This window comes from Lolium perenne, chromosome 2 (genome assembly GCF_019359855.2).
Source record: "Lolium perenne isolate Kyuss_39 chromosome 2, Kyuss_2.0, whole genome shotgun sequence".
NCBI lineage: Eukaryota > Viridiplantae > Streptophyta > Magnoliopsida > Poales > Poaceae > Lolium > Lolium perenne.
The window spans coordinates 6,345,295-6,417,383 of NC_067245.2; the positions used below are offsets into that span (position 1 = coordinate 6,345,295).

The window sequence follows — 72,089 nt, forward strand, 5'->3', positions numbered from 1 at the left end:
TACACCAACCAAGGCAAGCTAGTATTCTTGCATGCTTTTACCAATGCAAGCTACCACCTTTTGCAAGCTATTTTATTGCAAGCTAACAATTTTGCAAGCTAACACCCTTGCAAGCTAATCTTCTTGCAAGATAATACCCTTGCAAAGTGCAAAGCTCTACAAGAGCAAGGCACCACCACCTTTTACTTTATGCTTAATGATCCTATTTCCCAGTTTTACTCTTACCAGCTTTCGTTTTTGATTATTTATAACTTGCTTTTATAGTTAACTTTGGTCTAGAGATAGAATACTACAAGAGTATCAAACTTAGCCTAGAAGGCTATAAGCTAGTTAGCACCCCTCATGATTAGTTGCTAGTGCTCAATATCAAAAGTGACTACTCTAGATGGGAACTTGTGATTTGAAAGGACTTTGAAAACCTTGGAATGATAAGTCATTCTATTGAAAGATTTTGAAGGTGAATATGACTGGTGAATGGCTTGGTGAATTTTACCAAAACTGATGGTTGGGTTTGGATGCGATACCTTTCCAATTTTGCAAGTACCCCCACAATACCTGATATGGGTAGGGCTTAACTAGAAGTTTATGTATCTTAGTATGGGTTCCCTCTAAACAAGCGTCATCGGGGTTATGCTGGAGGCTGCCTCTACAAAAGTGAAGTGATATGAAATGACGTGAAATGAGGTGAATGTCCGGCCCAAGCCCTGTGCAGTTCCCAGTGCCGACAGCTTTGTCTTCACTGGGAGGCCAAGCTCATGGGGAGAGATGCCTATACTAGGATATGTAAGTGAAAGGTTATGGTTGGTAGTCCGCACACGGAGTGTGGTAAATCAGGGCCAGTTAACCCTGACGGATTATTGCAAATGTTGTGGCACAAGTGTACGACCTCTGCAGAGTGTAGATCTATTCGAATAGCCGCGTCCACGGTTATGGACGGTTGGAAAGGCCATACTGTTCCGTCATCAGACCTTTTTTCAAAAATGTGACATGTGAAGGGTGACTTGTGATTTTGAATTGAAAGGTGACTTTGACTTTGAATCACAACTGAGTTGTGGGAATGACACTAATGTTCCCACTTGAGTTAGTCGAGCTAATGAAGGTTTTTGATTATTAAAGTGTTTATGAAATAAAACTGGCTTTATGCAAATGAAACTAGAGCTTAGAACCCCTTACTATAGTTGATAGTACTTACATTAGTATTAGTTTGCGAGTACTTTAAAGTACTCATGGCTGTGTCCCTGGCTATTCAAATGGCCAGACTATGAAGAGGAGTACCAGAACCCGGAAGAAGGACAGCAGGACGTCTACGACAACTAGGATCACTCCTGACGTCAACAGTTGCCTGTGAAATAGATGGACTACTACTACGCTACTTCGCTTCCGCTATGTGTTTTGTAATTGATCAATAGATCAACTAGTATTGTAATAAGACTGGATCATGTGATTCCTTGTTGTAAGACAATTATGCGTTGTAATGAATGATGTGTTGTGATATTAATCTATTATGTCTCGCAAAAACAATATTCCTGGGATTGCGATGAATGGCATAATAGGCATCTGGACTTAAAAATCCGGGTGTTGACAAGTTGGTATCAGAGCCATTGTTGACCTTAGGAGACCCTAGTTAGAATGGACGTTCTGTAAAACTTAGTTTCAACACCAAAGAAGTGAATATTTGTGAAAAACTTATTCTCACCCTTAACCTTGAAATCTTTTTCAAAATGAGAAATTCATGCTCTACTTTTCCCTTGTAGCACTATCTAAAATTTTGCACACTTGACTACTTCTTTAAACTTACTTATCCTACTTGCTCACAGATGAAGTACCAATGGGAGTCCTATAAGCTTGGATCCGGAGACGACAAAAATTTCGAAAAGGAGTTGAAGCAACTAGTGGACTACCTAGGACACCCGTATCCCGAGTTCTTCGGAATACCCCTCAAGGCTCAGTCAGGAGAACCACCTCAGTGGGACGTTTCTACTGATCTCCGAAGGAAGCTTGATGCCCCTGTATGGGAAACCATATGGTTTTCTGTAACGGGAAACACTTGGAAGGAAGGACTAGACAAAGCTATGCAAGAAGCAATTTCCCGTCTGTGTGGACAAAATGAGGACAAAATCAAGAACACTCGCTTCATCTACTACCCAAGACATGACTCCTTGGGAAGACCGATGACCATGCCCCCACCACAACCCAAGATGAACCCCTATGAAGCACCTCAGGACTTCAGGCAGTACAAAACCCGCAGAGATTTGGACAACACCCTCGCCTCTCGCCAAGCATCTCACCCGTGAAGAAGAAGAATCCACTCGGAAGAGTAGTATCATTTAAGCACTTAAGTAGGTGTGAGTTGTATCAGGATCCCCCTTGTATCGTAGAACGATGAATGGTTCTTCAAACCAACGGTGTGTTAGCTTTGTAATATATGATGCTTGGTATGAATGAAAAAGTGTTGTTGGTTTTTACCCCCGCAACACTACTCGAAATTTCAATTTATGAACTTTTAAAAATTAAACAAAACAAACCATAGAAATTTCCCTCTTATCTTATCATCTACTTCAATGTTCAGATGGCCCCTCCCAATCGCACCAACGACGCGATGATACAACTGCTGCAGACAATGATGGCAGACCGAGAAGTCAAAAGAGCTGAACGCCAAGCCAACCTTGCGGCACTACATCAGATAGCTCAGAACAATCAAGGCCATCATGATCACCCAGGATCAAAGCTAAAGAACTTCCAGAACACCAACCCTCCGGTATTCAACAAGACTGAAGAGCCCCTCGATGCTGATGACTGGCTCCAGCCCATGGAGAACAACCTCGAAGTTGCGCAAGTTGAAGCCGCAGAGAAAGTGCTGTTTGCCACCCATTATCTGGCAGGACCAGCCAGAGCTTGGTGGGCCAGCACCCGAGCCATGAATGCAGGACAGATGATGACCTGGGAAGACTTCAAGCTAAAGTTTAGCAAATACCATGTGCCCCAAGGATTGATCAAGAAGATGAGAGACGAGTTCCGTGAACTCAAGCAAGGAAGAATGTCCGTGGTGGAATACCGCGACAGGTTTCTCACTCTGTCAAGGTACGCCCCGGATGAGACCGACACCAATGAGAAGAGAAAGGAAAGATTTCTGAACGGACTACACGACGAGATGCAGACTGTGTTAGTGAACATTCCGTTCGCTGACTTAGAAGCCCTCGTGGACTCAGCCATTCAGATGGAAGGAAAGCTACATCAGGCCAACGAGAACCGCAAGAGAAGAATGATGAACCAGAATGGACCCCACCATACTCAAAGGTACCGCAATAACTCCTCTGGAGGATTCACCCCAAGATACAACAAGCCCCCTGCCCAGAATTATCGCCCCAACTACACCAACCACAACGGAGGACCCCCGAAGCCCGGAGGGAACAACAACAACAACAACAACAACAACAACAACCGCCCCAACAACAACCACCCCAATGGTAACAACAACAACCCCAATAATGCCCCGAGGACTGGAAGCAATGCTACCCCCGTCAACCCCAAAGACAAGTCCACCGTCAACTGCTATGAATGTGGAGTTGTGGGTCACTTCTCCAAGGAGTGCCCCAAGAAGCTTGCCAGGATTGCCGCCAATACCGCAGCACCTGCTCAGCAACAGCGCCGCTTTGCTGGAAGAAAGAATCAGAACAACAACAACGGCCGTCTCTACCACTTGACTGCCACTGGAGCTCAGGAAGCACCCCAGACCATGCCAAGTATGCCCTCCTGTTAATCAAAATACTCACTCTCTCTTAGGAACCTAACTTTTCTTAAAATCTCGGGACGAGATTTGTTTAAGGGGGAAGGGTTTGTAACAACCCAAAAATTTCAAAACAAACAAAATGAATTTCCCTAGTTCCAAATTTTGGAACCAACAAAAACTTTTATTAAAATAAGATTGATACATATAGACCTTGTTTAAATCTTGTGTTTTGCTATGATGAGTGTGATTATGCTTTTGTGCTAAACCCTAAAACCCTAAAGTGATCTAGTGAAGATCCCCAACCCAATAAAATAAAAGAGAAAGAAAAACCTCAAACCCTAATCCTCTCCAACAATCATTTGGATCTATTTTGCGAAACCCAAAATACAATAAAAGACCTATGGGAACATATAGCCCTAATAGGTAAATCTTGAATCCTACCTTTATTCTTTATGCTCAATGGTGGTGAACCATTGTGAACCCCACTAAACCCTAAACCTCACCCCTCTTTTCACCACTACTAGTTAAAATGAAATAAAAAGTTTTTAATAAGAAAAAGGTATATATGCCTATGGCTATTTTTATAAAACCTTACCCTAAGCCTTATACTTTGCTTAGAGGTTTGGAAAAATCTTCATATACCTTACCTAGCACTTACCAAACCAAATCCAAGTGTTTTCCCAAGAAAATAAAAAGAAACTAAAAATGCCATAGAGGCATATGAGAGTAAAATAGCAAATTTGTGAATTTAAGAATCTTGACCCTAGGACTTGTTGTAAATGGATGGATCACTTCCATATACCATTTCAACACTTAACAACATCTTTTGGGCCAAGAACACTCAAATCAAAAATCAAATGCCACATATGCATAGAGGCATATGTGACACATAGCCATTTTCCCCAAATCTTGACCTATGCACTTCTACCTTGACCAAATGGTGTGAGACCATCTCCAAACCTATTATAACCCTAAATTGACCCTAACCCATATCCAAGTGAAGCAAGGGGAACAATTTACAAAAATAATAAAACTTAACACATCACCTCTTATGTGTTATAGCCAATGTTGCAAATCTTCAAGCAAGGCCACCATGGCTTGATCTATTGCTTGTAAAACTCTTATATATGATAAACAAACACAATTGCATCAAAGAAACAAGAATCCAATCAAAGGAAATCTCAATTTCAATTCACATATGATAATGGTCATATGTCACTTTTATAATTTCTTCACCACTTTGCACCCCTGGTTTTGACTCTTCCTAAACCAAACTTGACCAACTCTCTCCATGCCATCCAAGACAATGTCAAGGTCAACAACTTCCATGTTGACCACCATACCTCTTGTTGACTAGGTTGACCAGAATAGAGGAGACAAGTGATGACTTTGAAATAAAGAGAAGATTCTTCCACTTTTTGAATTCTTGCAAACCTTCACCAAATTGAACCCCACCACCACCATTCTATCTCCAAGATTATATGATTGAGACCCACCAAAGGAATTTCAAAATTTTGAAACTTTTTCTCTTTCGGCCATTTTTACAAACACCTTGTGGGCAGCCCCTATGTTTGTGCCCATGCTGCCTTTTTGCTTGGACCAAGTCCATCTCTGCCCCTCTCTGCTGCATTGGCACTTCACCTCACCCCTCAGGACCAGTGTCAAGCATTGCCACCACTTGCCTTGGACTAATCTTGACCAAAACCCAAACCATGCCGGCCACTTGACACTCCACATGCCATCACTCCCTCCTCTCACATCCCTCTCCCCTCACCATGTCAGCTGCCTCCCTCTCACTCCCCTGCATCTGATCGTGCAAGCCATTGACCGAGGAAACGTCGGCACACGCCAGCAGCTGCGCGCTCTGCACCACGCCCAGAGACGCCCACGCGCGCCAGGACGCGCACGATGGCAACCCTGGACGCGACGGAACGCCGCTGTGCCCCATCGCCTCACGCCTCCCCTCACTCTGCCCATGCACCCGTCGCCTCGCCACGGTACCCTCTACCTCCCAGACAACCCCATTGGCTCGCCAGGGCCCTGTCACCGTCGCCAAGGACGACGACCATCCGCCACGGACGCCAGGGTGCGAAGACGATGACGAGCGCCATCGGCCCTCGTTTTCACCACAATCACGCTCTACAGCTCCGCCATGACGTCGCCTGCACGAGAGCATCATCGCCAGTACCCCTGCGAACCCCTACCGTCGTCACCATGATCGACCGAACCATGCCGCGCTGCCCTCCCTCGCCCGCTATAAAAGCAGACCTTCCCGTGCTCAACTCTTCACATCAATCTTGCTCTCCTCCCTCTTCTCAAGCTCCTCGTCTACTCGCCTTGCTCGATTAACCACCGCCGCCGTCCAATTTGACCACCGGAGCCCGTGGAGGTACTGAGAAGGGCGCCGTCGTTGCAGCGCACCCCCGGCGACGAAACTGCTACAGGCTGCCTCCCCTTCCTCGACAACGTCTTCTCCGCGCCTCGCCGACCCTCGCCGCGCCGCCGGTAAGCCGCCGACCCCCTGCCAGCGCCGCCCGTGCCCTCCATTCTCGTCGGAGACGACGACGCACGCCGTGCGTCCGATCGGCATCTAATCCTACGGTCCACAACACAGCTTACCGCTTCGGCGTTTTAAACGCCCTGACAGTGGACCCCACTGTCAGGCGGCCCGCTCGCATCGCCAGCGTAGCTGGGCCGGCCCATTTAGTTTCCCGCCCCCGTTTGAATTCAAACTAGTTTATTTCTTTTTCATTTATTTTGCAATCTGATGCTGGCTTCAAAATTTAATAGATAAAAATCTACTGAGCCAAATTCAACAAATTTTATATATTTAGAAAGCTCATGAAAGGCCCCATCCAACCACACTGGATTCAAATCAAAATATGTTGTAGAATTACAGTGAGAAAATAAACAAGACAGGGACTTTTCTGCTTTAGAATAATTATTAAAAATCAACCCTTTTGAATTTTGAAGTGATTCCACCTCTCAAAATTCACTTTTCAAATACTCTATTTGATTATGTAAAAATATGATATGGGTACTGTATATGATCATGGGTTAGAATCCAATAATGGCTATATAGCCATTACTAGCCCATTTAAAATTTTCCAAATTTAAGATTTTAAATAAATGAGGTGTAGCACCTCATTTAAATCATCTTCTCAAGTTGTAAGAAGTAGTGTAATAACCCTGGTTGCTTGGCCTCACATTTGTTCACTTAATTTTAAATTTTGCCATAGTAGCATTAAAATTGTTCCAACAAATTATTAAATCTTATGGGAGTTTTTCTCTCATTTAAATCTTGTCATGAAACATTCAAAATGAGGTTGAGACTCTGGTCATCTAGGTCTCATCTGAATTGTTGAGGATATTAAATCTTTACCATGTTAGGATTAAAAGGTATGAGGTATTCACCTCATTTAAATCATTTTCTCCAATGATAAGTATGAAGAGGTTGACTTTGGTGAACCTAGGTCATATATTTGTTCATGAGAGAAATTAAATCTTAATAAGATAATGAGAGGAAATTATTTCTCTAAGTAATTAAAAGTAACACCTCATTTAGTATGAGAGGAAATTATTTTCCTAAATAAGAAAACAACACATTTACCCACTTAATAGTAATGAGTGATGCTAGTTTACTTGTGTAAATTATATGAAGTGTTTCACTTCATTTAAATCTTGTCCCAAGTATTTTCATATGAAGTTTGAACCCCTGGTCAAATACTCTCACATGAAATACTTGGAGATTTTAAATCATAATAGGCCTTATTAAATGGTATGAGGTATCCCTACCTCATTTAAATCATTTTCTCAAATGATGATGATGAATGGTTGACTTAGGTCAACATAAATTCATGTGTGATGGTTTGAGAAATTAAATCTTAAGAAGATTCAATGAGAGGAAATTATTCCTCAAGAACTATATGGAAACTATCATTTACATATAAAATGAGAGGAAATTATTCTTCCCCAAAGCAATACCACCAGTGCACCAAATTGTATTAATTGTGTGCATAGAATAGTTTGTGTGAATATATGTGATGTTTGGAATAGCCAATGAATTGTTTGGTGATTGTATCCTCGTATTCGTATTTTAGACGCTAGTACCGAGGAGTATCAAGAGGAGGAGGAAGTCTACTTTCAAGGAGAAGAAGACCACTTTGATCAATACACCAACCAAGGCAAGCTAGTATTCTTGCATGCTTTTACCAATGCAAGCTACCACCTTTTGCAAGCTATTTTATTGCAAGCTAACAATTTTGCAAGCTAACACCCTTGCAAGCTAATCTTCTTGCAAGATAATACCCTTGCAAAGTGCAAAGCTCTACAAGAGCAAGGCACCACCACCTTTTACTTTATGCTTAATGATCCTATTTCCCAGTTTTACTCTTACCAGCTTTCGTTTTTGATTATTTATAACTTGCTTTTATAGTTAACTTTGGTCTAGAGATAGAATACTACAAGAGTATCAAACTTAGCCTAGAAGGCTATAAGCTAGTTAGCACCCCTCATGATTAGTTGCTAGTGCTCAATATCAAAAGTGACTACTCTAGATGGGAACTTGTGATTTGAAAGGACTTTGAAAACCTTGGAATGATAAGTCATTCTATTGAAAGATTTTGAAGGTGAATATGACTGGTGAATGGCTTGGTGAATTTTACCAAAACTGATGGTTGGGTTTGGATACGATACCTTTCCAATTTTGCAAGTACCCCCACAATACCTGATATGGGTAGGGCTTAACTAGAAGTTTATGTATCTTAGTATGGGTTCCCTCTAAACAAGCGTCATCGGGGTTATGCTGGAGGCTGCCTCTACAAAAGTGAAGTGATATGAAATGACGTGAAATGAGGTGAATGTCCGGCCCAAGCTCCGTGCAGCTCCCAGTGCCGACGCTTTGTCTTCACTGGGAGGCCAAGCTCATGGGGAGAGATGCCTATACTAGGATATGTAAGTGAAAGGTTATGGTTGGTAGTCCGCACACGGAGTGTGGTAAATCAGGGCCAGTTAACCCTGACGGATTATTGCAAATGTTGTGGCACAAGTGTACGACCTCTGCAGAGTGTAGATCTATTCGAATAGCCGCGTCCACGGTTATGGACGGTTGGAAAGGCCATACTGTTCCGTCATCAGACCTTTTTTCAAAAATGTGACATGTGAAGGGTGACTTGTGATTTTGAATTGAAAGGTGACTTTGACTTTGAATCACAACTGAGTTGTGGGAATGACACTAATGTTCCCACTTGAGTTAGTCGAGCTAATGAAGGTTTTTGATTATTAAAGTGTTTATGAAATAAAACTGGCTTTATGCAAATGAAACTAGAGCTTAGAACCCCTTACTATAGTTGATAGTACTTACATTAGTATTAGTTTGCGAGTACTTTAAAGTACTCATGGCTGTGTCCCTGGCTATTCAAATGGCCAGACTATGAAGAGGAGTACCAGAACCCGGAAGAAAGACAGCAGGACGTCTACGACAACTAGGATCACTCCTGACGTCAACAGTTGCCTGTGAAATAGATGGACTACTACTACGCTACTTCGCTTCCGCTATGTGTTTTGTAATTGATCAATAGATCAACTAGTATTGTAATAAGACTGGATCATGTGATTCCTTGTTGTAAGACAATTATGCGTTGTAATGAATGATGTGTTGTGATATTAATCTATTATGTCTCGCAAAAACAATATTCCTGGGATTGCGATGAATGGCATAATAGGCATCTGGACTTAAAAATCCGGGTGTTGACACGGAGGTAGGGGGTCGGAGCGGTCGTCGGAGCTCCGGCGATCGTCGGAGTGGTGCGCCGCAACGTTGTGGTAGATGAGGAAGCTCCGTGAAGCAGTGGCGTCGTCAGGGGCGGCCTCCTTCTCCGGCGAGCTTCGACTACTGGGAGCGGCGGTGAGGTAGCAATTGGGCGGCTCTGGTGGGCAATGCGGCGAGGCGAGGTGGCTAGGCTACTCAGAGAGGAGAGGGGAGTCGAGAGGCGTGCTCAATTTGAGAGGAGGAGTCCTCCTTTTATAGCAGCGAGGAGAGGCCGAAGGTGCGGGGAAGGTCGATGATGGTGACGGCGTTCTGAGGCGCGAAGGGGCAGGGTGATGGGGGCGCGAGGTAGGCGACTGCTAGGAGGTCCTGTGAGCGTCAACGGCGCGGTAGGGTAGGGCGTACGTTGGTCGCGCGCGCGCGTGTACTGACGCGGCCTTGGCGGGCGGAATCGTCCTCTCCGGCGATGGCGGGTACAGGCAGGTGACGTGAGCGTGTCCGGCGTGCTCCACGTGGCGTGGCGAGTACCCTGGCGAGCGGAGGCAGTCGGGGTACGGCGGGGTACGGCGGTGCGACGCGTGGCCGGTGACGTCCGCTACGTACTTGTGCGATGCCAGCGGCATGGCTGGGTGATCTGGGCGCGCGATTTCCGGCAACTGTCGGCATCCTTGCGATCAATGGCTTGTACCATCGTACTCAGGAGATCCAGGGAGACTTGGAGGACACGGTGGTCTTGGTTGGGGAAGAAGGGAGAGAGGGGTGGTGCGGCATGGTGGTGACATGGCCGGCATGGCCATGTCTTTTCTAGCTAGCTTGTCCTCCTTAGGGTTTCTGTGGTGGAGTGATGAAGAGAGGGGACAAGGAGACATGTAGGTTAGTTTGGGGCAGGTTAGGTTGAGGTAGAGCACTATTTCAAATAGTGTTGCATTTAATCCATATTTGTAATTTACAAATTTTGCCCAAATTTGGTGGAGTTCATATGGTTACAAAATTTGAAAATGGTGAGTCTAGTTGAGTGGTAGATGACCAGAGAGAATGAGAGGTGGTGGTGGAATTTAGAAAATCAAAGAATTGCAAATTTGGCTAAGTGTGAGATTGTTCCTCATATTAAAAAGTCTCAACTTTGCATGAGCATAGTTTTTGATCCAAAGTGAATTTGGCATGATTGTCTTTACAAAATTTGTTCATCTTGATGTCCTCTTGGATGACATGCAAAGACTTGAGCAAGTTTGGTTTGAAAATTTTGAATTGCAAGGGCTCAAAGTAGTGACCAGATTATCAAAGACAGACTTGACCATTATTCTATGTGTTCACAAATTGAGTTTAAATTTGATTTGACTTGTGTTTCTTTGATTCCAAAAGTTGTAATAAGTGTTTAGTAACATAATACAACTAATGGTGAAGACCAAAATGGTCTAGGATCAAGATTTATACAAATGGCATAAACCATATGTAAGGGTTTTGTGATTTTCTAACTTTTATTCTTTTATTTTTCTTTGCTTCACTTTGACAAGAGTGAGGTTTATTTGGTGTTAGATTGAGTTGGTCAAAAGGTTCAAACCATTTTGGGGTAATGGGGATGCCTAGGGTAAGATTTGATATTTTGGCTAAGTGCCACATATGCCTCTATGCATATGTTTGATTTTATTTTGTTTCTCACTTGAATTGGTTGGTAAGTACTTGGTTGAGTGTGTTGAGGTATTTCAAAACATTTACCAAGGTCAACACTCAAAGTTGGAGCGTTCTGCAAAAAGTAGCCATAGGCTTGCATATGCCTTTTTCTTATTTAAGATCACCTCTTTTTATTTTGTTTTTCAAAGATTTGTGACAAGATGAATGAGGTTTAGGGTTTAGTGGGGTTCCCATGGTTCACCACTATTTAGCAAAAATATTAAAGGTAGGGTTCAAGATTTACCTATAGGGCTATATGCCCACATATGTCTTTTCTTTTATTTTGGTTTCTCAAAATAGATCCAAATGATTTTTGAGAAGGTTAGGGTTTAAAGTTTTTCTTATTTGATTTCTTTCTCTTTTATTTTATTTGGTTGGTGATCTTCACTTGATCACTTTAGGGTTTTAGGGTTTAGCACATAAGCATAATAACACTCATCATGGCAAAACACAAATACTAGGTATGAGCACTATGCATAGCACCCAATGTAAGAAAAGTTTTTGTTGGTTCTCATTTTTGGAACAAGGAAATTCATTTTCTCTTTGTTTTAAAATTTGGGATGTTACAGGACGAAAGGCCTGTTCTCCACTAGTGAGGTGTCCAGGTATATCCCCTCCCCCATTCCAAGCTCCTCCCTAGAGTACTTAGCTTGAATTTTTCGGGTGGGTTAATTAAGGGGAAAACATTACATGGGCTTAGAAACTGCTAGGGCTAATGTCTGATGACGTTTTACCCATATCGTTAGGATATTTACGTGGAATTCCCCCGGCTGTTTCTAGGAAGAGACCTGGGCACCGGCACGCCGGAGTCAAGCTAGATAAACTCAAGCAGTCAAAGCCCAGAATGCGTTGTACGTAGGACGGTTTACTCATGCAGCACCTGTTGCGCACGCGCGTCAGACACTGAAATAATTATGTACAGTACGAAAAAGTCTGTCATTAGGTATGCGAATTCTTAGCTCTGAAGAAAAGGCCCGCGTACAAGATGCTGTGGCATCTAATTTCGGACATGGGAATTGGTCGAACGTCAGCCAGTGCATATATCTTTTTGGATTCCCGTCGTTTGATCTGTCCACTTGGCTTCAGGTTTCGTCGTCAGACATTAGCCCTAGCAGTTTCCAATGGTCGGCCGGTGACGTTAAGAAGTTTTGAAGGCTCGTCTGCGGTCTACCACACGAACGATTTGGCCTCCTAGGCTCTAGAGCATGTCTAGCATGTCCCTCAAAACGCTGGTACCCCGTATTATTCCGGCGGGATAGGGGGTGAGGTTGAAATGGCCGTCTAGCAGGCCCCGTAATCGGGCCGGCCTATATCGGCAGAATACGGGGCCCGTCAAACCCACCCCGCCGCCCCTACAAATAGAGGGTGAAGGTGCGAGTGTGGGTCCAACCCCTCACTCGCAACCCTAGCCCCGTCATGCGCCGCCACCACTCCGGCGAGAAATTCCCACACGCACGCCGCATTTCCACTGCCGCCAGCCATGAGCGCACAGCGTAGGAGCAGCCTCTCGCCCGCCGCCGGATCGAAGCGTTCCCGCGAGCCGGCCACGGTGGAGGAGGCGTGGCGCCGCCACTGCAAATTCTCCTTCGCCGGGAGTCGGCGTGAGGCATGCAAGTACGTTGGGTCCGAGTGGATGTCGCCGACGCTCCGGGACTTCGCAGAGGGCGGCCGCTACCACAAGGTCGACCCGCCATTGAAGCCGATGAGCAGCGGCAAATTCGAGAAGTGGCGGAGCGCGTGGGAGCAGGAGCGCGTGTGGAAGACCGCGTAGGAGGGGAGCTCCAGCGGAGGAGCACCGCGAGCCGGCGACGAGGAAGAGGAGGCGGAGGACCCCCTCTTCTTGGAGGCGGTGGCCGCGTCCAAGAAGGACGCCGCCGACAAGGTGCAGGCGGACGCGGAGGAGGTGGCGCAGGCCATCGCCGCCGTCGAAGGGCTGAAGGCTCGGGAGGCCGCCGCCACTGCAAAAATCATCATCCTCGACGACTAGGTGTAGGATAACGTTGCATAGAAAACAAAAATTTTCCTACCGCGAACACGCAATCCAAGCCAAGATGCAATCTAGAAGACGGTAGCAACGAGGGGATATCGAGTCTCACCCTTGAAGAGATTCCAAAGCCTACAAGATGAGGCTCTTGTTGCTGCGGTAGACGTTCACTTGCCGCTTGCAAAAGAGCGTAGAAGATCTTGAACACGATCGCTTCCGGCGCCACGAACGGGCAGCACCTCCGTACTCGGTCACACGTTCGGTTGTTGATGAAGACGACGTCCACCTCCCGTTTCAGCGGGCAGCGGAAGTAGTAGCTCCTCTTGAATCCGACAGCACGACGGCGTGGTGTCGGTGGTGGTGGAGAAGTCCGGCGGAGCTTCGCTAAGCGTGCGGGACGTGGTGGAGGAGAGAGGCCGCTAGGGTTTGGGAGAGGGGGGCGCCGGCCACTAAGGGGTGCGGCCACCTTGGTGGTTCTTGGGTGGCCGGCCCCCTCCCCTTGGCCCCTCATTATATAGGTGGAACCCCAAGAGTTGGTCTCCAAGTCTTCGAATAAGACCCGAACCAAAAACCTTCCATATGGAGGGGAAACCTAGCCAAGCTAGGACTCCCACTAGAGGTGGGAGTTCCACCTCCCATATGGGGGGGTGGCCGGTCCCCTAAGGGGGAGTCCACTTGGGACTCCACCCCCACTAGGGTTGGCCGGCCATGGAGGTGGAGTCCCATGTGGACTCCACCTTCCTTGGTGGTTTCTTCCGGACTTTTCTAGAACCTTCTAGAACCTTTCATAGAACCTTCCGCGACATTTTAATTCACATAAAATGACATCCTATATATGAATCTTATTCTCCGGACCATTCCGGAACTCCTCGTGATGTCCGGGATCTTATCCGGGACTCCGAACAAATATTCGAACTCCATTCCATATTCAAGTTCTACCATTTCAACATCCAACTTTAAGTGTGTCACCCTACGGTTCATGAACTATGTGGACATGGTTGAGTACTCACTCCGACCAATAACCAATAGCGGGATCTGGAGATCCATAATGGCTCCCACATATTCAACGATGACTTTAGTGATCGAATGAACCATTCACATACAATACCAATTCCCTTTGTCACGCGATATTTTACTTGTCCGAGGTTTGATCTTCGGTATCACTTTATACCTTGTTCAACCTCGTCTCCTGACAAGTACTCTTTACTCGTACCGTGGTATGTGGTCTCTTATGAACTTATTCATATGCTTGCAAGACATTAGACGACATTCCACCGAGAGGGCCCAGAGTATATCTATCCGTCATCGGGATGGACAAATCCCACTGTTGATCCATATGCCTCAACTCATACTTTCCGGATACTTAATCCCACCTTTATAGCCACCCATTTACGCAGTGGTGTTTGGTGTAATCAAAGTACCTTTCCGGTATAAGTGATTTACATGATCTCATGGTCATAAGGACTAGGTAACTATGTATCGAAAGCTTATAGCAAATAACTAAATGACGAGATCTTATGCTATGCTTAATTGGGTGTGTCCATTGCATCATTCATATAATGATATAACCTTGTTATTAATAACATCCAATGTTCATGATTATGAAACTAATCATCCATTAATCAACAAGCTAGTTAAGAGGCATACTAGGGACTCTTTGTTGTTTACATATCACACATGTATCAATGTTTCGGTTAATACAATTATAGCATGGTATATAAACATTCATCATAAACATAAAGATATATAATAACCACTTTTATTATTGCCTCTTGGGCATATCTCCAACAGTCTCCCACTTGCACTAGAGTCAATAATCTAGATTACATTGTAAGGTACCTAACACCCATGGCACTTTGGTGTTGGTCATGCTTTGCCCTAGGGAGAGCTTTAGTCAACGGATCTGCTACATTCAGATCAGTGTGTACTTTGCAAATCTTTACTTCTCCATCTTCGATGTACTCGCGAATCGAATGAAAACGCAGCTTGATATGCTTCAGCCTCTTGTGTGACCTTGGTTCTTGTGCATTGGCGATGGCACCCATGTTGTCACAGTAGATGACTAATGGGTCCAATGCACTAGGAACCACACCGAGCTCTACAATGAACCTCTTCATCCATACCGCTTCTGATGAAGCCTCTGAAGCCGCTATGTACTCCGATTCTGTTGAAGACTTCGCCACCGTGCACTGCTTTGAGCTTGCCCAGCTTACTGCAGCACCATTCAATATAAACACGTACCCAGACTGTGACTTAGAGTCATCAGGATCAGTGTTCCAACTTGCATCGGTGTAACTGGTTACAACGAGCTCTTGGTCACCTCCATAACAAAGAAACATATCCTTGGTTCTTTTCAAGTACTTCAGGATATTCTTGACCGCTGTCCAGTGTTCCATTCCTGGATCACTTTGATATCTGCTAGTCAAACTGACAGCATGTGCTATATCCGGTCTAGTACATAGCATGGCATACATGATAGAGCCTACTGCCGAGGCATAGGGGATCTGACTCATCCTTTCTCTTTCTTCTGCCGTAGCCGGTCCTTGAGTCTTACTCAAGACCTTGCCTGGTAACATAGGTAAAAATCCTTTCTTACTTTCGTCCATTCTAAACTTCTTTAGAATCTTGTCCAGGTATGTACTTTGTGATAGCCCTATTAGACGTCTTGATCTATCTCTATAAATCTTGATGCCTAATATATACGATGCTTCACCAAGGTCTTTCATTGAAAAACTATTATTCAAATAACCTTTTACACTGCTTAATAGTTCTATATCATTCCCAATCAATAATATGTCATCTACATATAATATCAGGAATGCTACAGAGCTCCCACTCACTTTCTTGTAAATACAGGCCTCTCCATGACACTGTATAAACCCGAAGTCTTTGATCACTTTATCAAAGCGTCGGTTCCAACTTCTCGATGCTTGCTTCAGTCCATAAATTGAACGCTGAAGTTTGCATACTTTGTCAGCATTTTTAGGATCGACAAAACCTTTGGGTTGTACCATATACAACTCTTCCTCAATGTCTCCATTAAGGAACGCCGTTTTGACATCCATCTGCCAAATCTCATAATCGAAAAATGCAGCTATTGCTAACAAAATCCTCACAGATTTTAGCTTCGCTACAGGTGAGAAAGTCTCATCGTAGTCAACACCTTGAATTTGTCGGAAACCCTTTGCGACAAGTCGAGCTTTATAGACAGTAATATTACCATCAGCATCTGTTTTTCTCTTGAAGATCCATTTATTCTCGACAGCCTTTCGGCTATCAGGTAAGTCTACCAAAGTCCATACTTTGTTATCATACATGGATCCCATTTCGGATTTCATGGCTTCTTGCCATTTGTTGGAATCTGGGCTCATCATTGCTTCTTCATACGTTGCAGGGTCCTCATCATTGTTGTCCACAATCATGACATTTAGACAAGGATCATACCAATCAGGAGTGGCACGTTCCCTTGTCGATCTGCGAGGTTCAGTAGCTATCTCGTTTGAAGTTTCATGATCATTATCATTAGCTTCCTCTGTTGTCGGTGTAGGCGGCATAGGAACAACTTCCGGTACTGCGCTACTCTGATCAACTAGTGAAGATTCATCAATCTCATCGAGTTCTACTTTTCTTCCAGTCACTTCTTTAGTGAGAAATTCTTTCTCAAGAAAGGTTCCGTTCTTAGCAACAAAGATTTTGCCTTCGGATCTGTGATAGAAAGTGTACCCTATAGTTTCCTTAGGGTATCCTATGAAGACGCATTTTTCCGCTTTGGGTTCTAGCTTGTCCGGTTGTAACTTCTTTACATAGGCTTCACAACCCCAAATTTTAAGGAACGACAGCTTAGGTTTCTTGTTAAACCATAATTCATACGGTGTCGTTTCAACGGATTTTGATGGTGCTCTATTTAAAGTGAATGCGGCTGTCTCTAATGCATAACTCCAAAAAGATAACGGCAAATCAGTAAGAGACATCATAGAACGAACCATATCTAAGAGAGTTCGATTACGACGTTCAGACATACCGTTACGTTGTGGTGTTCCCGGCGGTGTCAATTGTGAAAGTATTCCACATTTCTTTAAATGCATGCCAAACTCATAACTCAGATATTCACCTCCGCGATCAGATCGTAGAAATTTGATCTTCTTGTTACGTTGATTTTCTACTTCACTTTGGAATTCCTTAAACTTCTCGAAAGTTTCGGATTTATGTTTCATGAAATAGATATACCCATATCTACTCAGATCATCTGTGAAGGTTAGAACATAACGATAACCACCGCGCGATGCTACGCTCATTGGTCTGCACACATCGGTATGTATGATTTCCAATAAGTCAGTAGCTCGCTCCATCATACCAGAAAATGGAGTCTTAGTCATTTTTCCCATTAGACATGCTTCGCATCTATCAAGTGACTCAAAGTCAAGTGATTCAAGTAATCCATCAGTATGGAGTTTCTTCATGCGTTTCACTCCAATATGACCAAGACGACAGTGCCACATATAAGTAGAATTATCATTCAATTTAATTCGCTTAGCATCAATGTTATGTATATGTGTATCACTACTATCGAGATCTAACAGAAATAAGCCATTCTTTTCAGGTGCTCGACCATAAAAGATATTATTCATAAAAATAGAACAACCTTTATTCTCAGACTTGAATGAATAACCGTCTTGCATTAAACAAGATCCAGATATAATGTTCATGCTCAACGCGGGTACAAAATAACAATTATTTAGGCTTAAAACTAATCCCGAAGGTAGATGTAGAGGAAGTGTGCCGACAGCGATCACATCGACTTTGGATCCATTTCCAACGCGCATCGTCACTTCATCTTTCAGTAGTCTTCGTTTATTCTTTAGTTCCTGTTTCGAGTTACAAATATGAGCAACCGAACCAGTATCAAATACCCAGGTACTAGTACGAGAACCAGTAAGATAAACATCTATAACATGTATATCAGATATACCTTCTTTCTTCTTCTTGACAAGGCCGCTCTTCAGATCCGCCAAATACTTGGAGCAATTACGCTTCCAGTGTCCCTTCTCCTTGCAGTAATAGCACTCAGCATCAGGTTTAGGGCCAGTCTTAGGTTTCACAGGAGGCGTAGCAGCTTTCTTGCTACCCTTCTTGAATTTGCCTTTAGACTTGCCCTGTTTCTTGAAACTGGTGGTCTTGTTGACCATCAACACTTGGTGCTCTTTCTTGATCTCAATCTCAGCAGCTTTAAGCATGGAGAAGAGTTCAGGTAACTCTTTGTTCATGTTCTGCATATTGTAGTTCATCACAAAGTTCTTGTAACTAGGTGGCAGTGATTGAAGGATACGATTAATCCCCAGTCTGTTAGGAATAACTATTTCCAAGTCACTGAGTTTCTTCGCATGCCCGGTCATAACGAGCATGTGCTCACTAACGGAGCTACCTTCTTCCATCATGCAACTGAAGAAGTGTTTCGATGCTTCATAGCATTCCACGGCCGCATGAGTTTCAAAAATAGTCTTCAACTCTTTTATCAACTCATGTGGATCGTGGTGCTCAAAACGTTTTTGAAGATCGACTTCCAGACTGCATAGGATGGCACACTGAACTTGAGAGTACCGAGTTTTCCGAGTCGCGTAAACATTCTTTACTTCATCGGTTTCTGTTTCTGCAGGAGGGTCACCTAGCGGTGCATCAAGCACATATTGCAGATTTCCGCCAGCGAGGAAAATCCTCACATGACGGAACCAGTCGGTGAAGTTGCTACCGTTGCTCTTAAGCTTTTCTTTCTCTAGGAACTGGTTAAAATTGATTGGGGACGCCATATCTACAACATATATTTGCAATAGTTTAGACTAAGTTTATGACAAATTGAGTTCAAATTTTAATTCAACTTAATTAAAAACTAGGTGAACTCCCACTCAAAACAATATCCCTCGCATTGTCTTAGTGATCACACGAACCAAATCCACCGCACCTAAGTCCGATCATCACGAGACAAGGTGTGATTTCAATGGCGAACATTCAAAGTGTTCATCATATCAACCATATGATTCATGCTCTACCTTTCGGTATCTCGTGTTCCGAGACCATGTCTGTACATGCTAGGCTCGTCAAGGCCACCTTAGTATCCGCATGTGCAAAACTGTCTTGCACCCGTTGTATGCACTTGTTGATTCTATCACACCCGATCATCACGAGATGCTTCGAAACGACAAGTCTTGGCAACGGTGCTACTAAGGATGAACACTTTATTATCTTGAGATTTTAGTGAGGGATCATCTTATAATGCTACCGTCGCGATCTAAGCAAAATAAGATGCATAAAAGGATTAACATCACATGCAGTTCATATGTGATATGATATGGCCCTTTTGTCTTTGCGCCTTTGATCTTCATCTCCAAAGCACGGACATGATCTCCATCATCTTCGGGCATGATCTCCATCATCGTCGGCGTAGCGTCAAGGTCAATGGCGCCGTCTTCATGATTGTCCTCCATGAAGCAACTATTACAACTACTTTGAAATACTACTCAACATGAATTTTAAAGACAACCATAAGGCTCTGCCCGGTTGCCACAATACAATAATGATCATCTCATACATATTCATCATCACATTATGGCCATATCACATCACCAAACCCTGCAAAAACAAGTTAGACGTCTCTAATTTGGTTTGCATATTTTACGTGGTTTAGGGTTTTCGATATAGATCTAATCTACCTACGAACATGAACCACAACGGTGATACTAGTGTTGTCGATAGAAGAGTAAATTGAATCTTCACTATAGTAGGAGAGACAGACACCCGCAAAGCCACTTATGCAATACAAGTTGCATGTCGAGCGTGGAGCAAATCTCATGAACGCGGTCATGTAAAGTTAGCCCGAGCCGCTTCATCCCACTATGCCACAAAGATGCAAAGTACTCAAACTAAAGATAACATAAGCATCAACGCCCACAAACCATTGTGTTCTACTCGTGCAACCATCTATGCATAGACACGGCTCTGATACCACTGTAGGATAACGTTGCATAGAAAACAAAAATTTTCCTACCGCGAACACGCAATCCAAGCCAAGATGCAATCTAGAAGACGGTAGCAACGAGGGGATATCGAGTCTCACCCTTGAAGAGATTCCAAAGCCTACAAGATGAGGCTCTTGTTGCTGCGGTAGACGTTCACTTGCCGCTTGCAAAAGCGCGTAGAAGATCTTGATCACGATCGCTTCCGGCGCCACGAACGGGCAGCACCTCCGTACTCGGTCACACGTTCGGTTGTTGATGAAGACGACGTCCACCTCCCCTTCCAGCGGGCAGCGGAAGTAGTAGCTCCTCTTGAATCCGACAGCACGACGGCGTGGTGTCGGTGGTGGTGGAGAAGTCCGGCGGAGCTTCGCTAAGCGTGCGGGACGTGGTGGAGGAGAGAGGCCGCTAGGGTTTGGGAGAGGGGGGCGCCGGCCACTAAGGGGTGCGGCCACCTTGGTGGTTCTTGGGTGGCCGGCCCCCTCCCCTTGGCCCCTCATTATATAGGTGGAACCCCAAGAGTTGGTCTCCAAGTCTTCGAATAAGACCCGAACCAAAAACCTTCCATATGGAGGGGAAACCTAGCCAAGCTAGGACTCCCACTAGAGGTGGGAGTTCCACCTCCCATATGGGGGGGTGGCCGGCCCCCTAAGGGGGAGTCCACTTGGGACTCCACCCCCACTAGGGTTGGCCGGCCATGGAGGTGGAGTCCCATGTGGACTCCACCTTCCTTGGTGGTTTCTTCCGGACTTTTCTAGAACCTTCTAGAACCTTCCATAGAACCTTCCGCGACATTTTAATTCACATAAAATGACATCCTATATATGAATCTTATTCTCCGGACCATTCCGGAACTCCTCGTGATGTCCGGGATCTTATCCGGGACTCCGAACAAATATTCGAACTCCATTCCATATTCAAGTTCTACCATTTCAACATCCAACTTTAAGTGTGTCACCCTACGGTTCGTGAACTATGTGGACATGGTTGAGTACTCACTCCGACCAATAACCAATAGCGGGATCTGGAGATCCATAATGGCTCCCACATATTCAACGATGACTTTAGTGATCGAATGAACCATTCACATACAATACCAATTCCCTTTGTCACGCGATATTTTACTTGTCCGAGGTTTGATCTTCGGTATCACTTTATACCTTGTTCAACCTCGTCTCCTGACAAGTACTCTTTACTCGTACCGTGGTATGTGGTCTCTTATGAACTTATTCATATGCTTGCAAGACATTAGACGACATTCCACCGAGAGGGCCCAGAGTATATCTATCCGTCATCGGGATGGACAAATCCCACTGTTGATCCATATGCCTCAACTCATACTTTCCGGATACTTAATCCCACCTTTATAGCCACCCATTTACGCAGTGGTGTTTGGTGTAATCAAAGTACCTTTCCGGTATAAGTAATTTACATGATCTCATGGTCATAAGGACTAGGTAACTATGTATCGAAAGCTTATAGCAAATAACTAAATGACGAGATCTTATGCTATGCTTAATTGGGTGTGTCCATTGCATCATTCATATAATGATATAACCTTGTTATTAATAACATCCAATGTTCATGATTATGAAACTAATCATCCATTAATCAACAAGCTAGTTAAGAGGCATACTAGGGACTCTTTGTTGTTTACATATCACACATGTATCAATGTTTCGGTTAATACAATTATAGCATGGTATATAAACATTCATCATAAACATAAAGATATATAATAACCACTTTTATTATTGCCTCTTGGGCATATCTCCAACACTAGGCGCATCCCTAGTATTGTAGAAGTCGCGATCCAGTAGGATCGCGCAATTTTGTATATCTTCTATCTATGATCTATGTGAAGAACTATCTATGAGAATTCTCCCGGGTTTTGCATTTTTAAAAATACAAGGTGAAATAAGGGATCTGCTAAATGGAATGATTCGTGTGTACCAAATTTTTTGATACAGGGCTCTGTATTCTGTATTCGCTCGATACGGGCGAGCGAATACAGGGTCTGTTAGACATACTCTCGGGATGGGATGTGCTGTCCACCAGGAGGTCCAGCCCGCGTTAACTTCATAATAGATTTTGGACTGGCTAAAAGGAGATAAATAGGTGGGTTGTCCCGCTGTCCACTACATCCCGTTTTCACGAGCAAGTTGCACACACTTCTTAATCCATGAAAATTTGACCAAAACTTGTGCAACTATATCTTGGTTGTATTGTATGAAATTTATCATGTGAAGAAGTATGTAACATGTATTTTGATGAGTCCAGAAGCCAATATATGTACATTTTTATACATGAATCTATTTACATTTATTTACATCGTAAATATGCAAGAACAATCTTTATAGAACGGGAATATATACATCAGGACTAAACTATCCTAACAGGGCGCTTGGAGGCTCAAACAGGAACATGTAGAAACACATCAGCGCGCTCCTTGACAGTCTGACGGGCCTCGGTTTGCTCCGATGTTGCCTCGTCATATGCTCGAGCCGTCCTGTCATAACAGAAATGGGTTAGCGTCTAGTATTTGATAGAAGCAAAATAAAATTTGTAAACCGAGCATAATACTATTATGAACTGAAGGATCTATGTCAACAAACAATAATATATTCCCCCGGCTCTAAAGTAATCATCACTGTTCAGAGTAAGGTCTCAAAGCTGCTCGAATTTGACCATTTCTCTTAGCATTGAGTGTGGCGCTAGCTAATCATTGTAAACTGAGTATTGTTCTTTACCCACGGAATAGTACCACAAAGAGAAATGCCGCGCACAGGCCATGACCAGATAAGCTTGGAACATAAACGACTGAAGACAAGAACAAAGATGAGTGGGGAAAAAACGATTGTGGACTTGTGGTAATCAACCTGCCACAAATCGGGTCCGTTGAGAGGGGGGATACATACTAACAATGGGTAGTGCAAGAATTTGCTGGTTATCTAGCCTAGCTAGATGCCCGGGAAACCCGCGACCTTCAACTAATGATGACCCTTCGGGCGTATCTTCTCCTTCTAGCTCGTCTCTGTTATGACGAATCCGTTAACTAGCCGGTTTTCCCGGCGAATCCGTTCACTAGGTTTAGTTTTACGGCACATAAACTGAACCGACTTCCAAAGACTCCAACCAAGAACCAAGTACAGTAAAAAGGACAAACAGGTTTACTCGTGCTCACCAGCTGAGTTATTCCGAGGTCTCGGTCTCGCTACCACGTTCGAAAGTGATACTTCCATCGTGATGAACATGTATATCATCTTCACGTGCCGGCAGTGGCGGTGGCGACGACGGACGGGTTGGCTCAGCCATGTGAGGGACGATCAACAGCCTCACCTAAAAGAACAAACTAGAGGTAAGATATGAAGGGGGACATGTAATGATCTTGAGAGAAGGGAGTAAATTAAGAGAGAACCTTTGCACGAATCTGTTTTCTTTGCGGTTGCGGAAGAAGGTCGCGGCCGGCAGCGGTGGAAGAGCTATCCGCTAAGCGCCCTAAATAGCAGCCCAATTCACTTGTGAAGGAAAGAAACGCGTGTACGTAAAACTCTCCTTGTTTTCGATAAAGGGAATATATTAATATCAAAAAATATCAATTAATTACACCCAGCCTCTGCAACAACGCACCACCCTAATGGCACTACGGATGCACACAGCCAAAAAAAGAAAAGAAAACTAAGAAACAAAAGTCCCGCTACAGTATCTCGGGCCTAACAATAGCAATACATCCACCGCCAAGACAACACCTGAAATACAGACTCTCCAAAAACGACGCCTTCAAGAAGGGAACAGTGCTCTAACACCGTCGTCGCCCGATCAAAGATCTTAGGTTTTCACCCTGAAGATAGTCCCCGCTCTCAAAACAATGCCTCCAACAAGGTCATTGCCAGGCACAACCAGTTAAGGCCAGACCTTGGGTTTTCACCCTGAAAGGTAGGACTCTGAACTTCACCTGTGTTGTCGGCCCCACTTTCATACCGCTGCTGTGAAGCCCGGAACACCAAGCCAGTTCCATCTCACTACCAAGATCCGACCACCGTTGCTCTTCCACCAATCTTGACTTTCATGACCTTCTCCGCCAGCACCATGGAAAGAAAACAAGCTCCATGATATTAACAGCCAGCAGAGCTTCGAAGCGCTTCCTCTGAAACCAAACGGTCAAATAAAAAACATGGGTGCGCTCGACCGAAAACACCCAATCCAGCAATCTTCAGGCATTGATCGCACAATGAATTTCGCCGGCAGGACCTTCCGGAACACGACAATCCAGCAAGCTCGGTGGGAAGAAGCTTCCGAACGATCTTCACTTGGCGCGAGAGAAACCCTAGGACTGCCACCTTTATTAGGCAGAACGGCAGGCCCCCTCGCTGCCGCCCGCCGGCAACCTGCTCCGTCGCGGACGCCGCACTCTACCAGCGGCCATGAGGCAGTGAAGAGAACGGCGACGACCAAGCAGGGTCGACCCCGACCAGACCGGCCCAACCATGCAGCGAAGAAGACCGGATAGGCAGCAAGGGAATCACCTAGATCAAGATCTGGAGTTTTCCCCAACGCCACCCAATCTGGCCCCAGATCTTCACCGCCGGTCAAGGCGCCGCCGGAGGAGAGTCTCCGCCACCACCCCGACCAGGGGCGCCGCCCTGGTCGCTGCACGCAGATGAGCCACCACCACCGCCCTAGCAGCCATGGCGCAGATCTCCGGCGTCCACCACCCCAGTCCACCTTCGGGGGCTGGGCCCGCCGCCACCGCGGCAAGGGCCGGCGGCAGCGGCGGCTAGCGTAGCAGGCGGAGGGGGCTGTAGGCGGCGGCGGCGCGGTACCCGGTGTCGCCCTAGGGAGCGACACGGGAGCGGGAACGGTTGTTTCTACTTATAAAAAACTCTCCTTGTAAGAGTTGTCCCTTGCCAAATCTGCACTCCACCTCGGGGATTTGAGTTATCCCCGCTAGCTTGTTTTCAGCCAGCTTCCAATTATCCAAACACCTTGGAACGGCAACTATTTGGAGACCGCGCGCCACGTACCCATCTTCTCTTATCCTATCTATACTTGTGTATCTAGCGTGCTCAAATTCCAAACGCCTGGTAGCCGCATTCCATGTGGATTGTACTGCCACTTATCCATCGACGCAATCGTTATCTAGCTTTGTGGGTATAACCGTCACTACATTTAAGAAAAAAACTTAGGCACGATGAAACAAATCTAGGTGAGAATAGGACAGAAACAGCAGAGGACAAGCACATTATGAGAGATGTTTGCACGATCCTGTTGTTGTTCGGTGCTTCATCTGAGGCAAATCTGCACACTATGTCTCTATCCCTCAACAATGGAAAAGCGCTCGAAAAATACAAATCGTGGGAGCTACTCAACCTAGCTATTCTGACTTTCGCCGACCAAAGACTTTTTGGTAATTGTTCCGTCAAGAGCCGACACGATTGATTCCTCGCGTGACTAACCGTCCAGGGACGCCCTGGGCATGACTACGTGAGTTATCTACTGGCTTGACCTTGGTGTGCCAGGTGCCCACATTTCCAAACTCCTCGCTGGATTGACAAGTGGAGAAAGTCCGTCCCGTAGGGTGACGGTTTCCGTAATTTACGCTGGGTAGTTTCCTGGCGATTGTCTGGCGATCCCGATCTGGATCACCGATGATCGTTTAAACTCCGGCGATCGACATCAAACCTGTCCTGTCTGTTGTGATCGGTGGCCGCCTCATCTGGCACTGATTGTTTCCCTGAGCAGAACCATCCACAAAAGCCTTTCGCGAGCTTCCTAGGGTTCGTGATCGTAAGACACCAAACTAGGGTTCTTCTCTCGTCGTACGAGGTAGGGTTCAAGGAGGAGGAGGACGATGGAGAGGGTGGAAGGGCTGATGAGAGGGCTTCGGTTGTCGGAGGCGGAGAGGAAGGGAGTCAAGCTGGGAGGGGAAGATCGGAGGAAGGGGTTGAAGGAGGAGCCCAAAGCAATTGGTAAGTTGATGTCAGAGAAGCAGGCGCATTCGGAGGCTGTGGAGAATGCCCTGGGACCGATCTGGTGCCCGATAAAAGGGATAGACTGTAAAGATCTGGGCGATAATGTCTTCCTGTTCACTTTCAAACAAGAGGGAGGGTGGAAGAAAGCAGTGGAGAATGGTCCATGGATGTTTGAGAAGGAGCTCATAGTCATGGAGGAGTATGATCCCGGCAAGAATGTGGAAGAGTATTCCTTCTCCCACGTTCCCATATGGGTGAGGGTGTACAAGCTCCCTTTGGGAAAGATGAATTTGGAGACGGGAGTACTGATTGGGGACAAGGTGGGGGAGTTTGTGGAGATGGATGGGCTGGAGCAAGGTATGGCAGTTGGGAGATGCCTATGGGTGAAAGTGAAGAAGTGTCTGGCCGAGCCGCTGATGAGGGGTATTATGGTGGAAGTAGATGAGAAGGGGAGAACAATCTGGTGTCCGATGGAGTATGAGCATTTGCCAGATTTCTGCTTCACGTGTGGTGACGCAGGCGTGGAGAATGAGATTTCCGGGGTTTAAGGTTGTGAATGGTGACCACTACCACTCGGATCACCGGCCAATAATAGTAGAGACGAATGGGGTGGAAAGGAGGAGAAGGGGCCCGGCTCGGGGTTCTACGCCAAAATTTGAGGCACGATGGTTAGAGGAGGAGGAGTGTAGAGGATTGGTGGACAATGGCCGGGAGAGGGAGGTAAACTTGCATAATCATGGAGTGATGGGGGCTGTTAAAGGAGTGCTGACTGACCTGTGTGATTGGAGTCGGAATGTGTTGGGGGATCTGGAGAAAAGGATTAAGCAAGTAAGGCGGGAGCTTGAAGAGTGGAGGAGGAAGGACATTTCCAATGTGCAAGTACATAGGGAGGAGGTATTGCGGTTTAAGTTGAGCAAGCTAGAAGAGCAAAGAGATATATACTGGAAACAAAGAGCGCATGCACATTGGATGTGGGAGCACTAGCGGATCTTGCCAGAAAATGTTGGGCGGGCCAGCCCAAAGAAAATCCTACATATTTATTTTTTGACAGCCTATTTTAGCACTCATTCTTCATTGTTTTGGGCTGGGAAGGGCGGGCCATGGCCCGGTTTTGCTTCAACATAGGTCCGCCCCTGTGTGGGAGGGAGATCGTAACACAAAATATTTCCACTCTTTTGCTTCGGAGAGGAAGAGGAAGAATCGCATCACCAAATTAAAAAAGGAGGATGGGAGGGTGGTGGTGGAGGAGGAGGCCATGAAAGAGGTGGCAACTAACTATTTTTTGAATCTTTTTACCTCATCCACAGGTACACGTATGAATGAGCTCCTGGAGTGCATTGATCGGAGAGTTACCCCGGTGATGAATGAAATGCTGAATAAGGAGTTCACTCATAAGGAGGTCAAGGAGGCTCTGGATAGCATTGGAGATTTGAAGGCACCAGGGCTAGACGGTAAGCATGCGCTGTTTTATAAAAAATTCTGGGATGTGGTGGGAGAAAAGGTTAGTGAGGAGGTCCTAGGAGTGCTGAATGGAGGCAATATGCCACCAGAGTGGAATGAAACTTGCATAGTATTGATTCCGAAGAAGGAGAATCCTGATTGTATGAAAGATCTCCGACCTATTAGCTTATGTAATGTGGTGTACAAATTGGTCTCAAAAATGCTTGCAAGCAGACTGAAGTTGATTCTTGATGAGATTATATCTCCAAATCAAAGTGCTTTTGTACTGGGGAGACTAATCACGGATAATATCCTGTTAGCATATGAATGCACACATCTCATGAAGAATAGGCGGAGGGGAAATGAGGGCTTTGCAGCGGTGAAGTTAGATATGAGCAAGGCCTATGACCGAGTCGAATGGGGTTTTTTGGAGAATATGATGCGAAAACTTGGTTTTGCGGAGAATTGGGTCAGGAGAGTGATGTTATGTGTCACTACGGTCAGCTACCAAGTTCGTGTGAATGGTGAGTTAACAGATGTATTCTTGCCACAGAGGGGGTTGCGACAAGGAGACCCATTGTCACCAAACTTATTCCTGTTGGTTGCGGAAGGATTTTTGTCTCTGCTGAATAAAGCTGAAGGAGAGGGGGTGCTAGAAGGCATCCGAATTTGTCAGGGAGCCCCAAGTTTTAACCATCTTTTGTTTGCAGACGACTCATTGGTGCTGATCAAAGCAAATCGAGAAAGTGCCAAGTCCCTGCAACATGTTCTACAACTATATGAGGCGTGCTCGGGGCAAACTGTCAATTTTGACAAATCTTCAGTAATGTTCAGTGAAAACACAAGAGGAAGAAAGAAAAGGTAGGTGTTGGCTGAACTAGGAATAAGAGCGGAGGCAATGACGGAGAAGTATCTTGGTTTGCCAGTCTATGTGGGACAATCAAGAACAAAAACCTTTGAGTATCTTAAGGACAGAATTTGGAAACGAATACAGGGTTGGAAGGAGAGGATGTTATCAACAATGGGGAAGGACATTCTGATCAAGGCCTGTGCTCAAGCAATACCCACGTTTGCTATGTCATGTTTTGATTTGACAAAAACCATGTGTGATGAGATGAGTATGATGATATGCCGATTTTGGTGGGCACAACAAGATAAGGAGAATAAGGTTCATTGGTTGAAATGGGAAACTCTAACAAAGCCGAAAAGCGAAGGGGGGCTGGGCTTTAGAGATCTCTATGGTTTCAACATAGCCATGTTAGCGAGACAAGGATGGAGAATGCTCACTAACCCTGATTCCCTGTGTGCCCGGGTTCTAAAGGCAAGGTACTACCCTTCCACTTCCATTTTAGAGGCAGTACCACATGCCGGCATCTCCTATTCATGGAGAAGTATTTTAAAGGGTATTGCACTAATGAAAGAGGGGCTAATCTGGCGGATTGGTGACGGGAGCTCGGTTAATATATGGTCAGATCCTTGGATCGGGAGGGATGGATGTAGACAGCCAATCACGCCAAGAAGACAATGTCTACTGACAAAAGTGCGAGAACTTATTGATCCAATATCAGGGCATTGGGACGAGGTGTTGATCAGGGAGATTTTCTGGGAAATGGATGCCAAAATAATCCTGACCACACCGATTAGAGAGGAATTTACTGACGCTCTGATGCATGTAGTTGACACGTCCGTTGGGAACCCCAAGAGGAAGGTGTGATGCGCATAGTAGCAAGTTTCCCTCAGTAAGAAACCAAGGTTTAATCGAACCAGTAGGAGCCAAGAAGCACGTTGAAGGTTGATGGCGGCGGGATGTAGTGCGGCGCAACACCAGGGATTCCGGCGCTAACGTGGAACCTGCACAACACAACCAAAGTACTTTGCCCCAACGAAACAGTGAGGTTGTCAATCTCACCGGCTTGCTGTAACAAAGGATTAGATGTATAGTGTGGATGATGATTGTTTGCGAAGAACAGTAAAACAAGTATTGCAGCAGATTGTATTCAATGTAAAAGAATAGGACCGGGGTCCACAGTTCACTAGAGGTGTCTCTCCCATAAGATAAATAGCATGTTGGGTGAACAAATTACAGTCGGGCAATTGACAAATAGAGAGGGCATGACCATGCACATACATGATATGATGAGTATAGTGAGATTTAATTGGGCATTGCGACAAAGTACATAGACCGCTATCCAGCATGCATCTATGCCTAAAAAGTCCACGTTCAGGTTATCATCTGAACCCCTTCCAGCATTAAGTTGCAAACAACAGACAATTGCATTAAGTATGGTGCGTAATGTAATCAATAACTACATCCTCGGACATAGCATCAATGTTTTATCCCTAGTGGCAACAGCACATCCACAACCTTAGAACTTTCTCACACGTCCCAGATTTAATGGAGGCATGAACCCACTATCGAGCATAAATACTCCCTCTTGGAGTTAAGAGCAAAAACTTGGCCAGAGCCTCTACTAATAACGGAGAGCATGCAAGATCATAAACAACACATAAGTAATAGATTAATAATCAACATAACATAATATTCTCTATCCATCGGATCCCGACAAACACAACATATAGCATTACAGATAGATGATCTTAATCATGTTAGGCAGCTCACAAGATCCGACAATGAAGCACATAAGGAGAAGACGACCATCTAGCTACTTCTATGGACCCATAGTCCAGGGGTGAACTACTCACTCATCACTCCGGAGGCGATCATGGCGGTGAAGAGTCCTCCGGGAGATGATTCCCCTCTCCGGCAGGGTGCCGGAGGCGATCTCCTGAATCCCCCGAGATGGGATTGGCGGCGGCGGCGTCTCAGTAAGGTTTTCCGTATCGTGGCTCTCGGTACTGGGGGTTTCGCGACGAAGACTATATGTAGGCGGAAGGGCAGGTCAGGGGGCCACACGAGGGCCCCACACGCCAGGGCCGCGCGGCCAGCTCCTGGGCCGCGCCGCCCTGTTGTGGCGGCGCCTCATGGCCCCACTTCGTAAGTCCTCCGGTCTTCTGGAAGCTTCTTGGAAAAATAGGCCCCTGGGCGTTGATTTCGTCCAATTCCGAGAATATTTCCTTACTAGGATTTCTGAAACCAAAAACAGCAGAAAACAGCAACTGGCTCTTCGGCATCTCGTTAATAGGTTAGTGCCGGAAAATGCATAAATATGACATAAAGCATGCATAAAACATGTAGATATCATCAATAATGTGGCATGGAACATAAGAAATTATCGATACGTCGAAGACGTATCAGCATCCCCAAGCTTAGTTCCTGCTCGTCCCGAGCAGGTAAACGATAACAAAGATAATTTCTGGAGTGACATGCCATCATAACCTTGATCATACTATTGTAAGCATATGTAATGAATGCAGCGATCAAAACAATGGTAATGACATGAGTAAACAAATGAATCACAAAGCAAAGACTTTTCATGAATAGTACTTTCAAGACAAGCATCAATAAGTCTTGCATAAGAGTTAACTCATAAAGCAATAAATCAAAGTAAAGGTATTGAAGCAACACAAAGGAAGATTGAGTTTCAGCGGTTGCTTTCAACTTATAACATGTATATCTCATGGATATTATCAATGTAAAGTAATATAACAAGTGCAATATGCAAGTATGTAGGAATCAATGCACAGTTCACACAAGTGTTTGCTTCTTGAGGTGGAAAGAGATAGGTGAACTGACTCAACATAAAAGTAAAAGAAAGGCCCTTCGCAGAGGGAAGCATTGATTGCTATATTTGTGCTAGAGCTTTGGTTTTGAAAACAAGAAACAATTTTGTCAACGGTAGTAATAAAGCATATGTGTTATGTAAATTATATCTTACAAGTTGCAAGCCTCATGCATAGTGTACTAATAATGCCCGCACCTTGTCCTAATTAGCTTGGATTACCGGGATTATCATCGCAATACACATGTTTTATCCAAGTGTCACAAAGGGGTACCTCTATGCCGCCTGTACAAAGGTCTAAGGAGAAAGCTCGCATTTGGATTTCTCGCTTTTGATTATTCTCAACTTAGACATCCATACCGGGACAACATAGACAACAGATAATGGACTCCTCTTTAATGCATAAGCATGTAGCAACAATTAATGTTCTCATATGAGATTGAGGATGTATGTCCAAAACTGAAACTTCCACCATGATTCATGGCTTTAGTTAGCGGCCCAATGTTCTTCTCTAACAAAGATGCATGCTCTAACCATTAAATGAGTGGTAAATCTCCCTTACTTCAGACAAGACGGACATGCATAGCAACTCACATGATATTCAACAAAGAGTAGTTGATGGCGTCCCCAGGAACATGGTTATCGCACAACAAACAACTTAATAAGAGATAAAGTGCATAAGTACATATTCAATACCACAATAGTTTTTAAGCTATTTGTCCCATGAGCTATATATTGCAAAGGTAAAGAATGGAAATTTTAAAGGTAGCACTCAAGCAATTTACTTTGGAATGGCGGAGAAATACCATGTAGTAGGTAGGTATGGTGGACACAAATGGCATAGTGGTTGGCTCAAGGATTTTGGATGCATGAGAAGTATTCCCTCTCGATACAAGGTTTAGGCTAGCAAAGTTATTTGAAACAAACACAAGGATGAACCGGTGCAGCAAAACTTACATAAAAGACATATTGTAAACATTATAAGACTCTACACCGTCTTCCTTGTTGTTCAAAACTCAATACTAGAAATTATCTAGACTTTAGAGAGACCAATTATGCAAACCAAATTTTAGCAAGCTCTATGTATTTCTTCATTAATAGGTGCAAAGTATATGATGCAAGAGCTTAAACATGAGCACAACAATTGCCAAGTATCAAATTATTCAAGACATTTTAGAATTACTACATGTAGCATTTCCCGATTCCAACCATATAACAATTTAACGAAGAAGATTCAACCTTCGCCATGAATACTATGAGTAAAGCCTAAGGACATATTTGTCCATATGCAACAGCGGAGCGTGTCTCTCTCCCACACAATGAATGCTAGGATCCATTTTATTCAAACAAAAACAAAAACAAAAGCAAACCGACGCTCCAAGCAAAGCACATAAGATCTGATGGAATAAAAATATAGTTTCAGGGGAGGAACCTGATAATGTTGTCGATGAAGAAGAGGATGCCTTGGGCATCCCCAAGCTTAGACGCTTGAGTCTTCTTAAAATATGCAGGGGTGAACCACCGGGGCATCCCCAAGCTTAGAGCTTTCACTCTCCTTGATCATATTGTATCATCTCCCTCTCTTGATCCTTGAAAACTTCCTCCACACCAAACTCGAAACAACTCATTAGAGGGTTAGTGCACAATAAAAATTTACATGTTCAGAGGTGACACAATCATTCTTAACACTTCTGGACATTGCCCAAAGCTACTGGAAGTCAATGGAACAAAGGAATCCATCCCACATAACAAAAGAGGCAATGCGAAATAAAAGGCAGAATCTGTCAAACCAGAATAGTTCGTAAAGACGAATTTTAAAGTGGCACCAGACTTGCTCAGATGAAAATGCTCAAATTTAATGAAAGTTGCGTACATATCTGAGGATCACGCACGTAAATTGGCAGATTTTTCTGAGCTACCTACAGAGAGGCAGGTCGAAATTCGTGACAGCAAGAAATCTGTTTCTGCGCAGTAATCCAAATCTAGCATGAACCTTACTATCAACGACTTTACTTGGCACAACAATGCACAAAACTAAGATAAGGAGAGGTTGCTACAGTAGTAACAACTTCCAAGACTCAAATATAAAATAAAGTATTGTAGTAAAAAACATGGGTTGTCTCCCATAAGCGCTTTTCTTTAACGCCTTTCAGCTAGGCGCAGAAAGTGTGTATCAAGTAACATCAAGAGACGAAGCATCAACATCATAAGTTGTTCTAATAATAGAATCATAAGGTAACTTCATTCTCTTTCTAGGGAAGTGTTCCATACCTTTCTTGAGAGGAAATTGATATTTAATATTACCTTCCTTCATATCAATGATAGCTCCAACAGTTCGAAGAAAAGGTCTTCCCAATATAATGGGACAAGATGCATTGCATTCAATATCCAAGACAACAAAATCAACGGGGACAAGGTTATTGTTAACCATAATACGAACATTATCAATCCTCCCCAAAGGTTTCTTTGTAGAATGATCAGTAAGATTAACATCCAAATAGCAATTTTTCAATGGTGGCAAGTCAAGCATATTATAGATTTTCTCAGGCATAACGGAAATACTTGCACCAAGATCACATAAAGCATTACAATCAAAATCATTGAACTTCATCTTAATGATGGGCTCCCAACCATCCTCTAGCTTTCTAGGAATAGAAGCTTCACGTTCTAGTTTCTCTTCTCTAGCTTTTATGAGAGCATTCATAATATGTTTTGTAAAGGCTAAATTTATAGCGCTAGCATTGGGACTTTTAGCAAGCTTTTGCAAAAACTTTATGACTTCAGAGATGTGGCAATCATCAAAGTCTAAACCATTATGATCTACAGCAATGGGATTATCATCCCCAATGTTGGAAAAAATTTCAGCAGTTTTATCACAGGCAGTTTCAGCAGTTTTAGCAGTTTCCGGCAGTTTTGCAGGCTTTGCATTAGAAGTGGAAACATTGACAACACCAATCCTTTTACCATTATTAGTAGGAGGTGCAGAAATATGTGGAGCATTAGCATTGCTAGTGGTGGTAATAGTCCAAACTTTAGCTACATTATTCTCTTTAGCTAGTTTTTCATTTTCTTCTCTTTCCCACCTAGCATGCAATTCAGCCATCAATCTTATATTCTCATTAATTCTAACTTGGATGGCATTTGCTGTAGTAACAATTTTATTTTCAATATCCTTATTAGGCATAACTTTCGATTTTAAAAGATCAACATCAGAGGCAAGTCTATCAACCTTAGAAGCAAGAATATCAATTTTATCAAGCTTTTCCTCAACAGATTTGTTAAAAGTAGTTTGTGTACTAATAAATTCTTTAAGCATAGCTTCAAGTCCAGGGGGTGTGTTCCTATTATTGTTGTAAGAATTCCCATAAGAATTACCATAACTATTACCATTAGCAGAAGGATATGGCCTATAGTTATTACTAGAATTGTTCCGATAAGCATTGTTGTTGAAATTATTATTTTTAATGAAGTTTACATCAACATGTTCTTCTTGAGCAACCAATGAAGCTAACGGAACATTATTAGGATCAACATTAGTCCTATCATTCACAAGCATAGACATAATAGCATCAATCTTATCACTCAAGGAAGAGGTTTCTTCGATAGAATTTACCTTCTTACCTTGTGGAGCTCTTTCCGTGTGCCATTCAGAGTAATTAATCATCATATTATCAAGAAGCTTTGTTGCTTCACCAAGAGTGATGGACATAAAGGTACCTCCAGCAGCTGAATCCAATAGGTTCCGCGAAGAAAAGTTCGATCTGCATAAAAGGTTTGGATGATCATCCAAGTAGTCAGTCCATGGGTAGGGCAATTTTTAACCAAAGATTTCATTCTTTCCCAAGCTTGTGCAACATGCTCATTATCCAATTGTTTAAAATTCATTATGCTACTCCTCAAAGATATAATTTTAGCAGGGGGATAATATCTACCAATAAAAGCATCCTTGCATTTAGTCCATGAATCAATACTATTTCTAGGCAGAGATAACAACCAATCTTTAGCTCTTCCTCTTAAAGAGAAAGGAAACAATTTTAATTTTATAATGTTACCATCTACATCCTTATATTTTTGTATTTCACATAGTTCAACAAAATTATTGAGATGGGCAGCAGCATCATCAGAACTAACACCAGAAAATTGCTCTCTCATAACAAGATTCAGTAAAGCAGGTTTAATTTCAAAGAATTATGCTGTAGTAGCAGGTGGAGCAATAGGTGTGCATAAGAAATCATTATTATTTGGGCTAGTGCAGTCACACAACTTAGTATTTTCAGGAGTACACATTTTAGCAGTAGTAAATAAAGTAAACTAGATAAAATAAATGCAAGTAACTAATTTTTTGTGTTTTTGATATAGAGAACAAGGCAGTAAATAAAGTAAAACTAGCAACTAATTTTTTTTGTGTTTTGATATAATGCAGCAAACAAAAAAGTAAATAAAATAAAGCAAGACAAAAACAAAGTAAAGAGATTGGATTGTGGAGACTCCCCTTGCAGCGTGTCTTGATCTCACCGCAAGAACGGCGCCAGAAATTTGCTTGATGCGTGTAGTTGACACGTCCGTTGGGAACCCCAAGAGGAAGGTGTGATGCGCACAGTAGCAAGTTTCCCTCAGTAAGAAACCAAGGTTTAATCGAACCAGTAGGAGCCAAGAAGCACGTTGAAGGTTGATGGCGGCGGGATGTAGTGCGGCGCAACACCAGGGATTCCGGCGCCAACGTGGAACCTGCACAACACAACCAAAGTACTTTGCCCCAACGAAACAGTGAGGTTGTCAATCTCACCGGCTTGCTGTAACAAAGGATTAGATGTATAGTGTGGATGATGATTGTTTGCGAAGAACAGTAAAACAAGTATTGCAGCAGATTGTATTCAATGTAAAAGAATAGGACCGGGGTCCACAGTTCACTAGAGGTGTCTCTCCCATAAGATAAATAGCATGTTGGGTGAACAAATTACAGTCGGGCAATTGACAAATAGAGAGGGCATGACCATGCACATACATGATATGATGAGTATAGTGAGATTTAATTGGCATTACGACAAAGTACATAGACCGCTATCCAGCATGCATCTATGCCTAAAAAGTCCACCTTCAGGTTATCATCCGAACCCCTTCCAGCATTAAGTTGCAAACAACAGACAATTGCATTAAGTATGGTGCGTAATGTAATCAATAACTACATCCTCGGACATAGCATCAATGTTTTATCCCTAGTGGCAACAGCACATCCACAACCTTAGAACTTTCTGTCACTGTCCCAGATTTAATGGAGGCATGAACCCACTATCGAGCATAAATACTCCCTCTTGGAGTTAAGAGCAAAAACTTGGCCAGAGCCTCTACTAATAACGGAGAGCATGCAAGATCATAACCAACACATAGGTAATAGATTAATAATCAACATAACATAATATTCTCTATCCATCGGATCCCGACAAACACAACATATAGCATTACAGATAGATTATCTTGATCATGTTAGGCAGCTCACAAGATCCGACAATGAAGCACATAAGGAGAAGACGACCATCTAGCTACTGCTATGGACCCATAGTCCAGGGGTGAACTACTCACTCATCACTCCGGAGGCGATCATGGCGGTGAAGAGTCCTCCGGGAGATGATTCCCCTCTCCGGTAGGGTGCCGGAGGCGATCTCCTGAATCCCCCGAGATGGGATTGGCGGCGGCGGCGTCTCAGTAAGGTTTTCCGTATCGTGGCTCTCGGTACTGGGGGTTTCGCGACGAAGACTATATGTAGGCGGAAGGGCAGGTCAGGGGGCCACACGAGGGCCCCACACGCCAGGGCCGCGCGACCAGCTCCGGGGCCGCGCCGCCCTGTTGTGGCGGCGCCTCGTGGCCCCACTTCGTAAGTCCTCCGGTCTTCTGGAAGCTTCGTGGAAAAATAGGCCCCTGGGCGTTGATTTCGTCCAATTCCGAGAATATTTCCTTACTAGGATTTCTGAAACCAAAAACAGCAGAAAACAACAACTGGCTCTTCGGCATCTCGTTAATAGGTTAGTGCCGGAAAATGCATAAATATGACATAAAGCATGCATAAAACATGTAGATATCATCAATAATGTGGCATGGAACATAAGAAATTATCGATACGTCGGAGACGTATCACACTCCAGCCTGGCATTTTGACGCAAAGGGGGTATTTTCAGTTAAGTCGGCCTACAGAATTTACTAGACCATATAAGCGCGCGTTGCCGCGCCCGTCAATCTCGAGATAATAGATAGAAGATAATGGAGAAAACAGGTATTGAAGAAATCTAGACATCATAAGTGATGCAGATCCCGTAAGAAATTCTATATTTCCCTTCAACATGCAAATATTTTAAAAGTGCCAATTCAAAGGGATCACACGAATCCTATATACAGCTTCTCGTGGTGTTTACAATTATTGTTCAACAGAGGATACCATGACATCTCACACAATTGGCATACAACTATCACATTTTCAGACTTAAATGACATAACCTTATACATGCCCGTAGACGGTTTCATGTTGTCTCATCATGACACTGTTGTTCAGTTCAGGAATCCTGAGGACTAACTTGGCGTCCATCCTGCTACTCTACGGCTTTCTATTTTTTCTTGATTGCCTTAGACAAAGTTTGTTCTCTCGCTTGCTCCCATGTCAATTGTTCACCTGATCATAAGTGTAAAAAGATTTCAGAAAGAAGTAAAATCAGGAGTGGATTTTCCAGAATTGCAGATAGTTTCCTCAAAACAATAAGTCTAACAAAAAAACACTAAGTACACAAAAAGTTCTAAACGTCATGTAATAGAATTTTGCATCACACTTTGTTCGCTATCAATACCAATACATCCCTATAATTAGGTGGGTAAAGACAAGTTTGCTGCCCACAAGATTTTGGAAGGCAACAATATAAACACAAGCAACAATTGTCTGAAAATGGGAGATGGTCACTTGTAATTCGATATGCTTACACCCTGTTGATTTTCCTGTGCGAAATAGCAGTTTCAAGCAAAATAAGCCAGCTTATCTTTAGTGTATACAAAACAATTATATTTCTGACAACGCATCATATATATTATAAGCTAATTTGAAGGCTGAAGGCTACAGTTTTCATCAAGTGAAAGATTGACCCAGTTTTTTACACAGAGCTTAGATAGAAGGCTAAAGCTTCAACAACTCAATATGTGCTGTATAAGCAACTGGCCCGAAGGTATTAAATCCTCTTTTGTTCTAATCTATATAATGAAAACAACATATTAAGACAGGCTGATTGCCGGAACACCTCCTATACACCCTGTGTCAGTCTTCAAAGTAGATTCATTTGTTCAATCTACCATGTGATGAAAAAAATATTCCTGATATTTTTCATCAATTTAATATCAAACAATAAAGCTGCAGTGCACATGTAGCATGATCTACACAATTCTAGAGATCCCGTCGGCCATATCTCTCTAAAAGGTTCACAATCTCAGTGTGTGCATTTTCCCAATCAAAGTGATAGGGTAAGGTCATAAATGACAAGATTCAGAAAGGTTTGTAGTTCTTTCTTGGATCTGATCGGCAGGCCAACTCTGAGCTGTCGGGAGAGCTTCGTGGAATGGTAGCAGCAGACTGTCCACGCGAGGAAAGGAACCTTGCTGTTGATCATGCTCGCAGCATGGTATATCTAGAAGCAGCACAACACATTCATTTTCGTCGGCGCGCAAAATAAATGAGTGACACCTCTAACATTTATAAAACTTAAATAAATTTAGAGTGAACATATCCAACAATGAATTGCATTCAAAAGGGTTCTTAACGAATGAGAGCATGTGCTTTCCATTACTTTGGAGATTTTATTGATGGGTTCTGATTGGCAGGAGCCTCGATAGGGAGACCAAACATAGTCTTTTTTGTGAAGGAAGACCAAACATAGTTAGAAAAACAAGGGGGGTAATAATATAACCAGCACAAAATAACTGCGCATCAAATCATCAACTTAAATGCTCAGAAAAAGAAGGTTGGATGGACTTAGAGTGTAAATAAGTTGCATCTTTCCCTTCACCAACAGCAGTCTTTGATAGGTGGAAAGAAAAGCTCATGGATATGAGAAGCGCATATAACAAAGTACCATTTGATTAGTAATACCTCTAACAACTGCACTGGTAGCTCACCACTGTTGTTTGCTTAAAATTTTGCATAATTACTTTATTGTATTATACAACAAGAGTGGTCAAAACCACCAACGGAACAGAAGAAACACTATCAAGAAGAGATACAAAAGGAATTTCGATCTTTAACACCCAATTATAAAAACAACACTACATCATATGATGATGGTATACTTATTAATAAATTTCAAGAGCATACCTCAGTAGTAGTGCCAGGTACAATTCCAATAAACACGAGCAACTTGTCCACCGGATCACACGAGTAATTAATAATATGATCAATGAATTTCCATGGAGTTGAATTGTGAAGAAGATCCCAATACATATCTGTTTATAGTAGTAACATCAAATGAGGTGGAGAATATCTCTGGAGGCTATATAAAACGTGTGCATCAATGCTCAATGTATGGTGATTTGGAGAGGAGCATGCATGCTGCAAAACCTGAACATTAGAAGATGCGTGCTTGTGAAGGATGGTATCTATTTTCCCTCAAGGCTAGCTACTACTTATTCACAAGGCTTTCCCTGCGTAACACAGGGCAAATATTTTCTGCCCAGAGGGAAGAAGAAGAAGAAAATACAAACAGCTTGTAAGATCCAGTTTTCCTGAAACCAAATACTCAAGCAACATAGCGGATGCTTCACAGTAAGCTGCGTCAGACAGTATGTCAAGGCACGTCACCATAAAACATTTCAAATTGGAACCAATCGGGGTCTTGAATGTTAGTAGGTAGCAACATTATCGAGACCTAAGAAGCTCGCAATCAGTAATATTTGAATGATATGTCTTAATAGGAAAATGATCTTTTCTGTGTATGTGGTGGCAAGGGAAAAGCTGATAACCATAATGTCTGTCATTTATACCAATCGTTGTAAGCATCAGAAATCCTTAGTCTCACAATCTTCCATCTTAAGCTTCTTATCTGAACCATCATACCATCATTGAGAACTCAGCCTCCAGGATGGACATCCAAAATCAACAAATATGTCGTAAAAAGGTATACATCAATCTCGGTTTTAGTAGGATCTCATATGAGATCTTAACCTCTACTATTGAGATTCAAACTCGGCAAATACACAATCAACAAACTAAGCATTATGTCCAAGTATACCGATTTTTTTGGCTCCAATCTGCTCATATGTCCACCAGTACACAATTATTAGATAAAAGCAACGGCAATATTTTCTCTGCATATTATCAGGCCTGTTATAAATAAATAATAATTAATCAATAAGATTAGCAATAACATTAGAGATGCTAGACAAGAAAATGGATTATAAGAGGAGACACCAGGCAAATATTAAGGGAGAGACGAAGAGAAATATCAGGTTATTCCTTACAATTACAACGGTGATGGATTGGAGACCATGCAGATGAAGGGCCTCCAGAGAAAAACCATTGGATTCCGAGAGGTTTCTGGACGCAGATTATTAGTGCTCCGGTGAGGAGGCGATGGACAGGTGACGGCGACGCCATATCCTCCCATTCCATATCGCCTCGGGTCCTCGCCCTAGTAGTCGCAAACGGTAGAGACATGGCGTTACCTCTGCCAATAGGCTTTCCCCCAAGAGTCGCTGCGCTGAAGGAAGGAGGGAGGTTGGCGGCGCATCGAGCCAAATCGGGTCGCAGTTAGGGAAGAGCGTGCAGTCAGATCACGGAGCGACATGCCCTGTTGAGCTAGCTGAGGCCTTAAACGACTGCAGGTTGGCTGAAAGTCTAGGCCCATTTTAGTAATTCACGGCCCGACTAACCAGATGAGCCATAACTCATTTTCTGGAGTAGAAGCCCGGTAACGAGAGCTGGCCTGTGTAACGAGATGGAAGGAAGCTAGCGACGCTTCGGAATACTGCATCGATTTGGACCATTTGATAAGCAGATCGGACGGCTAATAACGCCTAAGCGTTGTGGTGGCTCCTAGCTAGACCCATTTTACTGTTACTTAATATCATGAAAAGAGATGCAAATATTGGTTCTTCATCGGTGCAAATAGAGGAGAAAATGCACTCGAAGAAAATTTGGGAGCTTCCGTGTCTACCAAAGATCAAACAGTTTGTGTGGAGACTAGCACATAATAGCCTGCCTTTGATGACGAGCATTAAGCGACGGGGTATAGACTGTGACACAAGGTGTGTTTGCTGCAAAAGGCTTGATGAAGATGGAAGCCATCTGTTTCTGAAGTGCAAGGAGATGAAAGATCTGTGGCATAAGCTGGGGATGACGGAGTTTCACAAACAGCTATGTACTTTCGAGACTGAACAAGATGTGATTCAGCAAATACTAGGCTTAGAGGATGAGAAAAGGGTTCTGATCATCTGTATGATGTGGCAATGGTGGCAGAAAAGGAACAAACAAAATAAGGAAGGAAAGATACTGATGACAGAGAAGGTTTGGAGGCAAGCGAGATATTGGGCGGGGGAGTGCATGCAATTCTGTGGAACAAAGCATAAGGAACCGGCAACAAAACAAATCCAACGCTGGCAGAAACCAGAAGGTGAAATGCTGAAAATTAACACTGATGGAGCTTTCAATATGGAGACTCACCAAGGTGGATGGGGTTTCGTTGTGAGGTATAATCTGGGAGATGCCAGAGGATCGGGAGCTGGGGCGGTCCGACATGCCTGGAGTGCTCTGCATATGGAGGCGCATGCAATATGGGAGGCAACACAGGCGGCGGCAGGATGGGGTATGGGAAGGATCATCCTCGAGACGGACTCGCTGACTCTTGCGAGGGCATTGCAAAGTACGGACTACGATCTGGCACCAGAGGGCTATCTCATTCGTGATATTCGATCTTTCTTTCTTTTAAATTTCATAGATGCAAGGGTAGTGCATGTGCCTCGGGAGTGTAATAAGGTGGCTCATTTGTTAGCTGCCTATGGTGCAAACCAAATGGCTAATCGGCTTTTGTGGCCGGAGTCTGTACCAGATGATGTACATGTGATGGTGGCCAGCGAGTCAGCTGAGCCGAGTTAATGGAATCAAGGAGTTCCAGTTCAAAAAAAAAAAAACTCCTTGCTGGATTTGACCGCGATGCTAGTCGTAGGCCAGGTGGAGTATAAAAATAAAATCTTGCTGGGTAAAGCTATTTGATTGCTCTGCCTCGCTTCATTTTCGAGGAAAACCAATACATGGACCAGATCGGTGGCTACCGGCCACCGCACACCCCTTGGTCGGATTTGGGCCAGGCCCATTTTTTCTGTTTGGCCTAGTAGTTCGGTTTTCCATTCCAGTTTTCTTTTTATTTTTTTTTATTTTTTTCTATTTCCTTTTTCTGTTTTCCTTTTTCTGCTTTTCTTTTTTGTTTTATTTTTTCGTTTTTTATATTTAATTTTAAGATTTGAAAAAAAATTAAAAAATTGTTTAAATTGAGAAAATGTTTAAATTAAAAAATGTTCAAATTTGAAAATTGTTCGACTTTGAGAAACATTTAAATCTGAACAAAATTTAAATTTGAAAGCCGTTCAAACAAAAAAATTCCGATAAAAAATTGTTCGAATGTAAAAAAATTCAATTTTAAAATTTGTTCAAAATTTAAAAATGTTCGTATATTTGAATTTTGTTGAAAATTTAAAATGTTCATTTAAAAAATATTAATTTTAGGAAAATAGTTCTGTAAAAATAAATATCCCAAAAAATAGAGATAAAAACAAGAGAAAAAGAAAAGAAACGAAAAAGAAACAAAAAAGAAACAAAAAAATAAAAACTATATTACCTGTTGGGCCGCGGCCCAGCTAGCCACGTCAGCGTGCGGGAGGTGTGTGCGGCATCTGCGCTCCTGCCGACCAGGTCGGTGGCGAGGATCTCCCTCATTTTTGGTCATCAGACTTTTGATTTAGCAGTTTCCAACGGTCGAATCATGTAAAGATTTTCTTTTAGGTTTTTTAAGATCAGGGCTCATGTTAAGACATTTGAGAAGCCTCTTCTTGTACACAGACTCGATTGGGCCACCCACGACCTAAGGCTGGCACTGGGGGGCCGTATCCACGATAATGGAAAAGTAGGATGATGACCAGGGATTCATAAGAAATAATGTCTGAAAAAAAACCTGAAGTCGTAGATAGTTTCGAAATCGAACCCCAGACTATCAATCCCCAAAATGAGCACCCTCAACTCACTGATCCTTGCATAATCTTGTGTGTGATGCTGTCTTCCAAACGCTGGTATTTTGACGAGGCAAAACCGAGGCTGCCCAAAAACTAGAAAACGAGACATTCAGCCTCCTCAGCACACCTGCAATCATCAGGACATTCTGTCACCTCTGCTAACCTGTAATCACCATGCAATCAGTAAGACTGCAGGTTGAGGAAACAGAATAGCCAAAATAAATAGAGCGATGGTACATGAATGCAATTCATTCTTTTTTAATTAGACCAAATTCCGTTGCTTTTTGTATAGATCAGGAGTAAAAATATCCTGCATTTCCGTGGCACGGGCAGAGTCAAATAGTCCAAGCGCCGAGCAAACTCCGCCATGGCAAGCTCAGTGACTTCCTACGTTGCAGAAGGCAGTTGTTTCAGCTGCCTTTGCCACCGGGGCGACCGTGCGTGCAGTCGGATCCGAGTGGCCCAAAATGTTCTAATAGGTCTATGTAGTTATATAGGCTTCACAATCTATTCAATAGCCCGCGAAAAACTGGAAGATCCTGCTGATTCTATACCTGGGCCGCTTGGAGCCTGCCAGCTGTACTCATTTCGGAACTCATTCCTGGCAAACCCTATACACCGACCAGGTCGGCGCGTACCACGTGCCGCACACCCGCGCGCGGTACGGGCCGGCCCAGTTAGGTGCGGGCTGCCTCCTTTTTCGATTTTTCTTTTCTTTTTCGTTTCTTATTTTCTGTTTCTTTTTTTCCTGTTTTCTTTTTTCTGTTTTCTGTTTTCGTTTTTCTTTCGTTTTTTTTGTTTCCTTTTTTTTACTTTTATTTTTCAGATTCAAAAAATTAAAATATTTTAAAAAATTAAATTTAAAAAATGTTCAAATATAAAAACCGTTCAAAATCTGAAAACCGTTCAAATTTAAAAATTGTTCAATAATGAAAATTGTTCAAACATGAAAAAATTTCAAATTTAAAAACCGTTCAAATTTAAAATCATTCAAACTTGAAAATTGTTCAAACATGAAAAATGTTCAAATTTAAAAACCGTTCAAATTAAAAACTGTTCAAATGTGAAAAATGTTCAAATTTTGAAAAATATAATTTTTTGAAAAAAATTCAAAATATAAAATCGTTCAAATTTTAAAACTGTTGAATTTAAAAATGTTGATATTTTGAAAAAAAATCTTGAAAAATAATTTCATAAAAAATGTTAGATTTTGAAAAAGAAAAATATTAATAACAGAAAAAAATAGAAGAAAGAGAAGAAGAAAAAAAAGAAAAAAAAACGTACCTCAGCTAATGGGCCGCGGCCCAAACTACCGACCTGGTCGCTGGGGGTGTGCGGCACCCCGCACGCGCCGACCAGGTCGGCGTATAGCAGTCCCCCTTATTCCTGACTTCAATCGATAGGTTACGCCCTACCAGCCAGCAGGCAGTGTCTGCTAAAAAAAAAGCCAGCAGGCAGTGTATGCTAGCGAGTTATCATAGGTAGTGGTACATGTTAAGAGATAATCTCTTCCATGCATTGTATCTGAAGAGAGAACTCTTGCATGCACTACATCACGGTATAAGATTTGGGGCATTTTAAAGTGCCCCAAATTTGAACCAAAGTGCCACTAATTAGCTATAGGGGTACTTTTTCAAGTGCCACCTTTACTTGCGTCTCTAAAATTATTTGGGGCACTACCTAGTGGCACTTTGCCAAGTGCCACTAAATCCAATTAGGGGCACTTCTAAAAGTGCCACTAAATCCAATTAGGGGCATTTTGCTAAGTGCCACTAAATCCAATTAGGGGCACTTTGCCAAGTGCCACTAAATCCAATTAGGGGCAAGTGCCACTAAATCCAATTAGGGGCATTTTGCCAAGTGCCACTAAATGCAATTAAGGGTACTTTGAGATGTGCCCCATAACCTGTGGCAATTTCCAAAATTCCGCAAATACCATTTCATGTGCTGCTCACTGTCATACAAGAATGAGCACACAATATGAACATTATTTCATACAAGAATGAGCACATACTGTCATACAAGAATAAGAACACACAGTACCAACATATATACTGTCGTACACACTGTCATATAAGAATCCAATACACTTTATCGCGTCCAACATAATATCTCACTATGTCTCACAGAGCAAAACGGAGATAGAAATTATGACTCTCAGTTTGTAGTAATTTGATTCAGCAAAACGGAGATGAAAATTGTGACACTCTCAGTTTGTATACTGTCAAATCATCACCATGTTTCGACTTTGAACATCATAACTGATCAGCATCACCTTCAGTTGAACCCAGACGACTGAGATGGTGCGGCATCAGTGATCACCATCACCTTGAGTATTCAGAATTGTACCTTGAGAGAAGTGATAACCCACAAGTATAGGGGATCGCAATAGTCTTCGAGGGAAGTAAAACCCAAATTTATTGATTCGACACAAGGGGATGTAAAGAATACTTATAAGCCTTAACAACTGAGTTGTCAATTCAGCTGCACCTAGAAAAGCACTAATAACAGGGGTGATGTGAAAGCAGCAGTAGTATGAGAGCAATAGTAACAGTAACACAGCAGCAGTAGCAATAACACAGGAGCAATGGCACCGAAAAATAGTTGATACTACTTCCAATGACATGTAGAACGAGTATATAATGATGAGAGATGGACCGGGGTTCCCACCTATCTACACTAGTGGTAACTCTCCAATAACAAGTGTTGGGTGAACAAATTACAGTCGGGCAATTGATAGGATTGAAATAGCATTAAGACAGAACATCAAGATTATTAATCATGTAGGCATGTTTCCCATATATAGTCATACGTGCTCGCAATGAGAAACTTGTACAACATCTTTTGTCCTACCAGCCGGTGGCAGCCGGGCCTCTAGGGAATCTACTGGATATTAAGGTACTCCTTTTAATAGAGCACCGGAGCAAAGCATTAACACTCCGTGAAAACATGTGATCCTCACATCACCACCATCCCCTCCGGTTGTCCCGATTTCTGTCACTTTGGGGCCTTTGGTTCCGGACAGCGACATGTGCATACAACTTGTAGATACAATCTAAGCAATAAGTATAGAGCTTAAATCTAAGATCATGCCACTCGGGCCCTAGTGGCAAGCATTAAGCATAACAAGATTGCAGCAACAATAACTTCACAAACTTTATAGATAGACTAATCATAATGTATCATCCATCGGATCCCAACAAACACAACACCGATTACATCAGATGGATCTCAATCATGTAAGGCAGCTCATGAGACCATTGTATTGAAGTACATGGGATAGAGAGTACCAACTAGCTACTGCTAGAACCCGTAGTCCATGGGGGAACTACTCACGGAGCATGATGGAGGCGATGGCGTTGATGGAGATGGCTTCCGGGGGGCACTTCCCCGTCCCGGCAGGGTGCCGGAACAGAGACTTCTGTCCCCCGAATTGGAGTTTCGCGATGGTGGCGGCGCCCCGGGAGTCTTTACCGAGTTTCACAATTGGTGTCGCGTTTTTAGGTCGAAAGGGCTTGTATAGGCGAAGAGACGGAGTCGGAGGGTGCCTGGGCCCCCCTCACAGTAGGCCGGCGCGGCCAGGCCTGGGGCCGCGCCGCCATGTTGTGTGGTGGCCCCCTGGCCCCTCTCCGACTCTCCTTCGGTGTTCTGGATGCTTCTGGGAAAAATAAGATGTTGGGTCTTCGTTTCGTCGAATTCTGAGAATATTGCCCGAACAGCCTTTCTGGAACCAAAAACACCAGAAAACTGGAACTGGCACTTCGGCATCTTGTTAATAGGTTAGTTCCGGAAAACGCATAAAAACATTATAAAGTGCAAGCAAAACATGTAAGTATTGTCATAAAACAAGCATGGAACATCAGAAATTATAGGTACGTTGGAGACGTATCAGCATCCCCAAGCTTAGTTCCTGCTCGCCCTCGAGTAGGTGAACGATAAAAAGAGTAATTTCTGTAGTGACATGCTACTTACATAATCTTGATCATCCTATTATAAAGCATATGAGATGAATGCAGTGACTCAAGGCAATGATCTATAGTTGCTAACAAATAGATAACATATAGCAAAACTTTTCATGAATAGTACTTTCAAGACAAGCATCAAAAGTCTTGCATAAGAGTTAATTCATAAAGCAATAAATTCAAAGTAAAGGCATTGAAGCAACACAGAGGAAGATTTAAGTTTCAGCAATTGCTTTCAACTTTCAACATGTATATCTCATGGATAATGGTCAACACAAAGTAATATGATGAATGCAAATAAGCAAGTATGTAAGAATCAATGCACAGTTGACACAAGTGTTTGCTTCTAAGATGGAAGGAAGTAGGTAAACTGACTCAACATAAAGTAAAAGAATGGCCCTTCGCAGAGGGAAGCATTGATTAAATCATGTGCTAGAGCTTTTTAAGTTTTGAAATCATATAGAGAGTATAAAAGTAAAGTTTTGAGAGGTGTTTGTTGTTATCAACGAATGATAGTGGGCACTCTAACTACCTCATCAACCAGACTTTCAAGAGCGGCTCCCATGAAGGACGTTATCTCTACCAGCAAGGTAGATCGTCCCTCTTCTCTTTTGTTTACACATGTATTTTAGTTTCATTATTTATGGATGACACTCCTCCCAACCTTTTGCTTACACAAGCCATGACTAACCGAATCCTCGGGTGCCTTCCAACATTCACATACCATGAAGGAGTGTCTATTTGCAAAATTAAGTTGCTTACTGATGAATCAGAGCAAAACATGTGAAGGGAATTATTAATGAAAGTTAATTAATTGGGGCTGGGAACCCCATTGCCAGCTCTTTTTGCAAAATTATTGGATAAGCGGATGAAGCCACTAGTCCATTGGTGAGAGTCCGTCAAGAGTAAATGACAAGATTGAAAGATAAAACACCACATACTTCCTCATGAGCTATAAAACATCAACACAAATTAGGAGCATTTTGAAGGTTTAAAGGTAGAACATGAAGTATTTACTTGGAATGGCGGAGAAATACCATGTAGTAGGTAGGTATGGTGGACACAAATGGCATAGTGGTTGGCTCAAGGTTTTGGATGCACGAGAAGCATTCCCTCTCAGTACACGGCTTTGGGCTAGCAAGGTTATTTGAAGCAAACACAAGTATGAACCGGTACAGCAAAACTTACATAAGAACATATTGCAAGCATTATAATACTCTACACTGTCTTCCTTGTTGCTCAAACACTTTTACCAGAAAATATCTACACCTTAAGAGAGACCAATCATGCAAACCAATTTCAACAAGCTCTACAGTAGTTCTCCACTAATAGGTTTAAACTACATGAAAAAACTTAATCATTATCTACTTGAGAGCTCAAAACAATTGCCAAGTGTCAAATTATTCAAGACAATATGAGGCATTTTCTGTTTTCAACCAAATAACCATAAGTGATGTAGCTTCCAACTTTTATCATTGAACATTAAAAGTAAAACGAAGAACAAGTGTTCATATGAAAAAGCGGAGCGTGTCTCTCTCCCAAACAAGGATTGCTAGGATCCGATCTTATTCAAACATAAACAAAAATAAAAGCACATAGACGCTCCAAGTAAAGCATATATGATGTGACCGAATAAAAATATAGTTTCAATAGAAGAAACCTGATAAGTTGATGAAGAAGGGGATGCCCAAGGCATCCCCAAGCTTAGACGCTTGAGTCTTCTTGAAATATGCAGGGATGAACCACGGGGGCATCCCCAAGCTTAGACTTTTCACTCTTCTTGATCATATATCATCCTCCTCTCTTGATTCTTGAAAACTTCTTTCACACCAAACTTCTCATAAACTTCATTAGAGGGGTTAGTACTCAAAAAACTTGAATTCACATTGGTCCTGTAGTGACACATTGCAAGAACTCAATAAAACATTAGCTATAGCTCTCCACGTCTAGAAAGCCTTGCTTAAAGTCCGCAAGAGACAATGCAAAAAACAGAGACAGAATCTGCCAAAACAGAACAGCCAGTAAAGACGAATTTTAAAGAGGTACTTCCGTTGCTCAAATCAGAAAACTCAAAACTAATGAAAGTTGCGTACATATCTGAGGAACACGCACGTAAATTGGCATAATTTTCTGAGTTACCTACAGAGAAAACAGCCCAGATTCGTGACAGATAGAAATCTGTTTCTGCGCAGAAATCCAAATCTAGTATCAACCTTCGATTAGAGGCTTCACTTGGCACATCATTGCAATAAAATAAAGATAAGGAGAGGTTGCTACAGTAGTAACAACTTCCAAGACACAACAAAACAGTAGCAAAATAAACACATGGGTTATCTCCCAAAAAGTTCTTTCTTTATAGCCATTAAGATGGGCTCAGCAGTTTTAATGATGCACTCGCAAGAAATAAGAGTTGAAGCAAAAGAGAGCATCAAAAAGCAAATTCAAAACACATTTAAGTCTAACCCACTTCCTATGCATAGGAATCTTGTACACAAATAAATTCATTAAGAACAAAGTGACAAGCATAAGAAGATAAAACAAGAGTAACTTCAAAATTTTAAGCATATAGAGAGGTGTTTTAGTACCATGCAAATTTCTACAACCATATTTTCCTCTCTCATAATAATTTTCAGTAGCTTCATGAGCAAACTCAACAACATAACTATCACATACAGCATGCTTTTCATGATTCACAAACACATAATTTTTATCAAGCTCAGAAATAATAGGATTAAAACTTTCAAACCCGCTTTTATCAGTAATGTAACAAGATGATTGATCAATCTCAAAAGATATGGGACTCATAGATAAAGTCAAGAACTCTCCAATCCCATTTTCATTAGTAGTACAATTAATAGTATCAAGTAACATAGGACCATCATCTAGAGATTTATCATAAACATTTGCCAAGCAAAACTCTTTAGTACCATGCATATCGACATCAGGCACAAATAAAGCATTATCATAAGATTTATCAAAGTAGCATGGATTATCATAGATAACAGGAGCATAATTATTCTCACAAGTTTTACTCATAGGTACTATTTCAAGAGAATCCACAGGAACATAACATTCAACCTCTTTCGGTAAGCATGGAGGACAATCAAATAGTGTAAGAGATAAAGAGTTACTCTCATTAGAAGGTTGGCATGGGTAGCTAATCCATTCTTCCTCCTTTTGTTCATCACTCTCCTCTTCTTTTTCATCCAATGAGCTTTCAGGTTCATCAATTTCCTCCTCTTTTTCATCCAATGAGCTTTCAGGTTCATCAATTTCTTCTTCCATAGGTCCCTGCAAATTGTGAGTGCATTCTAGTGCATTAATGAGTCTCTCTTTATAATCAATGATATAAGGATTATCAGTGTAACTTTCATTGCAAAAATTAAGGATAGAAGAGACATAATCTTTAAGGTCCTTACAAACAATACAAGTTTCATAATTTTTAACCATGAAGGATTCTATCTCAGAGGCTCCCATAAATATGACAAATTGTTCTACCTCTTCAAACCCAAAATGAATATAGCTATTCCGATTATAGTTCTTAATTAAAAATTCCTCACTAAAGCCACATTGAAATTTAAGATGTTTAGTGTCCTGTTGAGAGCAACAGTTTATATCATGGCGTTTAAGAAAGATTTTAGCAATTGTATTGAATTTTTCTATCACAGCACTCATCACTTTTCCCGCTCTTGATTCTCTATAATTATTATAATATTCTATAAGCTCCAAGTAGGTTATGGGTTCTCCCATAACAGCAGTTTTTAATTTTTAGGTTTTTCAAATTTTTATGGATTTTTGGGTATATGAGAAAAGTAAAACAAGACAAAAAGAAACTAGACAAAAGTAAACTAAGAAAAATAAAACAAGACAGAAATAAACTAAGCACAAATAAACTAGGCAAAAGTAAACTAAGCAAAACAAAGTAAAACAAAATAAAAACAGAGAGAGAGGTAGAGTGTACTCCCCAGGTGAAGTTATGAGTAGAGCTATGCCTCCCCGGCAACGGCGCCAGAAAACAGTCTTGATAACCCACAAGTATAGGGGATCGCAACAGTCTTCGAGGGAAGTAAAACCCAAATTTATTGATTCGACACAAGGGGAGGTAAATAATACTTATAAGCCTTAACAACTGAGTTGTCAATTCAGCTGCACCTGCAAAAGCACTAATAACAGGGGTGATGTGAAAGCGAAGAGTAGTATGAGAGCAATAATGTGATAACACAGCAGTAGCAATAACAAAGGAGCAATGGCACCGGAAAATAGTTCATACTACTTCCAATGACATGTAGAACGAGTATATAATGATGAGAGATGGACCGGGGTTCCCAGCTATCTACACTAGTGGTAACTCTCCAATAACAAGTGTTGGGTGAATAAATTACAGTCGGGCAATTGATATGATTGAAATAGCATTAAGACAGAACATCAAGATTATTAATCATGTAGGCATGTTTCCCATATATAGTCATACGTGCTCGCAATGAGAAACTTGTACAACATCTTTTGTCCTACCGGTAGGTGGCGTAGGCCTCTAGGGAATCTCTGGATATTAAGGTACTCCTTTTAATAGATCAGGAGCAAAGCATTAACACTCCGTGAAAACATGTGATCCTCACATCACCACCATCCCTCCGGTTGTCCCGATTTCTGTCACTGTGGGGCCTTTGGTTCCGGACTGCGACAAGTGCAAACAACTTGTAGATACATTCTAAGCAATAAGTATAGAGCTTAAATCTAAGATCATGCCACTCGGGCCCTAGTGACAAGCATTAAGCATAACAAGATTGCAGCAACAATAACTTCACAAACTGTATAGATAGACTAATCATAATGTATCATCCATCGGATCCCAACAAACACAACACCGATTACATCAGATGGATCTCAATCATGTAAGGCAGCTCATGAGACCATTATATTGAAGTACATGGGATAGAGAGTACCAACTAGCTACTGCTAGAACCCGTAGTCCATGGGGGAACTACTCACGGAGCATGATGGAGGCGATGGCGTTGATGGAGATGGCTTTCGGGGGCACTTCCCCGTCCCGGCAGGGTGCATCAGAGACTTCGTCCCCGAATTGGAGTTTCGCGATGGTGGCGGCGCCCTGAGTCTTTCTCGGAGTTTCGTCAATTGGTGTCGCGTTTTTAGGTCGAAAGGGCTTATATAGGCGAAGAGACGGAGTCGGAGGGTGCACAGGCCCCCTCACGAGGCCGGCGCGGCCAGGCCTGAGGCCGCGCCGCCATGTTGTGTGGTGGCCCCCTGGCCCCTCTCCGACTCTCCTTCGGTGTTCTGGATGCTTCCGGGAAAAATAAGATGTTGGGTCTTCGTTTCGTCGAATTCTGAGAATATTGCCCGAACAGCCTTTCTGGAACCAAAAACAGCAGAAAACAGGAATTGGCACTTCGGCATCTTATTAATAGGTTAGTTCCGGAAAACGCATAAAAACATTATAAAGTGCAAGCAAAACATGTAAGTATTGTCATAAAACAAGCATGGAACATCAGAAATTATAGGTACGTTGGAGACGTATCAAGAAGCAGTAATATGTTTCAGCAAAACGGAGATGAAAAATAGAAGTGCAGTGTCCATGCTCAGATGCTGACAGTAAGTAGTAAACCAAGTAGTTTGGTCATGTGCACATGGTGGATGCTAAAAACTTGCCTTGTTGCATACATCAATGTGGTACGAAGGAGCATGAGTAAGTTGACGCTAGCATAGAGACCCCTATTTTGAGTGAAAGAGCTGAAAAATATGTCCTAATGAAACAAGAGAAGACAGTACTAAAGCATTTTTAACTGAAACTCAAATGCTCAATATGAACTGTCCTAAAGTCATTTGGATAACTCTGTAATAAAAGAGTTGTCTATCAATTTCAGTAACAAATATCAAAGATAGATACCCAATATCTCCATCTACAGTATGCATTTCTTCAGAAAGTCATGCAGCTGGTGTATCCACATGGCTTATTAAAAATATTAGCTAAATGTCAATACCGTAGAAAGTGAAAGAGGGGCTTGGATTAATGCAAGTAGCAGCCTGCCCATGTGAAGTACGTTTTCCTAGCATGCAAACTGAGTAGCTGTAGCAGTATATTACACTAGATGTCTTGTATTGTTTAATCTAGATGTCTTGTATTTTTTTTTCGCCCGCTGTAATTTGCAAATATGCAGAGCAAGGGTAGTGATGCTGGACATGCTAAGGGCTTGTATGTTGGGTTACAGAGAAGTGAAGATGTTATTAAAATGGATGGATGAAGTACTTGATCCAATAAGTTCATGCAAAAGCAAAGCACTATAGGAACAATCTGTTGTTTGGACAAAAAGAAACTAGTCTGTCCAACTGAGCTTCAAGAAATGTAAATACACGACAATTTTCGATTCTTCACTTAAATAATATAAATTCAGTTAACAGTTCACGTGGATAATCTGTAAAAGGATGATGATGAGCAATTCACTTTTTCTCAGTAGCTTGATCAAAGTGTGTATAGTAAACATGGAAATCGCAATAATTCTACCTCAAGTATCAGGCTTCTGTTGGTATCGGCGTATCAATACCAGAGTGCCAGACCATTATACGCTACAAGGCTATTTGGTTAAGGATGGAATTCATGTCTTTTACTGGGATATATGAATGCATAATGAGTAATCCCATGTTTTTATGCCATGGCCCTATTCTTCATTGACATTAGCAGTTTGACACTGGTCATGTCCTGGGGAATGGCATGGTGAAGTACAAACCAATTCCACACTATAAAGAATCAAGGATTATCCTGTTACAACTCTAGACCTAATGTCCCTGTTTGGCCTGGGAAATGAAATGTTTGGTCCATCACTAACCCTCTGTGGCGTCCAGCATAGTTAAAACGCAATTGAAAACCATCATGAACAAGAAAATTCCAAAGACTTCTTGTGATGATCTAAAACTAGTACCATACACAGCATAGAATATACCTTGACAATAGATCCTTTTCCAATAAGGATGTTCTGAGGTTTCATATCCCGGTGGATAATACGATTGGAGTGAAAGTAATACAATGCTTTTACCTGAAATGAGGGCACACGTTCAAACCGTGAAGGCAATAAGTTGTAGACTGGTATGGTTCGTAAGGAGAAAAACAACATTGAGTCCATACCAGCTACTTAGCAATTGCTTGAACTTGTTCTTCTGGAAGGCACTTATCATCCTCGAGCACCTCAAAGAGCTCTCCCTGAAACAGCCATTACCCACCATTAATACTGAAGTTTGGCCAACCCAAGTACAATGAGACCAAACCAATCATTGGCGAGAAAGCACACTGTGATAAGAAAGATCTAGCTGAGTACCTGTGCAAACTCTGTGACGACACAAAACTCTTGAGGGGTTTCAAAGGCATCGATCATTTCAATTATATTCTCATGTTTGAGTTTTCTCAGAATCTACATAAAAATTGATGAGAGCAAACATTGAGATGGTAAATTGAGATAATAAACGCTGTGTTATGAGATAATAAATGCAGCTACTCCTACATGGGAACTATTGTAAATTTCTGGCTATATGCTTATCGCTTGTTCCATACATGACACACGTCTGATGACTGTCCCACTGACTGAAATAGAGATGATTATAGCAGCAGTTACCTCGATCTCCTGCCTTAGGTTGTGGATGTCCTTGTCGTTCTTCCCATGCTTAAGTATAAACTTCATGGCAACCGTCTGAACCAAATTCAGACAGGACAACGGATTAAACCAACTTTATGTGGAGAAGAAAAAATCTCACAAATCGTCCGCTCCTTCCAAGGTACCACCGGAAACCAGTAGAACGGAGGGGTTTGATGCGAACCTGTCTAGAGTACTTGCGCCTCCCCATGTAGACCTTCCCGAAGGACCCATCCCCGACGAGCTCCACCACATGGTAGTCCTCCACCACCATCTGCCGCTAGCCTCGCAAAACCCTAGCCCGAATCAGCACCAGGGTCAGAGACGCCCCCGAAACACCCTGAATTCGAGCGGCACGCCCAGAGGAGCGGCGGAACCGAACTCACCGTGGACTGGCGACGGATTGGAGCGGCACGAATCGGGGCGGAGCTCCCCCACCGCCAGCCGAATCTGGCCGAGGCGAGGCGGGGAGAGGGCCTGGGGTTTGCGGTGAGTCAATCCGCGCGCGGCTTGCGGGCGGATCGGCGCGGGCGGCCGGAGCAGCTCGCCTGATGTGTGTAGGCAGCGGCTGGAGTTCCGCTCTCCTCCCGACTCCCGTGCGCTCGCTCCGGAGTTGGATTTGGAATTTCCTTGAAGACGACGGCGAAGCGCGGCCTGGCCCTCGATAGCGAGGCGCGGCTGGGTCGTCGACGTTGACGGCGAGGGGCGGCTGGGCCGTCGACTGCGAGGGCGAGGACCACCTCGACTGCGATGGCGAGGCGCGGCTGGGCCCTCGACGGCGAGGCGCGGCGACGGCGATGGAGCACGAGGCGCGGCGACGGCGATGGAGCGCGAGGATGGCGTCGTGGATGGCGTTGAGTGGATGGCGTTGAGTGGATGGCGTGGAGGAGTTGATTTTTTAATATGTTTGATTTTTCAATTAAATGATGTCTTAAAAACATTAGTTGAGGCCAGATTTTTTAACACGTTAGTTGAGATGTCCTTAATAAAGATTAAATATGTCCTTAACTAAAAAATTTAGCAGATTTGAACTAATTCTAAAAATTTAGCAAAGCTAAACTAATTCACTAATGTTTTTATTAGTTAAAAAACCTTGTTATTATTTCAAGATGAACTAAAGATCTCAACTAATTCACTCATGATGAAAGATTAAATAAAGATTTTTTTAGTTCATCTCAACCCTGGCAGATTTTTTTTCATTCTGCTAAATGATGTCCGAAAAACATTAGTTCATCTCAATTAAAAACATTGGCTAACTAATAATTATGCCTGATTTTTTAACACGTGTTTGATTAATATGCCTGATTTTTTCAATGATCCCTGTTTTTTTATTAGTAATAATTATTAACATTGGCTAATATTATGGGTGCCATTTTACAATGATCCCTGATTTTTCCATTTGTTTATTTCAATTTTAATTTAAAAAATTTATGCAAGTTTACTAAACAAAATCTACTAATTCCTAGAAGATCACTAATAGTCAAATTCGTGCGAGTGAATCTTGTTCCCGCCGGTGACCGGGGAGCAGTTCTCTATCTTCTTCATGGCGTTGTACCCGACCTCCGACGAAAGAAGGGGTAAGTTGTTGATCTATTATGTACAAAACAATGTATGTTAATCTATTATTAAAAATCACCAAGTCACCATTGTTTTATTTAACACCTTGCTATATTTCAGAGATGGAGGTGGGGAGCACGGAGTTAAATCCTATCGTGCTCTCTGATGGTGAAGAGGAGATGCCGATGGAAAGTGATCCGTACATGGACATCCCGGTGCAGCAGACTATGTTGGTTCATAGGGGTATGTATCTTCACATTCCTACAAATATGTCGTCCACGAGATAAACGGATATGTCTCTCACATGTACAACTATTATCTGCAGGACCGCGTATAACTGGCAACGAGGAGTATGATAATCACTGTGTTTGGGGAAACAATCTAGTACTCAATGAAGACCAATGCAAAGCCCTCACAAATTTGGTTCGTCAGTTCCCAGGAAAACCATTCAAGTACTATGTGTACAGGATGAGCAAATCTTCTGTCATTCAAAAAAAACTGCAAAATGGTGTGTACTTATTTTAACTCCTTGCATAAATTCTGAAAAAATACTAGTACTTTAGGAAGAATACAAATATTCTATCCTAATGGTTCTCAAATGTTTCTATTTTGCAAGGAATTTTCCGCAAAGTTCACACAGAGGTACCTCAAGAAGTACCTAGATGATGCAATTGAGCTACCAGTCCAATGTGCGGGATATCAAAAGTCTTACAATGTCAAGATGAGGCTGGGACTAGATCTAAAGAGGGCAATGCTGACAAGTGGCTGGGCGAAGGCTGTAAGGAGGTTCGGCTTAGAAGAAGGTTGCGTCTACATCTTCTGCTTCTCTGTCGATAAGAATGGCCATAACCCTTGGCTTCTCATTGACCCCCTGGAAGCATGAAGACGGTGCCAACGGTACCTGAACCCATGAAGACGGTGGCAACGGTACCAGTGGTAGCATTTTGGTTTGGTGGTAGCATTTCTCATAGCACTGTTGTGCTAGTTTGAAATGTTGGACTTCAGCAATCTAGTTAAGTAATGGACTGCTAAGTACGGACTGTTAAGTGACTGTTAAGTACTGCTAAGTATGGACTATTAGAAATGCACTGCTATGTTTCTATGCTACTGTTAAGTACTGCTACTATGCAATATGGGTAAGTCTGAATGAACTGCAGTGTTAGTATATATGTACGGAATGTTGCTTCCATGTGTAGCTTTTCCTCTTTCTATCAGATTATGAAAAGATTGCACTAAATTTTCTATCCCTGTTAACTATAGGATTGGCAATGCTACTAGCTGTTATGTTTGTATATGCTAGCTATAGGATTACCAATGCTACTGGTGGCTGCTATAGGATGTTTGTATATGCTACTGTTATGTTTCTATCCCTGTTAACTATATGCTAGCTATAGCACTGTTTACATTGTTTTATCCAAGTAATGATCAATTGTGGCACTTAAAAGTGCCCCAAAAGGTCAACATCTATTGGGGCACTTCAAAAAGTGCCCTAGTAGGTATACACATATTGGGGCATTTTAGAAGTGCCCCAATAGGTATACAATTAGGGGCAATTCGGAAAAGTGCCACTAATTGGCTACTATTAGGGGCACTTTGACAAGTGCCACTAGGACAAGTGCCCCTATATCTATACCGTGGTGTAGTGATGGAATCATGGGTAAATCAAATCTCATGCAATTACACAAAATTATTAAATGTAGATACATCAATGTAACATGATATTCTCTTATAGAAAAAAATACTGACCAATGTCTCGTAGCCCCATATGTGCAAGTCCGCTCTGTCATGTACTGGCGACTGCAAGCCGCCCTAGTTCGTGGGTGATCGGTGCTCTCCTCCCGACTCTTAAAGTCTCGCTCGACCAACAAACTGCTAGCGTTGGGTGACATTTTGTCATCTTCTCGACCTATTGCTCCATTTCTCTGGTGATATATGGCCCCATTATATATTTTTGCACATGACCTCGGATTTTGCCGCCTTGGCCTTGTGTGCAGTGGTCATGCCAGTCAACATCTTCCATTGTCACACTGGCGTTGCTGGTGGAGATGACATGGGGAGACATCACCCTTGCTGTGTAGTTGCGGAGATGACATGGGAAAACATATCAGAAAAGAGGATCCACTCACGGATGGAATATTAATCAACCGCGAAACCTAGATCCTATTGGGGCTAGCCCTAGGCTAGCTCTCTCACTCGCACGAACGAAAGTAGAAAACAGAGGCAATGGAGACACAGAAGATTTTTACCAGCCACGAACACCGCACGGGGCGCACCAACGCCCTACTTTCTTTTTATTTCAGCTGACTCAAAGTTTACATCAGGGATCAGCACAGGGTTTTATACCCAGGCACAGGGCAGGTACACGCACACAAGTTCACCATTTGCTCACGCACGAACGCAAGCTGCCCAGCTCGATTTTTTTTTGCAAAGCACAGTACAATTAAAGACGCTCACACGTACGCGCACACACTCACCCCTATGCTCACACGCACGCACCACTTACCCCTATGAGCACCTCTAAAAGACTGCATCGGCGGGTCTTAAGATTGATGAAGTCACCACATACGTCTCGCTGTCGATGGGATCGTCGCCTCCCACTGAAGAATAGTTAGCCTTTATGAGACATCAAAATATCAAATCTGGTATTTGAACTCTGGCTTATACGCAGCCAGCGTCCAACTACCCAGCTCGATCACGATCAACCCCTAATCTCTCACTAACAAACACACGCGCATTGACCAGGAACACATCTCAGATAAGATTATTCCTAACAGATCCAACATAAAAAAATAATCAGCCGAAGATGAGAAAAATAGATTCTATGTAAGCGTGTGGGAAGCATGATTACCTGAATGAACGGATCAAGCTCACTTGCTGGATGGCCAGAGATCAACGACGACGGCTCCAACAGCCTACCGGATGATGGAGCCATGCATGCATCTTCTCTTCACCATGGACAACCACGGTGCCACCGAAACCAGATCACCAAATTGCATTCTCCAGTTTCCCTGATTCTCTCTCATCCCCTAACCATATTCTCCAAATTCCTCTCCTACAAACGCAGGCGCTCACATACACGCGCATACACTCACCCCCTATGAACGCACACACGCACACCCTACCCATATGAGCACCTCCGGAAGACTGGGCCGGCGGATTGGATCTTGAAATTGACGAAGTCACCACAGGCGCCTCGCTGTCGACGGGAACGTCGCCTCCCACTGAATGAATATTCCGCCTTTATGAGACACACAGATGTCAAACCTGGGGTTTGAACTCTGGTGGGCTGGGGGGTACAACCACCCAACCTCAGGTTGGTTCTCTCATTGTTCGATAGTTGATACACCAAATCTTGGAACATGCGCAATAGTCAATCCAACAGAGTTACCGATTACATCAACACCGCGGCAGTCGCCTTGGACACTTCTTCAGGACGGGCACCTTAAACTTTTTCTATCCTACCGCGGCCGCTGGTGCAGCTAGCAGCAAACGAGGAGCGCTTCGGGGTAGCTTTCGTAGCTGACAGGTGGGGCCTGCGCAGCATTTCCGCCTACCCCGTTTGACCGGGGCGCAAACAGGTTGCGCACCAGCCCAGCCAGGGGTGAAGCCCAGTGGGCTCACCCTGATGCACATGCATGAGGGTTCAGGAATTTTTGTCTTGTATCTTTACTATCTTTCTTTACTATTAAATGGCGAAGCGACCGTGGTACGTCGTCGCTGCCTCAAGTCCGATTCGATCGATCGTTTCCGGCGCTACGTCATGATAGATTCGATCGATTGTTTCCGGGTTATGCACCATCGTACCGGTCCACAAAACAGAATCCGTCTCTGGCCCATCCACGATTAGACCGATTATAGAACAGCACTTAGGCCCATCGATTGTTCTATAATTAACCCGCAGGCCTGTCGTCCGCGGAGCCGGAACAGCCGGGCGAGGGCTCGAAGTCGAAGCCACTACCGGCGCGCTGCCCTCGATGGAGAAGGACGGCGAAGGGGATGGGCGGAGGTGCTGAACGAGCTCGTGGAGGCGCAGCCGGACGAGATGGGATGGAGGCGGAGAGGAGGTAGGCCTGCTGGCCGCGCATGGCTAAGAGAGGAAGAAAAGGAGGTCGCAGCCGTGTTGTTTTGTCGTGGACGCGGCGGACGCCGACCCTGCGGCTTGCCGGGGATGCAGTCGACTCGCCGGGAAAGCTTGCCATGGATTGAGTCCTGCCGCCCTCCTGTACTCTGTCCATGTCTCTTCAATCTAATTTTGGCAGCGGGGAAGGAAGGCTGTCGCGGCAGGGCGCGGACGACGGGCAGGATCCCAGCTCTGAAACGCACAAATCAATACCAAAATCAACAATTTTCAGTGAGCCACTGCATCTTATCCGTCGCCACCATGTTGTCCTGCTGCTACTGGGAAAAACTGGAGAGGAAACAAAGAGTAGGGAGAAACTGGATAGACCGGAAGCAAGTGGTATCGCAATAATCAGTATATGTATATTTTGCTTATTAATTATTATGCAAACCAGTATCAATTATAAATCGATAATTGTGAAAAAATTGCGAGTATTTGAACTGGTGAACTTTGCTGTGTTAATTATTCATTTTAGGACATATAGTTTGGTTTATGTTATATTAGTTATATTATCTAATCGAGCTTCAAGTGTATGTACAACAATGCCTCACATAAAAGATGTTTAATTAAATTAAATTCTGATGCGTTGCGGTTTGACTTGAACAATAGGAGATGAATAGGTGTAGAGCCGATGGAAAATACATAATGAGAAGTTAAATACTTCGTCTCAGAAAACATGATTCAAGTTACCTACGACGAGGGACGAAGCAAGAAAAATAATCTAATGGGTTCAACCTTTGTAGCATTGGTATCATCTTTTCTGATAATCAATATTTAGTGCAAAAATAGTGAAGGATTTTAATAATTCATTGGTGTCAGCTGACACCATTACCATGCATGCAGCTCCGTCCATGCCTACGGCATGTAATCTAGAAATCTCCTTAATAATATTCAGCGCTATAAGTTATATCAACAAAAGAAAAATAAACGAAAAATCCATTCAAAAGATTTTTTTAAAAAAAACAAGAAATGATCAAAATGTTTTGGCAATTTTCAAAAGACGTAAAGGTGACATTAAAGCCATTGACGCGAAGGCAACATTGGGAAGGGAGGTACAAAATAAAAGGCTCAAGGCCACGGTGGACCATTCTAATCAAAATAATTGGACTCTAGCAAGGCAATGAAAGAGACCCCCGTACCTCCACAAGGCAGGGTACACGGTGAAAGGAAAAAAATGACCGTGTGCCTTTGACGAGGAAAAGGAGGGTGAGAAAGATAGCCGCAGCATCGCGCGGGCACTTAGCTATGTAATAATGGGTATTATTGACCTAAGTGACATGGGTATACCCTTCGAGTACTCATTATTGGTATACCTGGATCGGCTCGGTCCAATATGGAGAAGGCCCAACAAGGCAACCCGAAGAAGTAGTCGACTAGGACTCTTGTAAAACCCTAGGCTGGTTGCATATATAAAGCTAGCCAGGGCACCCGAAATAAGGCGGACAATAGATAGACAACATAGCTTCGCCTACGGCGGCACCCTGTAAACACATCTATGATCATATACTGGATTGCTAGCAGCACGTAGGGATCCTCCACCGAGGGGACCCGAAGCTGGGTAAATCGTGTACCCAATCTCGCTCCCGGAATCTCCATCGTCGCTCTCTCCCAAAACCCAAGTCTACAATACGTAGACATTGGCGAGGTGATACCTCGTCACTAAGGGAGTATTGTCCAACCATGTATCCTTCCAAAACCTAGAATTGGCGCCATTCATCATTTTGAAATATCATTTATCAAAAAAAATCATCTTTAACCTCGTATAAGACCCTCCAAAAGGGGAAATCAGTTGGTTTTTCTTATATGCGACAAAATTATTTTGCAATCTCTCTTGCCACACATCATTGTCATTAATTTTCTTGAACAATCATTTGTTGAGAAAATACTTATTCTTAATATCCAGTACTTCAACACTTAAACATCCCTGATTCATTGGTGGGAAATAATATTTTTTAAAGCTATATTTTCGTTTATTGGCTTTGCAGAAAAAACATGATATGTAAAAGTCTATATGCTTCCATACCCCTTTCCGTACTCCTAGCATGGAGAACATCGACATAGGTAAAGTAGTTAAAACTAAATTTGTGATTACAAGACGATCTCCATATGAGACCATCTTACCCTTCCAGCTTTCGAGTTTCCCTTCGAAGCGACACTCCACCAGATACCATCCATAATTTTTAAGTTTTCTGTAGTGGATACATACCCCTAGGTATCTAAACACCAAAAATTCAGCTTCACACCAAAACAACTATTTGTACTAGTTTGAGACTAAATCGGCCTGGTGCATCACCTCAGCCCACTAAGAGTGCATCAGGAAGGCCCATTTTTCTTTGCACCAGGAAGAGTTACTTGAAGAGGTATCAAGGTGAAAAACAGTCCAGCTCCACCCTTGAGCCCAACGCTAGGGATTCCCGTGGCAGCGGTGGGACAAGTCCATTGGTGCCGTCAGAAGGGGTGACATAGTTGGAATAGAGGGCCTTCCATCGCTCGTAGATCGTCTGCGCGCCGGCGCGAGGAAGGTGGAAAGCTTGCTCATGGGAGAGGAATTAGCTTGGTGCTTGGCTTTTGTGCGCGACGACTCGGTTTGCCGTGCGTTTGAGTTAACACAACAAATATTCCAAAGGTATTTTTTTTATGGTGGCAGGTAATTCAACAATTTGTCCCTGGTTGTGAAGTATTGCAAATGAGAGATATTGAGAGTATTTCTTACAGTGAAGGTTGCGGCAATGACTAGGAGACAATCTTTCGTGCAGTCTCGATTTAGGATACCGTTGCTACATCCAGTTCTTGGGTAGCTAGTTTATTAAACGGTACGGTGCTGCAATTCTCTGTAGCCAGTATGAGTTTGTGTGGCGCATGGTCAAGCTGGACATAGCGTAATAATCTTTGCCATGTACAGGGAAAAAGATCGATCAAGAAATTGATACGATGGGTTATTGAAACTTCCTTCAACTTGTTAAAATGAGGTAGGGAAAAGAGAAGCAAGCCTCGAGTGAAAGCGAAGTGGAGACCTGCTGACCATGATCACCTAAAAATCCATAACTGATCCTAGTTTTGTTAATGCTAATAATTAAGGGTGTACAAGCTTGGTGTGGTTCGTGATAATCAGGAAAAACTTATCAGAGTGTAGGCTCTTTGGTTTGAATATTCAACGAGTGCTATGGTGATGGAAAGATATGCCATTATAGAAGGATTGTGTCTTTCGACGGACGTATGCACTGGTTCATCATCATAGAAAGTGATGTAAAGGAGGTGGTCAAGCTATGCAATAATAAAGATCAAAACAGCTAAGAAATGTTCAATATGCCTGGATATTAGAGAAATGAGATGAGCTTTTACTAGCTGTACAATGAGATAGCCACCAAGACCTTCAACACTGCTGCTGTTGTCACGGTTGATGGCGTGGAGGTGGATGGTGTGGCGGGCGAGCGTGATGGTTGGAAGGAGGTGTTGCCGCAGCGCGGCCTACGTCGCCCGGCTCCACCGGCCCCGACTTTTGCTCGCCCTCCTATCCCTGCTTGGCTCAAGGGTAGATGTTGCAGGTGTCTTGCTCCTGGTCACCGCGCTGCGGTTTGCTATGAACCCTTCAGGTGCTCTCGATGCCTCGAGAACGGTCACCGGGCGCGTGTTTGTCGCAACGCTTGGCGTCCTCTCAGTTGGTTGGCTGGCCATGTCGATTTGTCGCCCCGCCCGAATGCTCCTCGCCGGGTCCAGAGTGAGGTCTCGCTCCCGTCCGTTGTGCCTTGTCGTCGATCCTGGGCGTCAGTTGTTGCTGCTCCTGTTAGCTCTTTGGCCTCAGCGGATACAAAATCTGCTTTGGAGGTGCAAGCTAAGTTGCTTCAGGAGGCCGTCCGTCCTCTTCAAGAGGCTGTTGACTCCTTGCACGGTTGGATGCTTGCGGTTGGGGGCTTTCTGGAGCGGGCGGAAGCTGTGTTGGGTAGGCTCTCCCAGACGCCTGTTGATCCATTGGTTCCTCATGTTGTTGGCAAAGTGGCACGAGCGGAGCGGGCCTTCATGGTTGTTTCTCTCCTCGAGCTAGGGCGAGCTCGGCAATTACGGCTCCGGTCATGCATATCTTGCCTGAGCTAATGGAGTTGTGTGGTGGTGTGCTTACGCCTCCTTTCATCGAGGAAGCGAGGCCCGGCTCACACGAGTCCTCGGATGTGGCTTCTCCGCCGTGTCTTGGCTTAGAGAAGTGTGATTTTGTTGACGCTGCAGTCTCTCTCTCGCCTGAGTTTGACAGGCAGGTGGTTTCTATTGGTGATGAGGTTTCGGAGTCTGGACTATTGTCAGCGGTGCCTGGAGCGGTCGTCGCCAGAGAAGTTTGTGATTTTCTCGCTACCTTGGCTATTGCCTACCCTGGACCTGCAGTTGGCTGACGGGTGCCCCCTATGTCGTAGCTTGTCCTTTGCGGCTCGATGTTGGACTGTCGTGTTTGAGTGTTTGTTAGTGTCGCGATGTTGGAGTGTCTTGGTTGTGGGTGTGTTGTTTGTGTGGGCTTGGCCCTGTTGCTGTAGGTTTTCGCTCGGTTTTCTCCTAAAAACTGAGCACACTCTTCTTAATTAATAGATGGGGCAAAGCTTTTGCCTCCATTTCAAAAAAAAAAGTTTTTGTGGGTGTGACGCTAACCACACTGCCCACTTATGTACTACACATGCTAGTTTTTTTAGAGTTGCCTTTGGATCAACTAAAATTCAGCATTTTACATGACATCTTTCGAAATGATTTTAATGTTTTCGAGTAATTCATAAAGCTCTGATTTGTTTTTAAAAGCTACCAATCCTGCAAACCATCAGCTCCCTTTCTGTCAACTCAGCGTTACTGTGGGACGCCCGTTCGGCTCGACAATCGGCTGGAACGCCTTTCTAACAGGATGAAAATTGATGCACTGGCACAAGTTCAGGGCCGGGTAAAATGTGATATGGTTCATATCTACACCACTCTGACCAGGTTTGGTACAGCGGAATACAATTGGGATTCCACCTACTAACCTCTTGATACTAACACTTCCTACGTAAGCAATACTTCACACCCAGTAACACTTACCACTTCCCGTATTGTAGATATCGATACATTTCTCAATAGCCGTGTTCAAATTTTACAACATTTGACTTTTTCAAAATCTCATATGCACTATACAACGGCAAGGACGGGTACATTTTTTGAAGAAACATCAGGAACTCTTCTGTAGTTTATAGTGATCTTAATATAATGTACATTTACAGAAGACGAAAAGGAAATATACTGCCTCTGAAAACAAAAACTTAATTGTAACTGTTCACCAAACGAATGACATATAGAGTCAAGGTCACATATTTGTTTTTTCATATCATGCGAGCTCCAGCTGTAAATAATGCCATTGCTTTCGTGGTCACATGGGGAACCGGCTGCAATAACACAAATACCATATTTAGCATTTATGATGATAGCAAAGTAAAATTTGTGAACAAAAAAAATGTTGTAAATTGAAGGATCCCTCTCAGCTCTGAAGAATTTTCAACTAAAGTAATCATAAGATTGCTCAGAATAAAGTTTTGTTTCTAAGCTGCTTGTACTGACCACTTCTCTTCTCTTCGTAAAGGAGAATTTGACCAAATCAACTAGTCTCAGTGTGTATCCCTGGCCGGTAATCATTACGTTAATGTTATTACATGTATATATAAGGCAATCTGGTTCTGCACCATAATCTTGTTAGAGAGATTAATTTTGTATAACAAGGACAAATCTTGGCCGCTGCTGTCCGGACAATGTTGATATAGAAACGAGCTGTGTGTCAGTAACATAGGTTGAGGGAAAAAAAAGATAACCTATATATTGTTGATCAGTCACAAGAATATCCACTTGCTTCTAGATCAAGGAAAGAAATATCAGATCAACTTTCCCCCCCTCCCGCAGCAGTAACAGGCGTACGCTAATATAATTTTGTCTGTCAATCTATTATGTGAAACGGAATTTTTCGTCTTTTCAAACTATAATGCATATTGAAAGACATGGCTAATCAGTGTGGGGAAACAATACCGGCAAAACCTAACTATATAGTAAAGGAAGATCAGATCGAGTCTGGGACTCTGGGTGTATCACCGCTTAGTTTCTGGGGTTCTGCCTACCCCGCTTGAAAGTCAAGCCTCCATTTTCATCAACAGTCGTATCATTTGCAGGGTGTTGCGGGCGCGGGCGCAGTGGCTGTGGCTGTGGCGGTGGAGGCGGCGGTGGTGGTGGTACTGACGACATCCAGTTGCCCATAGCCAGCAGTGACGAGCTTGCCTGAAACAAAAGACACGTACGATTATTAACATAAGCAGCACAGGCACATGCACCGATTGTAATCAGAAGACATGCGGGATGGACTAGAGGTTTTTACTCTCCCAGATTGATCCAATTGTACCGACAATGGAAGGGGGGTCCACTAAGAGCGGAAGTTACGCCTAGGGCGATCGGGAGGCGATCGCGATCTGCTAGGGTTTTCCTCTCTCGCGTGGTGTTTCTCGGCGGCGACTTGGATCTCGACGGCGAGGCCTGGGTCGTGCGCTGGTGGTTTCTGAGTCTCATCGGCAGTTCTCCAGGAGTCCTGCGTGAGGGCTTAGGTTTTCTGATGGTTTCACCGGTCAGATCGTCGGGAGGTTCTGGAGGAGGACGGCGTGCTCCGTCTAAATCTCCCGCAAAGGCAGGTGCAGCCGATCTGGCGGAAGGTTTATCTGCGAGGATGGGTGACCTCCTTCTCACGGACAAGGAGGCAACGGGGCTGGTGATCCAGGGTGCGGGTGCGTCGAGGATTCAGCCGCGCTGGGCGGCGGTAGGCAAGGTGTGCTCGCCGCGCAAGCTGGTGATCGGAGCGCTGGAGCGAGCGATGCATCGCGCCTGGGGTCTCCATCATGCAGCAACGTTCAGAGAAATCGGGGACAACAGGTTCGTGGTTAAGTTCTCGTCAGAAGGAGACTATAGGCATGTGATGAAGGGAGGGCCGTGGCAGTTTGATTTCAATGTGGTCTTGTTGAAGAAATTTGATGGGGCTACACGACCCTCGGATATGGTGTTTGATGAGCTGGAGTTGTGGGCTAGGGTCTTGGACCTGCCTATGGACATGATGAACAGGGCGTATGGGGAGCTGATAGGTGATTGGGTCGGGAGGTTTATCAGTGTTGAGACGGATGAAGATGGGATGGCATGGGGTAAGGACCTACGCATCAGAGTGGCGGTGAAAGTTGATCAGCCTCTGATGAGGGGTGTGTGTCTCAGACAGTCGAGAGATGAGACTGAAGGGACATGGTTTGACATCAAATACGAGAAGGTGCCGCACTTCTGCTTCGATTGCGGGCGCCTAGTGCATCCGGATGGAGATTGTCTGGCTGAGAAAGAAGAGGTGCAGCAGTGGGGTGAATGGCTGCGTGCCTCTCCAAGGCGCAACCAGAGGCCTCCGCCTCCTGTCCGACCTTCCGTCTCATCTAGCAGCTATACAAGCAGGTCGGCGGGGACGGAGAATTTGTTTCGAGGGGAGGCATCGGTACGTGATGTGCCGCCGAGAAGGAACTTGTTTAACGAATATTCCTATTCCAGCTCTTCTCGCACTGGTGAGAAAGCAAGGAGGGATGAAGCTGCGGATGTCACTAGTCCAGGGAGAATTCAAAAGGCACTGGCCAAGGAGAAGCAGGTAGCGGCGGAGCCACTGGGCCCGACGAAAAAGAAAAACCAGAGGGGAACGTATGTTAAGCGTGCTCGAAGGACTGATACTCCTTCTAATGCTGGACTGAACCAAGAGCCACTGGGCGTCAACAAGAACAAGAAGAGAAGCTCAAAATTGGTTTGGATGCCGGTACCCGTGCAGGTTGTGGGGGAGGAGACGTCAGGGTCTGCTGGTAAAAGGCAGCGGGTAAACTCGGTCTTTGACAGGCTGAGTGGACAGGAGGAAGATGGACAGAGGACTAGCTCAGTTTTTGATCGGCTCGAAGATCCAGCGGCGGACCCTGCGGCGCAGGGCCGCCGAGAGCAATGAGTCTTCTTGGCCTTAACTGCCGCGGCTTGGGGTTGGACGCGGCGGTAGGCGAACTACGTGATCTGATTAGATCATACAACCCGGTGGTGGTGTTCTTGTCTGAAACGAAGATGAAGTCGAGGGCGATTAATAAGCTGAAATGGAGCCTGGGCTTCCAAAACGGTGTGGCAGTGGATTGTGTGGGCAGGTCGGGTGGTATGGCGCTCTGGTGGAGAGAAGGGGTTGAGGTGTCCGTTCGACCTTGGTGTCAGTACTATATAGATGCCAAGATTTCGTTGGAAGGAAAAGTATGGCGGTTTACTGGGATTTACGGTGAGCCAAGGACGGAGTTGAGGCACAGAACGTGGGAGGCCATCCGATACCTGCGAGGCCAGGACGACTTACCGTGGCTCTGCGCTGGGGACTTCAACGAGATTTTGCGTCAGGATGAGCAACTAGGCGGGAACCCACGGAATGAGGGGCAAATGCAGGCTTTTCGGGAGTGTTTAATGGACTGCGGGCTCACTGATTTGGGATACATGGGATATTCATTCACATGGAATAACAGAAGAGAGGGGGAGGCGAACGTACAGGTTCGGCTGGATAGAGGAGTAGCGACGGCGTCTTTCCTCGAAATTTTTCCAAATGCCCAGGTGAAGCATATTATGACTGAAGAGTCCGATCACATGGCTTTGTTGATACAGACCGAGGCGACTGCGCCAAGGAGGGGTTTAGGTCAGCAGAGGGGTTTTATGTTTGAAGAAATGTGGCTTAAGCATGACGGCTATGATCAGATGATACAGGAGGCATGGGATAACAATCGAGCTGCGGATCCCGGCATTCGGGGTTTTTGGCAGAAGTTACAGGATATGACCAGGGATATAAAGAGATGGAGCTTTGACACCTTTGGGTCGGTACAGGCCGAGCTTAAGGCATTGAGAGGAAAGCTGGAGGAGGCCAAAGTGCAGCAGTTGATATCGGGATCCTCGGATGAAGTCAAAGAGATAGAAAAGAAACTGCATGAGATGTATGAAAAGGAAGAGGTCATGTATAGACAGCGCTCGCGTCAAGAATGGTTGAAGGCGGGTGACCGAAACACTAGATATTTCCAGAACAGAGCGTCTCATAGGAAACGCAAAAATACAGTGAAGGCTTTGCGCAGGGCGGATGGCTCTCGCTGTACTACAAATGAGGGAATGGTTGAACTGGCACTGGCCTTCTACCAGCACCTCTACACATCGGAGGGGTCGAGTAATAGCGAGGGCATTCTAGCTCTGATTGAGAGGTCTGTGGATGAGGCTATGAACAAAGAGCTTGTGGGGAGGGTCACCGATGCTGAGGTTGAGACAGCGCTGTTCCAGATGGGGCCGACGAAGGCGCCGGGCAAGGATGGCCTGCCGGCCCTCTTTTATCAGAGGCACTGGCCACTGGTAAAACCTCATGTGTGTACGGCGGTGAGGGACTTTCTGTCTGGCAAAGAGTGTCCTGATGATTTTAATGATACAATTTTGGTACTCATCCCGAAAGTGAGCCAGCCAGAACTGCTATCCCAATTCAGGCCGATCAGTCTGTGTAATGTGCTGTACAAAATTGCTTCGAAGGTGCTGGCCAACAGGCTCAAGAGGATCCTCCCCATTCTTATCTCGGAGGAGCAAAGTGCTTTCGTGCCTGAAAGATTAATCACAGATAATGTTTTGGTGGCATATGAATGTGTGCATGCGATACGGAAGAGGAAGAGGAAAACTCCGCTTTGTGCTGTCAAGCTAGACATGATGAAAGCATATGACAGAGTCGAATGGGTTTTTTTGGAGAAGGTTATGGAGAGGATGGGGTTTGCTAGGCAATGGGTTGATATGGTAATGAGATGTGCCACCTCTGCTCGTTTCTCAGTTAAGCTGAATGGGGTGCTCTCTGAGATGTTCTTGCCGTCTAGAGGCCTGAGACAGGGCGACCCACTGTCTCCATATTTGTTCCTTTTCTGTGTGGAGGGTTTCTCCGCTCTACTTCGTCGTGCTCAGGTGGAGAAGAGGATAAATGGGGTGGGTTTCGGACCACTGGGTCCAACGATCACGCACCTACTTTTTGCAGACGACAGTGTAGTATTCATGGAGGCGACTACAGAGAGTATGGAGGCGCTGAAACATATCCTGCAGGTATATGAAATAAGTTCAGGGCAAAAGGTTAATAGAGATAAGTCATCAGTGTTTTTTGGGAAGGGCTGCTCGGTGGAGAGGAGAGCGGAGCTCAAGGAGTCTATCGGTATCAGATGCGAGGCTCTATCGGAAAAATATTTGGGACTACCTACGGTGGTGGGACGGTCCAAGGAGGGTGCTTTCAAGCATCTGCCCGAGCGGTCTTGGAGTAAGGTGCACGGATGGAAAGGGCAGGGCCTGTCGATGGAGGGTAAAGAAGTGTTGATAAAATCTGTCCTGCAGGCGGTGCCTACATTCCCTATGGGCTGTTTCAAGTTGTCACAGAAGACGTGCTCGAAACTAACCTCCATTGCCACTGGGTTTTGGTGGGGGTCTGCAGAGGGGAAGAGGAAGGTGCCTTGGATTAGCTGGGAGCGTATGTGTGCTTCTAAGCGAGGGGGAGGAATGGGCTTCCGAAATTATGCTGTGTTCAATCAAGCACTTCTAGCCAAACAAGCATGGCGGGTGCTAACCAGGCCTCTCTCTTTGTGCTCCCGTGTTCTTCGTGCAAGGTATTTCAGGGAGGGCAACTTCTTGTCAGCGAGTTGCCCCAAAGCCGCATCTTACACATGGAAAAGTATCCTGCATGGTAGGGAGCTACTCCGGGCGGGCCTGGTATGGCGTATTGGCGATGGGAAGTCGGTCAATGTGTGGACTGATAATTGGATACCAAGGGATGGGCTGATGAGGCCACTTGGCCATAAACCGGATGCAGAGATCAGTAGGGTCGAGGAGGTCTTGCTGGCTGGTGGACAAGGCTGGGATGAGGGGAGGCTGCGAGAAATTTTCTTTGATGGTGATGTTGAGGATATTCTGAAGATTCCCGTGGGTAGAGCTGGAGCAGACGACTATTTAGCTTGGAATTACACCAAAAACGGGGTTTTCAGTGTGCGATCAGCGTACCATCTCAAGATGCATCTCGACGCGGTGCGGTCGGGAACCGCTAGCTCTTCGACCAGTTTGGATGATCACCGGGGTTGGCTGGCCTTGTGGGCGGCTAACGTGCCGGGGAAGGCGAAGATACATGTATGGCGTCTGATTAAAAATGGTTTGGCTGTAGGGGAAGAGTTACAGAGGAGGAAGATTAAAGCAGGAGTGAGGTGTATCGTATGTGATCGAGGTGAATCCTTGCTACACAGGTTCTGGATGTGT

At 43.9% G+C, this 72,089-nt stretch overlaps 1 protein-coding gene and 2 long non-coding RNA genes across 11 annotated transcripts in view; all 3 read right to left on the reverse strand.

The window, feature by feature from the left end:
• Window positions 1-22,403: 22,403 nt before the first annotated feature.
• LOC127329671 (uncharacterized) lies at window positions 22,404-23,704 on the reverse strand. The gene is made up of 3 exons (XR_007868988.2): window positions 23,578-23,704; window positions 23,344-23,498; window positions 22,404-22,668 (listed from the first exon to the last, which is right to left on the reverse strand). It is a non-coding gene; the product is annotated as an uncharacterized lncRNA (long non-coding RNA).
• Window positions 23,705-45,412: 21,708 nt separating this feature from the next.
• On the reverse strand, window positions 45,413-55,963 carry LOC127331015 (serine/threonine-protein kinase TIO). 8 transcript variants are annotated; one of them, XR_007869511.2, is made up of 7 exons: window positions 55,483-55,963; window positions 55,281-55,376; window positions 55,079-55,153; window positions 54,785-54,877; window positions 54,595-54,669; window positions 54,413-54,505; window positions 45,413-45,846 (listed from the first exon to the last, which is right to left on the reverse strand). XR_007869511.2 is itself a non-coding variant. In XM_051357106.2 (5 exons), the coding sequence occupies exons 2-5, from the start codon at window positions 55,368-55,370 to the stop codon at window positions 54,598-54,600; spliced, it is 330 nt and encodes a 109-aa protein (XP_051213066.1). In that variant the 5' UTR covers window positions 55,371-55,392; window positions 55,483-55,963; the 3' UTR covers window positions 54,592-54,597. The 8 variants fall into 8 exon arrangements, 1 of the variants encoding a protein (XP_051213066.1); XR_007869510.2 differs by having other exon boundaries at window positions 55,281-55,392; XR_011751276.1 differs by lacking the exon at window positions 45,413-45,846 and adding an exon at window positions 52,671-52,827 and having other exon boundaries at window positions 55,281-55,392.
• Window positions 55,964-65,812: 9,849 nt separating this feature from the next.
• Window positions 65,813-72,089, reverse strand: part of LOC139835945 (uncharacterized) — a 7,428-nt gene continuing 1,151 nt past the window's right edge. Inside the window, exons 2-3 of one of the 2 annotated variants that reach the window (XR_011751279.1) lie at window positions 66,858-67,040; window positions 65,813-66,163 (exon numbers count right to left, since the gene is read on the reverse strand). This is a non-coding gene — a long non-coding RNA (uncharacterized lncRNA). Of the gene's footprint in view, window positions 67,041-72,089 lie in introns of both variants that reach the window. The other variant, XR_011751278.1, reaches the window with a different exon arrangement.

Coding starts and splice junctions, on each gene's coding strand:
- LOC127331015 (XM_051357106.2), bottom strand. CDS start 55,370: ATGGTGGTGGAGGACTACCATGTGGTGGAGCTCGTCGGGGATGGGTCC. Junction 55,154..55,280: donor GGCGCAAGTACTCTAGACAG/GTTCGCATCAAA, acceptor AATTTGGTTCAG/ACGGTTGCCATGAAGTTTAT. Junction 54,670..54,784: donor TCGTCACAGAGTTTGCACAG/GTACTCAGCTAG, acceptor TGGCTGTTTCAG/GGAGAGCTCTTTGAGGTGCT.